Source organism: Oncorhynchus nerka, linkage group LG26, assembly GCF_034236695.1.
Source record: "Oncorhynchus nerka isolate Pitt River linkage group LG26, Oner_Uvic_2.0, whole genome shotgun sequence".
Lineage (NCBI taxonomy): Eukaryota > Metazoa > Chordata > Actinopteri > Salmoniformes > Salmonidae > Oncorhynchus > Oncorhynchus nerka.
The window spans coordinates 54,529,952-54,600,887 of record NC_088421.1 but is presented as its reverse complement, the minus strand read 5'-3'; the positions used below and the strand labels follow the sequence as shown (position 1 = coordinate 54,600,887).

Sequence of the window (70,936 nt, the reverse complement as noted above, 5' to 3'; positions counted from 1 at the left end):
GAGGGAGGTTATAGGTGTCTGTAGGGTTATAGGTGTCTGTAGTAGAGGAGGAGGAGGGTTATAGGTGTCTGTAGTAGAGGAGGAGGAGGGTTATAGGTGTCTGTAGTAGAGGAGAGGGTTATAGGTGTCTGTAGTAGAGGAGGAGGAGGAGGGTTATAGGTGTCTGTAGTAGAGGAGGAGGAGGGTTATAGGTGTCTGTAGTAGAGGAGGAGTTATAGGTGTCTGTAGTAGAGGAGGGGGTTATAGGTGTCTGTAGTAGAGGAGGGTTATAGGTGTCTGTAGTAGGGGAGGAGGGTTATAGGTGTCTGTAGTAGGAAGGAGGAGGGTTATAGGTGTCTGTAGTAGTAGAGGAGGGGGTTATAGGTGTCTGTAGTAGAGGAGGGGAGGGTTATAGGTGTCTGTAGTAGAGGAGGGGGTTATAGGTGTCTGTAGTAGTAGGAGGAGGGTTATAGGTGTCTGTAGTAGAGGAGGAGGGGAGGGTTATAGGTGTCTGTAGTAGAGGAGGGTTATAGGTGTCTGTAGTAGAGGAGGAGTTATAGGTGTCTGTAGTAGAGGAGGAGGGAGGGTTATAGGTGTCTGTAGTAGAGGAGGAGGAGGGTTATAGGTGTCTGTAGTAGAGGAGGAGGGTTATAGGTGTCTGTAGTAGAGGAGGAGGGTTATAGGTGTCTGTAGTAGAGGAGGAGGAGGGTTATAGGGTGTCTGTAGTAGGAGGAGGAGGGTTATAGGTGTCTGTAGTAGAGGAGGAGGGTTATAGGTGTCTGCTAGTAGTAGAGGAGGATAGGCTGTCTGTAGTAGAGGAGGAGGGTTATAGGTGTCTGTAGTAGAGGAGGAGGGTTATAGGTGTCTGTAGAGGAGGAGGGGAGGGTTATAGGTGTCTGTAGTAGAGGAGGAGGTTATAGGGTTGTATAGGTGTCTGTAGTAGAGGAGGAGGAGGGTTATAGGTGTCTGTAGTAGAGGAGGAGGGTTATAGGTGTCTGTAGTAGAGGAGGAGGAGGGTTATAGGTGTCTGTAGTAGAGGAGGAGGGTTATAGGTGTCTGTAGTAGAGGAGGAGGGGGTTATAGGTGTCTGTAGTAGAGGAGGAGGGTTATAGGTGTCTGTAGTAGAGGAGGAGGAGGGTTATAGGTGTCTGTAGTAGAGGAGGAGGGTTATAGGTGTCTGTAGTAGAGGAGGGAGGAGGGTTATAGGTGTCTGTAGTAGGAGGAGGGTTATAGGTGTCTGTAGAGGAGAGGAGGGGTTATAGGTGTCTGTAGTAGAGGAGGAGGAGGGTTATAGGTGTCTGTAGTAGAGGAGGAGGGTTATAGGTGTCTGTAGTAGAGGAGGAGGAGGGTTATAGGGTGTCTGTAGTAGAGGAGGAGGGAGGGGTTATAGGTGTCTGTAGTAGAGAGGAGGAGGGGGTTATAGGTGTCTGTAGTAGAGGAGGAGGAGGGTTATAGGTGTCTGTAGTAGAGGAGGAGGGTTATAGGTGTCTGTAGAGGAGGAGGGAGGGGTTATAGGTGTCTGTAGTAGAGGAGGAGGGGTTATAGGTGTCTGTAGTAGAGGAAGGAGGGGGTTATAGGTGTCTGTAGTAGAGGAGGAGGAGGTTAGGAGGGTTATAGGTGTCTGTAGTAGAGGAGAGGAGGGTTATAGGTGTCTGTAGTAGAGGAGGAGGAGGGTTATAGGTGTCTGTAGTAGAGGAGGGGGGGTTATAGGGTTATAGGTGTCTGTAGTAGGGAGGAGGAGGGTTATAGGTGTCTGTAGTAGAGGAGGAGGAGGGTTATAGGTGTCTGTAGTAGAGGAGGGTTATAGGTGTCTATAGTAGAGGAGGAGGAGGGTTATAGGTGTCTGTAGTAGAGGAGGAGGAGGGTTATAGGTGTCTGTAGTAGAGGAGGAGGAGGGGTTATAGGTGTCTGTAGTAGAGGAGGAGGAGGGTTATAGGTGTCTGTAGTAGAGGAGGAGGAGGGTTATAGGTGTCTGTAGTAGAGGAGGAGGGAGGGTTATAGGTGTCTGTAGTAGAGGAGGGGGTTATAGGTGTCTGTAGTAGAGGAGGAGGAGGGGTTATAGGTGTCTGTAGTAGAGGAGGAGGAGGGTTATAGGTGTCTGTAGTAGAGGAGGGTTATAGGGTGTCTGTAGTAGAGGAGGAGGAGGGTTATAGGTGTCTGTAGTAGAGGAGGAGGAGGGTTATAGGTGTCTGTAGTAGAGAGGAGGGGGGTTATAGGTGTCTGTAGTAGAGGAGGAGGAGGGTTATAGGTGTCTGTAGAGGAGGAGGGGTTATAGGTGTCTGTAGTAGAGGAGGAGGGTTATAGGTGTCTGTAGTAGAGGAGGAGGGTTATAGGTGTCTGTAGTAGAGGAGGGGGTTATAGGTGTCTGTAGTAGGGAGGAGGAGTTATAGGTGTCTGTAGTAGAGGAGGAGAGGTTATAGGTGTGTCTGTAGTAGAGGAGAGGGTTATAGGTGTCTGTAGTAGAGAAGGAGGAGGGTTATAGGTGTCTGTAGTAGAGGAGGAGGAGGAGGGTTATAGGTGTCTGTAGTAGAGGAGGAGGAGGGTTATAGGTGTCTGTAGTAGAGGAGGGTTATAGGTGTCTGTAGTAGAGGAGGAGGGTTATAGGTGTCTGTAGTAGAGGAGGGTTATAGGTGTCTGTAGTAGAGGAGGAGGGTTATAGGTGTCTGTAGTAGAGGAGGAGGAGGGTTATAGGTGTCTGTAGTAGAGGAGGAGGAGGGTTATAGGTGTCTGTAGTAGAGGAGGAGGGTTATAGGTGTCTGTAGTAGAGGAGGAGGTTATAGGTGTCTGTAGTAGAGGAGGAGGAGGGTTATAGGTGTCTGTAGTAGAGGAGGAGGGTTAGGTGTCTGTAGTAGAGGAGGAGGAGGGTTATAGGTGTCTGTAGTAGAGGAGGAGGGGGGTTATAGGTGTCTGTAGTAGAGGAGGAGGAGGGTTATAGGTGTCTGTAGTAGAGGAGGGGGGTTATAGGTGTCTGTAGTAGAGGAGGAGGGGGTTATAGGTGTCTGTAGTAGAGGAGGAGGGGGTTATAGGTGTCTGTGTAGAGGAGGAGGGTTATAGGTGTCTGTAGTAGAGGAGGAGGGGGGTTATAGGTGTCTGTAGTAGAGGAGGAGGGTTATAGGTGTCTGTAGTAGAGGAGGAGGAGTTATATGGTGTCTGTAGTAGAGGAGGAGGGGTTATAGGTGTCTGTAGTAGAGGAGGAGGAGGGTTATAGGTGTCTGTAGTAGAGGAGGGGGGGTTATAGGTGTCTGTAGTAGAGGAGGAGGGTTATAGGTGTCTGTAGTAGAGGAGGAGGGGTTATAGGTGTCTGTAGTAGAGGAGGGTTATAGGTGTCTGTAGTAGAGGAGGGGAGTTAGGGTTGTAGTAGGTGTCTGTAGTAGAGGAGGAGGAGGGTTATAGGTGTCTGTAGTAGAGGAGGGGGTTATAGGTGTCTGTAGTAGGAGGAGGAGGGTTATAGGTGTCTGTAGTAGAGGAGGAGGGTTATAGGTGTCTGTAGTAGAGGAGGAGGGAGGGTTATAGGGTGTCTGTAGTAGAGGAGGAGGAGGGTTATAGGTGTCTGTAGTAGAGAGAAGGAGGGTTATAGGTGTCTGTAGTAGAGGGAAGGAGGGTTATAGGTGTCTGTAGTAGAGGAGGAGGGGTTATAGGTGTCTGCAGTAGGAGGAGGAGGGTTATAGGTGTCTGTAGTAGAGGAGGAGGAGGGTTATAGTGTCTGTAGTAGAGGAGGAGGGGGTTATAGGTGTCTATAGAGGAGGGAGGAGGGTTATAGGTGTCTGTAGTAGAGGAGGAGGGTTATAGGTGTCTGTAGTAGAGGAGGAGGGGGTTATAGGTGTCTGTAGTAGGAGGAGGGGGTTATAGGTGTCTGTAGTAGAGGAGGGAGGAGGGTTATAGGTGTCTGTAGTAGAGGAGGGGGTTATAGGTGTCTGTAGTAGAGGGAGGAGGGTTATAGGTGTCTGTAGTAGAGGAGGAGGGGTTATAGGTGTCTGTAGTAGAGGAGGAGGAGGGTTATAGGTGTCTGTAGTAGAGGAGGAGGGGGTTATAGGTGTCTGTAGTAGAGAGGAGGAGGGTTATAGGTGTCTGTAGTAGAGGAGGAGGGTTATAGGTGTCTGTAGTAGAGGAGGAGGGTTATAGGTGTCTGTAGTAGAGGAGGAGGGGTTATAGGTGTCTGTAGTAGAGGAGGAGGAGGGTTATAGGTGTCTGTAGTAGAGGAGGGGGTTATAGGTGTCTGTAGTAGAGGAGGAGGAGGGTTATAGGGGTGTCTGTAGTAGAGGAGGAGGGGGGTTATAGGTGTCTGTAGTAGAGGAGGTTATAGGTGTCTGTAGTAGAGGAGGGGGGTTATAGGTGTCTGTAGTAGAGGAGGGGGTTATAGGTGTCTGTAGTAGAGGAGGGGGGTTATAGGTGTCTGTAGTAGAGAGAGGAGGGTTATAGGTGTCTGTAGTAGAGGAGGGTTATAGGTGTCTGTAGTAGAGGAGGAGGAGGGGGTTATAGGTGTCTGTAGTAGAGGAGGAGGGTTATAGGTGTCTGTAGTAGAGGAGGAGGAGGGTTATAGGTGTCTGTAGTAGAGGAGGAGGAGGGTTATAGGTGTCTGTAGTAGAGGAGGGTTATAGGTGTCTGTAGTAGAGGAGGAGGAGGGTTATAGGTGTCTGTAGTAGAGGAGGAGGGTTATAGGTGTCTGTAGTAGAGGAGGAGGAGGGTTATAGGTGTCTGTAGTAGAGGAGGAGGGGGTTATAGGTGTCTGTAGTAGAGGGAGGAGGGTTATAGGTGTCTGTAGTAGAGGAGGAGGGGGTTATAGGTGTCTGTAGAGGAGGAGGAGGGTTATAGGTGTCTGTAGTAGAGGAGGAGGGGTTATAGGTTCTGTAGTAGAGGAGGAGGAGGAGTTAGGTGTCTGTAGTAGAGGAGGAGGAGGGTTATAGGTGTCTGAAGAGGAGGAGGGGAGGGTTATAGGTGTCTGTAGTAGAGGAGGAGGGTTAGGTGTCTGTAGTAGAGGAGGAGGAGGAGTTATAGGTGTCTGTAGTAGGGGGAGGGTTATAGGTGTCTGTAGTAGAGAGGAGGGGGTTATAGGTGTCTGTAGTAGAGGAGGAGGAGGGTTATAGGTGTCTGTAGTAGTAGAGGAGGGGAGGGTTATAGGTGTCTGTAGTAGAGGAGGAGGAGGGTTATAGGTGTCTGTAGTAGAGGAGGAGGAGGGTTATAGGTGTCTGTAGTAGAGGAGGAGGGAGGGTTATAGGTGTCTGTAGAGGAGAGGGGGTTATAGGTGTCTGTAGTAGAGGAGGGAGGGTTATAGGTGTCTGTAGTAGAGGAGGAGGAGGGTTATAGGTGTCTGTAGTAGAGGAGGAGGGGGAGGGTTATAGGTGTCTGTAGTAGAGGAGGAGGGTTATAGGTGTCTGTAGTAGAGGAGGAGGAGGGTTATAGGTGTCTGTAGTAGAGGAGGAGGGTTATAGGTGTCTGTAGTAGAGGAGGAGGGGGTTATAGGTGTCTGTAGTAGAGGAGGGGGGTTATAGGTGTCTGTGTAGTAGAGGAGGAGGAGGGTTATAGGTGTCTGTAGTAGAGGAGGGGGTTATAGGTGTCTGTAGTAGAGGAGGAGGAGGGTTATAGGTGTCTGTAGTAGAGAGGAGGAGGGCTAGGTGTCTGTAGTAGAGGAGGAGGAGGGAGTTATAAGTGTCTGTAGAGGAGGAGGGTTATAGGTGTCTGTAGTAGAGGAGGAGGAGGGGTTATAGGTGTCTGTAGTAGAGGAGGAGGGTTATAGGTGTCTGTAGTGAGGAGGGTTATAGGTGTCTGTAGTAGAGGAGGAGGAGGGTTATAGGTGTCTGTAGTAGAGGAGGAGGAGGGTTATAGGTGTCTGTAGTAGAGGAGGTTATAGGTGTCTGTAGTGAGGAGAGGGTTATAGGTGTCTGTAGTAGGTGTCTGTAGTAGAGGAGGAGGAGGGTTATAGGTGTCTGTAGTAGAGGAGGAGGAGGGTTATAGGTGTCTGTAGTAGAGGAGGTTATAGGTGTCTGTAGTAGAGGAGGGTTATAGGTGTCTGTAGTAGAGGAGGAGGGGGCTATAGGTGTCTGTAGTAGAGGAGGAGGAGGGTTATAGGTGTCTGTAGTAGAGGAGGAGGGAGGGTTATAGGTGTCTGTAGTAGAGGAGTTATAGGTGTCTGTAGTAGAGGAGGAGGGTTATAGGTGTCTGTAGTAGAGGAGGAGGGTTATAGGTGTCTGTAGTAGAGGAGGAGGAGGGTTATAGGTGTCTGTAGTAGAGGAGAGGAGGTTAGGGTTATAGGTTATAGGTGTCTGTAGTAGAGGAGGAGGGTTATAGGTGTCTGTAGTAGAGGAGGAGGGTTATAGGTGTCTGTAGAGGGAGGGGGTTATAGGTGTCTGTAAAGTAGAGGAGGAGGGGGTTATAGGTGTCTGTAGAGGAGGAGGAGGGTTATAGGTGTCTGTAGTAGAGGAGGAGGAGGGTTATAGGTGTCTGTAGTAGAGGAGGAGGGTTATAGGTGTCTGTAGTAGGAGGAGGAGTTATAGGTGTCTGTAGTAGAGAGGAGGAGGGTTATAGGTGTCTGTAGTAGAGGAGTTATAGGTGTCTGTAGAGGAGGAGGAGGGTTATAGGTGTCTGTAGTAGAGGAGGAGGAGGTTATAGGTGTCTGTAGAGGGAGGAGGAGGGTTATAGGTGTCTGTAGTAGAGGAGGAGTTATAGGTGTCTGTAGTAGAGAGGAGGGTTATAGGTGTCTGTAGTAGAGGAGGGGGGTTATAGGTGTCTGTAGTAGAGGAGGGAGGAGGTTATAGGTGTCTGTAGTAGAGGAGGAGGGAGGGGTTAGAGGAGGAGGAGTTAGGTGTCTGTAGTAGAGGAGGAGGAGGGGTTATAGGTGTCTGTAGTAGAGGAGGAGGAGGGTTATAGGTGTCTGTAGTAGAGGAGGAGGGTTATAGGTGTCTGTAGTAGAGGAGGAGGAGGGTTATAGGTGTCTGTAGTAGAGGAGGAGGGGGTTATAGGTGTCTGTAGTAGAGGAGAGGGTTATAGGTGTCTGTAGTAGTAGAGGAGGAGGGTTATAGGTGTCTGTAGTAGAGGAGGAGGAGGGGTTATAGGTGTCTGTAGTAGAGGAGGAGGAGGGTTATAGGTGTCTGTAGTAGAGGGAGGGTTAGGTGTCTGTAGGGGTTATAGGGTGTCTGTAGTAGAGGAGGAGGAGGGTTATAGGTGTCTGTAGTAGAGGAGAGGAGGAGTTATAGGTGTCTGTAGTAGGGTTATAGGTGTCTGTAGTAGAGGAGGAGGAGGGTTATAGGTGTCTGTAGTAGAGGAGGAGGAGGGTTATAGGTGTCTGTAGTAGAGGGAGGAGGAGGGTTATAGGTGTCTGTAGTAGAGGGAGGAGGAGGGGTTATAGGTGTCTGTAGTAGAGGAGGAGGAGGGTTATAGGTGTCTGTAGTAGAGGAGGAGGAGGGTTATAGGTGTCTGTAGTAGAGGAGGAGGGGAGTTATAGGTGTCTGTAGTAGAGGAGGAGGAGGGTTATAGGTGTCTGTAGTAGAGGAGGGGGGTTATAGGTGTCTGTAGTAGAGGAGGAGGGGAGGGTTATAGGTGTCTGTAGTAGAGGAGGGGGAGGGTTATAGGTGTCTGTAGTAGAGGAGGAGGGGTTATAGGTGTCTGTAGTAGAGGGGAGGAGGTTATAGGTGTCTGTAGTAGAGGAGGAGGAGGGGTTATAGGTGTCTGTAGTAGAGGAGGAGGGTTATAGGTGTCTGTAGTAGAGGAGGAGGGTTATAGGTGTCTGTAGTAGAGGAGGAGGGGGTTATAGGTGTCTGTAGTAGAGGAGGAGGGTTATAGGTGTCTGTAGTAGAGGAGGAGGAGGGTTATAGGTGTCTGTAGTAGAGGAGGAGGAGGGTTATAGGTGTCTGTAGTAGAGGAGGAGGGTTATAGGTGTCTGTAGTAGAGGAGGAGGAGGGTTATAGGTGTCTGTAGTAGAGGAGGAGGAGGGTTATAGGTGTCTGTAGTAGAGGAGGAGGAGGGTTATAGGTGTCTGTAGTAGAGTCTGAGGAGGAGGGTTATAGGTGTCTGTAGTAGAGGAGGAGGAGGGTTATAGGTGTCTGTAGTAGAGGAGGAGGAGGGTTATAGGTGTCTGTAGTAGAGGAGGAGGAGGGTTATAGGTGTCTGTAGTAGAGGAGGAGGGTTATAGGTGTCTGTAGTAGAGGAGGAGGAGGGTTATAGGTGTCTGTAGTAGAGGAGGAGGGGGTTATAGGTGTCTGTAGTAGAGGAGGAGGAGGGTTATAGGTGTCTGTAGTAGAGGAGGAGGAGAGGTTATAGGTGTCTGTAGTAGAGGAGGAGGAGGGTTATAGGTGTCTGTAGTAGCGGAGGAGGAGGGTTATAGGTGTCTGTAGTAGAGGAGGAGGGGTTATAGGTGTCTGTAGTAGAGGAGGAGGAGGGTTATAGGTGTCTGTAGTAGAGGAGGAGGGTTATAGGTGTCTGTAGTAGAGGAGGGGGGTTATGGTGTCTGTAGTAGAGGAGGAGGAGGGTTATAGGTGTCTGTAGTAGAGGAGGAGGAGGGTTATAGGTGTCTGTAGTAGAGGAGGAGGGGGTTATAGGTGTCTGTAGTAGCGGAGGGAGGGTTATAGGTGTCTGTAGTAGCGGAGGAGGAGGGTTATAGGTGTCTGTAGTAGAGGAGGGGGTTATAGGTGTCTGTAGTAGCGAGGGGGTCCATAGTGCATGGGCATGTTGAGTCTACATTGTTCAGGTTGTTGTTGACCTGGTTGAGGGGGGGTGGTAGTTGAGGGGGGCAGGTGGAGGAGCGGGGCACGTAGGGGCGGGGGGGCAAGGGGCTGGCGATGAGGCAGAATGACACGAGGAGGGACCAATAAGGCGCTCGCACCGCCTGCGGAGGGGGCTGCTCGAGGTCGCTTAGCAACCACCACAGGTTCGGGGCGGGCCCACTCTTCCCTGAAGTCTCTGAGAGAGAGAGAGAGAAATGTCAGTTAGTCAGGGTGATGGTCAGGACGATAGTCAGGGTGATAGCTGTTAGTCAGGGTGATAGTCAGGGTGATAGCAGTTAGTCAGGGTGATAGCAGTTAGTCAGGGTGATAGCAGTTAGTCAGGGGGATAGCAGTTAGTCAGGGGGATAGCAGTTAGTCAGGGTGATAGCTGTTAGTCAGGGTGATAGTCAGGGTGATAGCTGTTAGTCAGGGGGATAGTCAGGGTGATAGCTGTTAGTCAGGGGGATAGTCAGGGTGATAGCTGTTAGTCAGGGGGATAGTCAGGGTGATAGCTGTTAGTCAGGGTGATAGCTGTTAGTCAGGGGGATAGTCAGGGTGATAGCTGTTAGTCAGGGGGATAGTCAGGGTGATAGCTGTTAGTCAGGGGGATAGTCAGGGTGATAGCAGTTAGTCAGGGTGATAGTCAGGGGGATAGCAGTTAGTCAGGGTGATAGTCAGGTGATAGCAGTTAGTCAGGGTGATAGTCAAAGTGATAGCTGTTAGTCAGGGGGATAGTCAGGGTGATAGCTGTTAGTCAGGGTGATAGTCAGGGGGATAGCAGTTAGTCAGGGTGATAGTCAGGGTGATAGCAGTTAGTCAGGGTGATAGTCAGGGTGATAGCAGTTAGTCAGGGTGATAGTCAGGGTGATAGCAGTTAGTCAGGGTGATAGTCAGGGTGATAGCAGTTAGTCAGGGTGATAGTCAGGGTGATAGCAGTTAGTCAGGGTGATAGTCAGGGTGATAGCAGTTAGTCAGGGTGATAGTCAGGGTGATAGTCAGTGATAGTCAGGGTGATAGTCAGGATGATAGTCAGGGTGTTAGTCAGGGTGATAGCCAGGGTGATAGCTGTTAGCCAGGGTGATAGTCAGGGTGATAGCCAGGGTGATAGTCAGGGTGATAGCCAGGGTGTTAGTCAGGGTGATAGTCAGGGTGATAGTCAGGGTGATAGCCAGGGTGATAGCCAGGGTGATAGCCAGGGTGATAGTCAGGGTGATAGCCAGGGTGATAGCTGTTATTAGATTAGCCAGGACAGTGATAGCCAGGTGATAGTCAGGTGATAGCCAGGATGTTAGTCAGGAAGGACAGTATTCCATCAGGGTGATAGCCAGCGTGATAGCCAGGGTGATAGTCAAGGAAGTAGCCAGGAGTGATAGTCAGGGTGATGGCTGTTAGTAGATTACCCATAGTTCCTGAAGGACAGTATTACAGCATCAGGGTGATAGTCAGTGATAGCTGTTAGTCAGTTCTGAAGGATAGTCAGGGTGATAGCTGTTGTTAGTAGATTACCCATAGTTCCTGAAGGACAGTATTACAGCATCAGGGTGATAGCCAGGGTGATGGCTGTTAGTAGATTACCCATAGTTCCTGAAGGACAGTATTACAGCATCAGGGTGATAGTCAGGGTGATGGCTGTTAGTAGATTACCCATAGTTCCTGAAGGACAGTATTACAGCATCAGGTGATAGTCAGGGTGATGGCTGTTAGTAGATTACCCATAGTTCCTGAAGGACAGTATTACAGCATCAGGGTGATAGTCAGGGTGATAGCTGTTAGTCAGTCAGGCTGTTAGTGATGAGTCAGGGTGATGGCTGTTAGTAGATTACCCATAGTTCCTGAAGGACAGTATTACAGCATCAGGATGATAGTCAGGGTGATAGCTGTTAGTAGATTACCCATAGTTCCTGAAGGACAGTATTACAGCATCAGGATGATAGTCAGGGTGATAGCTGTTAGTAGATTACCCATAGTTCCTGAAGGACAGTATTACAGCATCAGGATGATAGTCAGGGTGATGGCTGTTGTGGATTACCCATAGTTCCTGAAGGACAGTATTACAGCATCAGGGTGATAGTCAGGGTGATAGCTGTTAGTAGATTACCCATAGTTCCTGAAGGACAGTATTACAGCATCAGGGTGATGGCTGTTAGTAGATTACCCATAGTTCCTGAAGGACAGTATTACAGCATCAGGGTGATAGTCAGGGTGATAGCTGTTAGTAGATTACCCATAGTTCCTGAAGGACAGTATTACAGCATCAGGGTGATAGTCAGGGTGATAGGGGTGATAGTCAGGGTGATAGCAGTGATAGCCAGGGTGATAGTCAGGGTGATAGCCTGAGCTGTTACCAGTAGCATGATAGTCAGGGTGATAGTCAGGGTGATAGCCAGGGTGATATAGTTCCTGAAGGACAGTATTACAGCATCAGGGTGATAGTCAGGGTGATGGCTGTTAGTAGATTACCCATAGTTCCTGAAGGACAGTATTACAGCATCAGGGTGATAGTCAGGTGATAGCTGTTAGTCAGGTGATAGTCAGCTGTTAGTAGATTACCCATAGTTCCTGAAGGACAGTATTACAGCATCAGGGTAGAGGATGATGGGCTGTTAGTAGATTACCCATAGTTCCTGAAGGACAGTATTACAGCATCAGGGTGATAGTCAGGGTGATGGCTGTTAGTAGATTACCCATAGTTCCTGAAGGACAGTATTACAGCATCAGGGTGATAGTCAGGGTGATGGCTGTTAGTAGATTGATAGTTCCTGAAGGACAGTATTACAGCATCAGGGTGATAGTCAGGTGATGGCTGTTAGTAGATTACCCATAGTTCCTGAAGGACAGTATTACAGCATCAGGATGATAGTCAGGGTGATAGCTGTTAGTAGATTACCCATAGTTCCTGAAGGACAGTATTACAGCATCAGGGTGATAGTCAGGGTGATGGCTGTTAGTCAGGGTGATGGCTGTTAGTAGATTACCCATAGTTCCTGAAGGACAGTATTACAGCTGTTAGTCAGGATAGCTCAGGATGATAGCTGTTAGTCAGGGGGATAGTCAGGGTGATGGCTGTTAGTAGATTACCCATAGTTCCTGAAGGACAGTATTACAGCTGTTAGTCAGGGGATAGCTGTTATAGTCAGTTCCTGAAGGACAGATAGCTCAGGATGATAGTCAGGGTGATAGCTGTTAGTAGATTACCCATAGTTCCTGAAGGACAGTATTACTGTTAGCATCAGGGTGATAGTCAGGGTGATAGCTGTTAGTCAGGGTGATAGTCAGGGTGGATAGCTGTTAGTCAGGGTGATAGTCAGGGTGATGGCTGTTAGTAGATGATAGTTCCTGAAGGACAGTATTACAGCATCAGGGTGATAGTCAGGGTGATAGCTGTTAGTAGATTACCCATAGTTCCTGAAGGACAGTATTACAGCATCAGGGTGATAGTCAGGGTGATAGCTGTTAGGACAGTAGATTACCCATAGTTCCTGAAGGACAGTATTACAGCATCAGGGTGATAGTCAGCATCAGGGTGATGGCTGTTAGTAGATTACCCATAGTTCCTGAAGGACAGTATTACAGCAGTCAGGGGGATTTATAAAGTATATTACCCAAATTACACACTGAGTCAGCGTTCTTGTTGTTGAATCTTTCCATAGTTCCCTGTTTACTGTTAGTCAGGGGGATAGTCAGGGTGATAGCTGTTAGTCAGGGGATAGTCAGGGTGATAGCAGTTAGTCAGCAGGGGTGATGGCTGTCTAGTCATTAGTCTGAATGTCCAGGATGATATCAGGGTGATGGCTGTTAGTCCCATAGTCTTATTACAGCTGGATGATAGTCAGGGTGAGCTGTTAGAGACACACAGTATTACAGCATCAGGGTGATGGCTGGTCCCTGTAGTTCCTCAGCTGGTAGAAAGACACACACACATTAGCTGGTCCTTCTGTCAGCTCTTTCTCGCTGAATGATGTAGTCATCTTGCTGTACAGACACACACATTAGCTGGTCCCCTGCTCAGCTGGTAGAGACACACACACATTAGCTGGTCCTCTGCAGCTCAGCTGGTAGAGACACACACACACATTAGCTGGTCCCTGCTCAGCTGGTAGAGAGACACACACACATTAGCTGGTCCTCTGCTCAGCTGGTAGAGAGACACACACACATTAGCTGGTCCCCAGCTCAGCTGGTAGAGAGACACACACATTAGCTGGTCCTCTGCTCAGCTGGTAGAGACACACACATTAGCTGGTCCCTGTCAGCTCAGCTGGTAGAGAGACACACACACATTAGCTGGTCCTCTGCTCAGCTGGTAGAGACACACACATTAGCTGGTCAGCTGGTAGAGAGACACACACACATTAGCTGGTCCTCTGTCAGCTGGTAGAGACACACACACATTAGCTGGTCCCCTGTCAGCTCAGCTGGTAGAGAGACACACACACATTAGCTGGTCCTCTGCTCAGCTGGTAGAGAGACACACACATTAGCTGGTCCCCTGTCAGCTCAGCTGGTAGAGACACACACACATTAGCTGGTCCCCTGCTCAGCTGGTAGAGAGACACACACATTAGCTGGTCCCCTGTCAGCTCAGCTGGTAGAGACACACACACATTAGCTGGTCCTCTGCTCAGCTGGTAGAGACACACACACATTAGCTGGTCCCCTGTCAGCTCAGCTGGTAGAGACACACACACATTAGCTGGTCCCCTGCTCAGCTGGTAGAGAGACACACACATTAGCTGGTCCCCTGTCAGCTCAGCTGGTAGAGAGACACACACACATTAGCTGGTCCTCTGCTCAGCTGGTAGAGAGACACACACATTAGCTGGTCCCCTGTAAGCTCAGCTGGTAGAGCATGGTGCTAGCAACGGCAGGGTAGTGGGTTCGATTCCCGGGAACCACCCATACGCAAAACGCATGACTAAGTCGCTTTGGATAAAAGCATCTGCTGAAAGCCATATTATATTATTATAATTAGGTGTTGGCCAAGAACGCCTTGCTTGGCTAGCGCGTTAGCTCTTTGTTGGTTTGGAATGGCTAGCGCGTTAGCTCTTTGTTGGTTTGGAATGGCTAGCGCGTTAGCTCTTTGTTGGTTTGGAATGGCTAGCGTGTTAGCTCTTTATTGGTTTGGAATGGCTAGCGCGTTAGCTCTTTGTTGGTTTGCAATGGTTGGGGTTCCCCGAGGAGAGAGGTTTGGAACGGCTGGGGGTCCCCAAGGAGAGGTTTGGAACGGTTGGGGGTCCCCAAGGAGAGGTTTGGAACGGCTGGGGGTCCCCAAGGAGAGGTTTGGAACGGTTGGGGGTCCCCAAGGAGAGGTTTGGAACGGCTGGGGGTCCCCGAGGAGAGGTTTGGAACGGCTGGGGGTCCCCGAGGAGAGGTTTGGAACGGCTGGGGGTCCCTGAGGAGAGGTTTGGAACGGCTGGGGGTCCCTGAGGAGAGGTTTGGAACACTGGGGGTCCCCAAGGAGAGGTTTGGAACACTGGGGGTCCCAGAGGAGAGGTTTGGAACGGCTGGGGGTCCCCGAGGAGAGGTTTGGAATGGCTGGGGGTCCCCGAGGAAAGGTTTGGAATGGCTGGGGGTCCCTGAGGAGAGGTTTGGAACAGCTGGGGGTCCCTGAGGAGAGGTTTGGAACACTGGGGGTATCCTATTTAGTTAGCTTGCTGTTGCTAGCTAATTTGTCCTGGAACATAATCATGGAGGTGTTATTTTACCTGAAAAGCGCAAGGTCCTCTACTCCGACAACTAATCCACACATAAAAATGATCAACCGAATCGTTTCTAGGCTTCTTCTCTGGACGTTATATTGCGACTGGCAAATTTAATAAATTAGGTGCATTATCGCCACCGACCTTGTTCGTCTTTCAGTCACCCACGTGGTTATAACCAATGAGGAGATGTCACGTGGGTACCTGCTTCTATAAACCAATGATGAGATGGCACGTGGGTACCTGCTTCTATAAGCCAATGAGGAGATGGCACGTGGGTACCTGCTTCTATAAACCAATGATGAGATGGCACGTGGGTACCTGCTTCTATAAACCAATGAGGAGATGGCACGTGGGTACCTGCTTCTATAAACCAATGAGGAGATCGCACGTGGGTACCTGCTTCTATAAGCCAATGAGGAGATGGGAGAGGCAGGACTGGCAGCGAGATCTGTGTCAGAAATAGAACTGACTTCTATTTTAGCCCTCGGCAACGCAGACGCTCGTTGGCATGTGTGCGCGCAGTGTGGGTGCAATAATTGAATAATATAGAATATAGATTTCTAAATTTATTTTGCACCGACGGATTAAATATGTTTTCATTCTACACAAAATACCCCATAATGACATCACAATACCCCATAATGACATCACAATACCCCATAATGACATCACAATACCCCATAATGACATCACAATACCCCATAATGACATCCCAATACCCCATAATGACATCACAATACCCCATAATGACATCCCAATACCCCATAATGACATCACAATACCCCATAATGACATCACAATACCCCATAATGACATCCCAATACCCCATAATGACATCCCAATACCCCATAATGACATCCCAATATCCCATAATGACAAACCAAAAACAGGTTAAGAATTTTTTCCAAATGTATAACAAATAAACATTTGAAATATCACATTTACATAAGTATTCAGACCCTTTACTCAGTACTTTGTTGAAGCACCTTTGGCAGCGATTACAGCCTCTAGTCTTCTTGGGTATGACGCTATAAACCTGGTACACCTGTATTCGGGGAGTTTCTCCCATTCTTCTCTGCAGATCCTCTCAAGCTCTGTCAGGTTGGATGAGGAGCGTCGCTGTACAGCTATTTTCAGGTCTCTCCAGAGATGTTCGATCGGGCTCTGGCTGGGCCACTCAAGGACAGACTCAAGGAGGATCAATGGGAACAGGATGCAGCTGAGCTCAATTTCGAGTCTCATAGCAAAAGGTCTGAATACTTGTGTAAATAAGATCTGTTTTTTATCTTTATCTTTTTTATAAATGTGCAAAAATGTATAAAAACTCTTTTTGCTTCGTCATTATGGGGTATTGTGATGTCATTGTGGGGTAATTGTGATGTCATTATGAGGTATTGTGATGTCATTGTGGGGTAATTGTGATGTCATTATGGGGTATTGTGATGTCATTGTGGATTGTGATGTCATTATGGGGTATTGTGATGTCATTGTGGTTTTAATCTATTGTAGAATAAGGCTTTAACGTAACAAAATGTGGAAAAAGTCAATTGGTCTGAATACTTTATGAATTATACTGTATATAATAGGTAGGGTTCACAGTGGGGTCTGTGTGTGTGTGTGTGTGTGCTCACCGTGGGGTCTGTGTGTGTGTGTGTGTGTGTGTGTGTGTGTGCTCACCGTGGGGTCTGTGTGTGTGTGTGTGTGTGTGTGTGTGTGTGTGTGTGTGTGTGTGCTCACCGTGGGGTCTGTGGGTGTGTGTGTGTGTGTGTGTGTGTGTGTGCTCACCGTGGGGTCTGTGTGTGTGTGTGTGTGTGTGCTCACCGTGGGGTCTGTGGGTGTGTGTGTGTGTGTGTGTGTGGGTGTGTGTGTGTGTGTGTGCTCACCGTGGGGTCTGTGTGTGTGTGTGCTCACCGTGGTGTCTATGTGTGTGTGTGCTCACGTGGGGTCTGTGTGTGTGTGTGTGTGTGTGTGTGTACTCACCGTGGGGTCTGTGGGTGTGTGTGTGTTACTGTGGGTGTGTGAGTGTGTGTGTGTGTGTTACTGTGGAGTGTGTGTGTGTGTGTGCTCACCGTGGGGTCCGTCCAGAGGAACACTTGCGGCAGTGTCTACAGGGCGCCAGGGGACCGGGCGTGCTGACAGAAGTGGTTGTATCCACTGATTGGCTCTCGGCACAGGTAACACATGTAGCTTCCACAACGACACCACATCCTGTTGCATCCCTCAGACTTCACCAGACCTGTTCCACACTTCACACACTTCCTGACCCGAGCTGCTGTCATCCGCTCCTCACTGTAGGGGATAGAGAGGAGTTAGGACCCTAGTTGGGACCCTAGTTAGGACCCTAGTTAGGGCCCAACACCAGACCTGTTCCACACTGTAGGGGATAGAGAGGAGTTGGGACCCTAGTTAGGACCCTAGTTAGGACCCTAGTTAGGGCCCAACACCAGACCTGTTCCACACTGTAGGGGATAGAGAGGAGTTAGGACCCTAGTTGGGACCCTAGTTAGGGCCCAACACCAGACCTGTTCCACACTGTAGGGGATAGAGAGGAGTTAGGACCCTGGTTAGGACCCTAGTTAGGACCCTAGTTAGGACCCTAGTTAGCGCCCAACACCAGACCTGTTCCACACTTCACACACTTCCTGACCCGAGCTGCTGTCATCCGCTCCTCACTGTAGGGGATAGAGAGGAGTTAGGACCCTAGTTGGGACCCTAGTTAGTGCCCTAGTTAGGACCACAGTTAGTGCCCCAGTTAGTGCCCCAGTTAGGACCCTAGTTAGTTAGTTAGTGCCCTGAATAGTCAGATCTGATGGTTCTGGCAGGCCACTTCCTGTCTGTCAGCTGCAGGAAGTCTGAGGAGCTGTGGACAGCAACAACAGGAAGTACTGGACGTGTATGGTAAGTGTGTTTGTAGTGAGTGTATTAACACTGTGTGTTTTAGAGTGTGTGTGTGTGTGTGTGCGTGTATGTGTGTGTGTGTGTGTGTATGTGTGTGTGTGTGTGTGTGTTAGCGTGTATGTGTGTGTGTGTGTGTGTGTGGAGAGACAGGAAGCACCCGCCTGCTAAACTTCCTGCCCAGTCATCCGGGAAACAGAGCTGTTTACCCAGTACCCTCTCTGTTGTGAGAGGAACAGGACACAGAGCAGGGTTTAGCTCCATGCCCGCACGAACACCTGGGGGGTAATTCACTATGAACGAAACAGAACCAACCGAGTTCGTCCATTTAGAAACACTCATGACCAATCACAGCCCAGAGAGTCAACAAGGTCATTGTCCAGACGACACAGCTGGTATGTCACTAGGTCGGCCCCTGTGACCAATCACAGCCCAGAGAGTCAACAAGGTCATTGTACAGACGACACAGCTGGTATGTCACTAGGTCGGCCCCTGTGACCAATCACAGCCCAGAGAGTCAACAAGGTCATTGTACAGACGACACAGCTGGTACGTCACTAGGTCGGCCCCTGTGACCAATCACAGCCAAGAGAGTCAACAAGGTCATTGTACAGACGACCTAGCTGCTATGTCACTAGGTCGGCCCCTGTGACCAATCACAGCCCAGAGAGTCAACAAGGTCATTGTCCAGACGACACAGCTGCTATGTCACTAGGTCGGCCCTGTGACCAATCACAGCCAAGAGAGTCAACAAGGTCATTGTCCAGGCGACACAGCTGGTATGTCACTAGGTCGGCCCCTGTGACCAATCACAGCCCAGAGTCAACGAGGTCATTGTACAGACGACACAGCTGATATGTCACTAGGTCGGCCCTGTGACCAATCACAGCCCAGAGAGTCAACGAGGTCATTGTACAGGTACACAGCTGGTACGTCACTAGGTGGCCCCTGTGACCAATCACAGCCCAGAGAGTCAACAAGGTCATTGTCCAGACGACACAGCTGGTATGTCACTAGGTCGGCCCCTGTGACCAATCACAGCCCAGAGAGTCAACAAGGTCATTGTACAGACGACACAGCTGGTATGTCACTAGGTCGGCCCTGTGACCAATCACAGCCCAGAGAGGTCAACAAGGTCATTGTACAGACGACACAGCTGGTATGTCACTAGGTCGGCCCCTGTGACCAATCACAGCCCAGAGAGTCAACGAGGTCATTGTACAGACGACACAGCTGCTATGTCACTAGGTCGGCCCTGTGACCAATCACAGCCCAGAGAGGTCAACAAGGTCATTGTACAGACGACACAGCTGGTATGTCACTAGGTCGGCCCCTGTGACCAATCACAGCCCAGAGAGTCAACAAGGTCATTGTACAGACGACACAGCTGGTATGTCACTAGGTCGGCCCCTGTGACCAATCACAGCCCAGAGAGTCAACAAGGTCATTGTACAGACGACACCTAGGTCGGCCCTGTGACCAATCACAGCCAAGAGAGGTCAACAAGGTCATTGTACAGACGACCTAGCTGCTATGTCACTAGGTCGGCCCTGTGACCAATCACAGCCAAGAGAGTCAACAAGGTCATTGTCCAGACGACACAGCTGGTATGTCACTAGGTCGGCCCCTGTGACCAATCACAGCCCAGAGAGTCAACGAGGTCATTGTACAGACGACACAGCTGATATGTCACTAGGTCGGCCCTGTGACCAATCACAGCCCAGAGAGTCAACAAGGTCATTGTCCAGACGACACAGCTGGTATGTCACTAGGTCGGCCCCTGTGACCAATCACAGCCCAGAGAGTCAACGAGGTCATTGTACAGACGACACAGCTGATATGTCACTAGGTCGGCCCTGTGACCAATCACAGCCCAGAGAGTCAACGAGGTCATTGTACAGACGACACAGCTGGTACGTCACTAGGTCGGCCCCTGTGACCAATCACAGCCCAGAGAGTCAACAAGGTCATTGTACAGACGACACAGCTGGTATGTCACTAGGTCGGCCCCTGTGACCAATCACAGCCAAGAGAGTCAACAAGGTCATTGTACAGACGACCTAGCTGCTATGTCACTAGGTCGGCCCTGTGACCAATCACAGCCAAGAGAGTCAACAAGGTCATTGTCCAGACGACACAGCTGGTATGTCACTAGGTCGGCCCCTGTGACCAATCACAGCCCAGAGAGTCAACAAGGTCATTGTCCAGACGACACAGCTGGTATGTCACTAGGTCGGCCCTGTGACCAATCACAGCCAAGAGAGTCAACAAGGTCATTGTCCAGACGACACAGCTGGTATGTCACTAGGTCGGCCCCTGTGACCAATCACAGCCCAGAGAGTCAACGAGGTCATTGTACAGACGACACAGCTGGTACGTCACTAGGTCGGCCCCTGTGACCAATCACAGCCCAGAGAGTCAACAAGGTCATTGTCCAGACGACACAGCTGGTATGTCACTAGGTCGGCCCCTGTGACCAATCACAGCCCAGAGAGTCAACAAGGTCATTGTCCAGACGACACAGCTGCTATGTCACTAGGTCGGCCCCTGTGACCAATCACAGCCCAGAGAGTCAACGAGGTCATTGTACAGACGACACAGCTGCTATGTCACTAGGTCGGCCCTGTGACCAATCACAGCCCAGAGAGGTCAACAAGGTCATTGTACAGACGACACAGCTGGTATGTCACTAGGTCGGCCCCTGTGACCAATCACAGCCCAGAGAGTCAACAAGGTCATTGTACAGACGACACAGCTGGTATGTCACTAGGTCGGCCCTGTGACCAATCACAGCCCAGAGAGGTCAACAAGGTCATTGTACAGACGACACAGCTGGTATGTCACTAGGTCGGCCCCTGTGACCAATCACAGCCCAGAGAGTCAACAAGGTCATTGTACAGACGACACCTAGGTCGGCCCTGTGACCAATCACAGCCAAGAGAGGTCAACAAGGTCATTGTACAGACGACCTAGCTGCTATGTCACTAGGTCGGCCCTGTGACCAATCACAGCCAAGAGAGTCAACAAGGTCATTGTCCAGACGACACAGCTGGTATGTCACTAGGTCGGCCCCTGTGACCAATCACAGCCCAGAGAGTCAACGAGGTCATTGTACAGACGACACAGCTGGTACGTCACTAGGTCGGCCCCTGTGACCAATCACAGCCCAGAGAGTCAACAAGGTCATTGTCCAGACGACACAGCTGGTATGTCACTAGGTCGGCCCCTGTGACCAATCACAGCCCAGAGAGTCAACAAGGTCATTGTCCAGACGACACAGCTGGTACGTCACTAGGTCGGCCCTGTGACCAATCACAGCCAAGAGAGGTCAACAAGGTCATTGTACAGACGACACAGCTGGTACGTCACTAGGTCGGCCCCTGTGACCAATCACAGCCCAGAGAGTCAACAAGGTCATTGTACAGACGACACAGCTGGTATGTCACTAGGTCGGCCCTGTGACCAATCACAGCCAAGAGAGGTCAACAAGGTCATTGTCCAGACGACACAGCTGGTACGTCACTAGGTCGGCCCTGTGACCAATCACAGCCCAGAGAGGTCAACAAGGTCATTGTCCAGACGACACAGCTGGTATGTCACTAGGTCGGCCCTGTGACCAATCACAGCCAAGAGAGGTCAACAAGGTCATTGTACAGACGACACAGCTGCTATGTCACTAGGTCGGCCCCTGTGACCAATCACAGCCCAGAGAGTCAACAAGGTCATTGTCCAGACGACACAGCTGGTATGTCACTAGGTCGGCCCTGTGACCAATCACAGCCAAGAGAGGTCAACAAGGTCATTGTACAGACGACACAGCTGCTATGTCACTAGGTCGGCCCCTGTGACCAATCACAGCCCAGAGAGTCAACAAGGTCATTGTCCAGACGACACAGCTGGTACGTCACTAGGTCGGCCCTGTGACCAATCACAGCCAAGAGAGGTCAACAAGGTCATTGTCCAGACGACACAGCTGGTACGTCACTAGGTCGCCCCTGTGACCAATCACAGCCCAGAGAGTCAACAAGGTCATTGTCCAGACGACACAGCTGGTATGTCACTAGGTCGGCCCTGTGACCAATCACAGCCCAGAGAGGTCAACAAGGTCATTGTACAGACGACACAGCTGGTATGTCACTAGGTCGGCCCCTGTGACCAATCACAGCCCAGAGAGTCAACGAGGTCATTGTACAGACGACACAGCTGCAATGTCACTAGGTCGGCCCTGTGACCAATCACAGCCCAGAGAGTCAACAAGGTCATTGTCCAGACGACACAGCTGGTATGTCACTAGGTCGGCCCCTGTGACCAATCACAGCCCAGAGAGTCAACAAGGTCATTGTACAGACGACACCTAGGTCGGCCCTGTGACCAATCACAGCCAAGAGAGTCAACAAGGTCATTGTCCAGACGACACAGCTGGTATGTCACTAGGTCGGCCCCTGTGACCAATCACAGCCCAGAGAGTCAACGAGGTCATTGTACAGACGACACAGCTGATATGTCACTAGGTCGGCCCTGTGACCAATCACAGCCCAGAGAGTCAACAAGGTCATTGTACAGACGACACAGCTGGTATGTCACTAGGTCGGCCCTGTGACCAATCACAGCCAAGAGAGGTCAACAAGGTCATTGTCCAGACGACACAGCTGGTATGTCACTAGGTCGGCCCCTGTGACCAATCACAGCCCAGAGAGTCAACAAGGTCATTGTACAGACGACACAGCTGGTATGTCACTAGGTCGGCCCCTGTGACCAATCACAGCCCAGAGAGTCAACAAGGTCATTGTCCAGACGACACAGCTGGTATGTCACTAGGTCGGCCCCTGTGACCAATCACAGCCCAGAGAGTCAACAAGGTCATTGTACAGACGACACAGCTGCTATGTCACTAGGTCGGCCCTGTGACCAATCACAGCCCAGAGAGTCAACAAGGTCATTGTACAGACACAGCTGCTATGTCACTAGGTCGGCCCTGTGACCAATCACAGCCCAGAGAGTCAACAAGGTCACTGTACAGACGACACAGCTGGTACGTCACTAGGTCGGCCCCTGTGACCAATCACAGCCCAGAGAGTCAACAAGGTCATTGTCCAGACGACACAGCTGGTATGTCACTAGGTCGGCCCTGTGACCAATCACAGCCAAGAGAGGTCAACAAGGTCATTGTCCAGACGACACAGCTGGTACCTCACTAGGTCGGCCCTGTGACCAATCACAGCCCAGAGAGGTCAACAAGGTCATTGTCCAGACGACACAGCTGGTACGTCACTAGGTCGCCCCTGTGACCAATCACAGCCCAGAGAGTCAACAAGGTCATTGTCCAGACGACACAGCTGGTATGTCACTAGGTCGGCCCTGTGACCAATCACAGCCAAGAGAGTCAACAAGGTCATTGTCCAGACGACACAGCTGGTATGTCACTAGGTCGGCCCTGTGACCAATCACAGCCAAGAGAGGTCAACAAGGTCATTGTACAGACGACACAGCTGCTATGTCACTAGGTCGGCCCCTGTGACCAATCACAGCCCAGAGAGTCAACAAGGTCATTGTCCAGACGACACAGCTGGTATGTCACTAGGTCGGCCCTGTGACCAATCACAGCCAAGAGAGGTCAACAAGGTCATTGTACAGACGACACAGCTGCTATGTCACTAGGTCGGCCCTGTGACCAATCACAGCCAAGAGAGGTCAACAAGGTCATTGTACAGACGACACAGCTGCTATGTCACTAGGTCGGCCCCTGTGACCAATCACAGCCCAGAGAGTCAACAAGGTCATTGTCCAGACGACACAGCTGGTACGTCACTAGGTCGGCCCCTGTGACCAATCACAGCCCAGAGAGTCAACAAGGTCATTGTCCAGACGACACCTAGGTCGGCCCTGTGACCAATCACAGCCAAGAGAGGTCAACAAGGTCATTGTACAGACGACACAGCTGCTATGTCACTAGGTCGGCCCTGTGACCAATCACAGCCAAGAGAGGTCAACAAGGTCATTGTACAGACGACACAGCTGCTATGTCACTAGGTCGGCCCCTGTGACCAATCACAGCCCAGAGAGTCAACAAGGTCATTGTCCAGACGACACAGCTGGTATGTCACTAGGTCGGCCCTGTGACCAATCACAGCCAAGAGAGGTCAACAAGGTCATTGTACAGACGACACAGCTGCTATGTCACTAGGTCGGCCCCTGTGACCAATCACAGCCCAGAGAGTCAACAAGGTCATTGTCCAGACGACACAGCTGGTACGTCACTAGGTCGCCCCTGTGACCAATCACAGCCCAGAGAGTCAACAAGGTCATTGTACAGACGACACAGCTGCTATGTCACTAGGTCGGCCCTGTGACCAATCACAGCCCAGAGAGTCAACGAGGTCATTGTACAGACGACACAGCTGGTATGTCACTAGGTCGGCCCCTGTGACCAATCACAGCCCAGAGAGTCAACAAGGTCATTGTACAGACGACACCTAGGTCGGCCCTGTGACCAATCACAGCCAAGAGAGGTCAACAAGGTCATTGTACAGACGACCTAGCTGCTATGTCACTAGGTCGGCCCTGTGACCAATCACAGCCAAGAGAGTCAACAAGGTCATTGTCCAGACGACACAGCTGGTATGTCACTAGGTCGGCCCCTGTGACCAATCACAGCCCAGAGAGTCAACGAGGTCATTGTACAGACGACACAGCTGATATGTCACTAGGTCGGCCCTGTGACCAATCACAGCCCAGAGAGTCAACAAGGTCATTGTCCAGACGACACAGCTGGTATGTCACTAGGTCGGCCCCTGTGACCAATCACAGCCCAGAGAGTCAACGAGGTCATTGTACAGACGACACAGCTGATATGTCACTAGGTCGGCCCTGTGACCAATCACAGCCCAGAGAGTCAACGAGGTCATTGTACAGACGACACAGCTGGTACGTCACTAGGTCGGCCCCTGTGACCAATCACAGCCCAGAGAGTCAACAAGGTCATTGTACAGACGACACAGCTGGTATGTCACTAGGTCGGCCCCTGTGACCAATCACAGCCAAGAGAGTCAACAAGGTCATTGTACAGACGACCTAGCTGCTATGTCACTAGGTCGGCCCTGTGACCAATCACAGCCAAGAGAGTCAACAAGGTCATTGTCCAGACGACACAGCTGGTATGTCACTAGGTCGGCCCCTGTGACCAATCACAGCCCAGAGAGTCAACAAGGTCATTGTCCAGACGACACAGCTGGTATGTCACTAGGTCGGCCCTGTGACCAATCACAGCCAAGAGAGTCAACAAGGTCATTGTCCAGACGACACAGCTGGTATGTCACTAGGTCGGCCCCTGTGACCAATCACAGCCCAGAGAGTCAACGAGGTCATTGTACAGACGACACAGCTGGTACGTCACTAGGTCGGCCCCTGTGACCAATCACAGCCCAGAGAGTCAACAAGGTCATTGTACAGACGACACCTAGGTCGGCCCTGTGACCAATCACAGCCAAGAGAGGTCAACAAGGTCATTGTACAGACGACCTAGCTGCTATGTCACTAGGTCGGCCCTGTGACCAATCACAGCCAAGAGAGTCAACAAGGTCATTGTCCAGACGACACAGCTGGTATGTCACTAGGTCGGCCCCTGTGACCAATCACAGCCCAGAGAGTCAACGAGGTCATTGTACAGACGACACAGCTGATATGTCACTAGGTCGGCCCTGTGACCAATCACAGCCCAGAGAGTCAACAAGGTCATTGTCCAGACGACACAGCTGGTATGTCACTAGGTCGGCCCCTGTGACCAATCACAGCCCAGAGAGTCAACGAGGTCATTGTACAGACGACACAGCTGATATGTCACTAGGTCGGCCCTGTGACCAATCACAGCCCAGAGAGTCAACGAGGTCATTGTACAGACGACACAGCTGGTACGTCACTAGGTCGGCCCCTGTGACCAATCACAGCCCAGAGAGTCAACAAGGTCATTGTACAGACGACACAGCTGGTATGTCACTAGGTCGGCCCCTGTGACCAATCACAGCCAAGAGAGTCAACAAGGTCATTGTACAGACGACCTAGCTGCTATGTCACTAGGTCGGCCCTGTGACCAATCACAGCCAAGAGAGTCAACAAGGTCATTGTCCAGACGACACAGCTGGTATGTCACTAGGTCGGCCCCTGTGACCAATCACAGCCCAGAGAGTCAACAAGGTCATTGTCCAGACGACACAGCTGGTATGTCACTAGGTCGGCCCTGTGACCAATCACAGCCAAGAGAGTCAACAAGGTCATTGTCCAGACGACACAGCTGGTATGTCACTAGGTCGGCCCCTGTGACCAATCACAGCCCAGAGAGTCAACGAGGTCATTGTACAGACGACACAGCTGCTATGTCACTAGGTCGGCCCCTGTGACCAATCACAGCCCAGAGAGTCAACAAGGTCATTGTCCAGACGACACAGCTGGTATGTCACTAGGTCGGCCCTGTGACCAATCACAGCCAAGAGAGGTCAACAAGGTCATTGTACAGACGACACAGCTGCTATGTCACTAGGTCGGCCCCTGTGACCAATCACAGCCCAGAGAGTCAACAAGGTCATTGTCCAGACGACACAGCTGGTACGTCACTAGGTCGCCCCTGTGACCAATCACAGCCCAGAGAGTCAACAAGGTCATTGTACAGACGACACAGCTGCTATGTCACTAGGTCGGCCCTGTGACCAATCACAGCCCAGAGAGTCAACGAGGTCATTGTACAGACGACACAGCTGGTATGTCACTAGGTCGGCCCCTGTGACCAATCACAGCCCAGAGAGTCAACAAGGTCATTGTACAGACGACACCTAGGTCGGCCCTGTGACCAATCACAGCCAAGAGAGGTCAACAAGGTCATTGTACAGACGACCTAGCTGCTATGTCACTAGGTCGGCCCTGTGACCAATCACAGCCAAGAGAGTCAACAAGGTCATTGTCCAGACGACACAGCTGGTATGTCACTAGGTCGGCCCCTGTGACCAATCACAGCCCAGAGAGTCAACGAGGTCATTGTACAGACGACACAGCTGATATGTCACTAGGTCGGCCCTGTGACCAATCACAGCCCAGAGAGTCAACAAGGTCATTGTCCAGACGACACAGCTGGTATGTCACTAGGTCGGCCCCTGTGACCAATCACAGCCCAGAGAGTCAACGAGGTCATTGTACAGACGACACAGCTGATATGTCACTAGGTCGGCCCTGTGACCAATCACAGCCCAGAGAGTCAACGAGGTCATTGTCCAGACGACACAGCTGGTACGTCACTAGGTCGGCCCCTGTGACCAATCACAGCCCAGAGAGTCAACAAGGTCATTGTCCAGACGACACCTAGGTCGGCCCTGTGACCAATCACAGCCAAGAGAGGTCAACAAGGTCATTGTACAGACGACACAGCTGCTATGTCACTAGGTCGGCCCTGTGACCAATCACAGCCAAGAGAGGTCAACAAGGTCATTGTACAGACGACACAGCTGCTATGTCACTAGGTCGGCCCTGTGACCAATCACAGCCAAGAGAGGTCAACAAGGTCATTGTACAGACGACACAGCTGCTATGTCACTAGGTCGGCCCCTGTGACCAATCACAGCCCAGAGAGTCAACAAGGTCATTGTCCAGACGACACAGCTGGTATGTCACTAGGTCGGCCCTGTGACCAATCACAGCCAAGAGAGGTCAACAAGGTCATTGTACAGACGACACAGCTGCTATGTCACTAGGTCGGCCCTGTGACCAATCACAGCCAAGAGAGGTCAACAAGGTCATTGTACAGACGACACAGCTGCTATGTCACTAGGTCGGCCCTGTGACCAATCACAGCCCAGAGAGTCAACAAGGTCATTGTCCAGACGACACAGCTGGTACGTCACTAGGTCGGCCCCTGTGACCAATCACAGCCCAGAGAGTCAACAAGGTCATTGTCCAGACGACACCTAGGTCGGCCCTGTGACCAATCACAGCCAAGAGAGGTCAACAAGGTCATTGTACAGACGACACAGCTGCTATGTCACTAGGTCGGCCCTGTGACCAATCACAGCCAAGAGAGGTCAACAAGGTCATTGTACAGACGACACAGCTGCTATGTCACTAGGTCGGCCCCTGTGACCAATCACAGCCCAGAGAGTCAACAAGGTCATTGTCCAGACGACACAGCTGGTATGTCACTAGGTCGGCCCTGTGACCAATCACAGCCAAGAGAGGTCAACAAGGTCATTGTACAGACGACACAGCTGCTATGTCACTAGGTCGGCCCCTGTGACCAATCACAGCCCAGAGAGTCAACAAGGTCATTGTCCAGACGACACAGCTGGTACGTCACTAGGTCGCCCCTGTGACCAATCACAGCCCAGAGAGTCAACAAGGTCATTGTACAGACGACACAGCTGCTATGTCACTAGGTCGGCCCTGTGACCAATCACAGCCCAGAGAGTCAACAAGGTCATTGTACAGACACAGCTGCTATGTCACTAGGTCGGCCCTGTGACCAATCACAGCCCAGAGAGTCAACAAGGTCACTGTACAGACGACACAGCTGGTACGTCCCTAGGTCGGCCCCTGTGACCAATCACAGCCCAGAGAGTCAACAAGGTCATTGTCCAGACGACACAGCTGGTATGTCACTAGGTCGGCCCTGTGACCAATCACAGCCAAGAGAGGTCAACAAGGTCATTGTCCAGACGACACAGCTGGTACCTCACTAGGTCGGCCCTGTGACCAATCACAGCCCAGAGAGGTCAACAAGGTCATTGTACAGACGACACAGCTGCTATGTCACTAGGTCGGCCCTGTGACCAATCACAGCCAAGAGAGGTCAACAAGGTCATTGTACAGACGACACAGCTGCTATGTCACTAGGTCGGCCCCTGTGACCAATCACAGCCCAGAGAGTCAACAAGGTCATTGTCCAGACGACACAGCTGCTATGTCACTAGGTCGGCCCCTGTGACCAATCACAGCCCAGAGAGTAGATTAGATTGTTACCAAACACAAGTAGCCTATTGAGATGGACAGTCGTGGTTGGCCAATAAGATCAGCTTTACAGTCATATCAGATGACTTGGGGGGTGGGACTACAGTAGATTTCAGTCGTGGTTGGCCAATAAGATCAGCTTTACAGTCATATCAGATGACTTGAGGGGCGGGACTACAGTAGATTTCAGTCGTGGTTGGCCAATAAGATCAGCTTTACAGTCATATCAGGTGACTTGGGGGGGTGGGACTACAGTAGGTTTCAGTCGTGGTTGGCCAATAAGATCAGCTTTACAGTCATATCAGGTGACTTGGGGGGCGGGACTACAGTAGGTCTCAGTCGTGGTTGGCCAATAAGATCAGCTTTACAGTCATATTAGATGACTTGGGGGGCGGGACTACAGTAGGTTTCAGTCGTGGTTGGCCAATAAGATCAGCTTTACAGTCATATTAGATGACTTGGGGGGCGGGACTACAGTAGGTCTCAGTCGTGGTTGGCCAATAAGATCAGCTTTACAGTCATATCAGGTGACCTGGGGGGCGGGACTACAGTAGGTCTCAGTCGTGGTTGGCCAATAAGATCAGCTTTACAGTCATATCAGGTGACTTGGGGGGCGGGACTACAGTAGGTCTCAGTCGTGGTTGGCCAATAAGATCAGCTTTACAGTCATATTAGATGACTTGGGGGGCGGGACTACAGTAGGTCTCAGTCGTGTTGGCCAATAAGATCAGCTTTACAGTCATATCAGGTGACTTGGGGGGCGGGACTACAGTAGGTTTCAGTCGTGGTTGGCCAATAAGATCAGCTTTACAGTCATATCAGGTGACTTGGGGGGCGGGACTACAGTAGGTCTCAGTCGTGGTTGGCCAATAAGATCAGCTTTACAGTCATATCAGGTGACCTGGGGGGCGGGACTACAGTAGGTTTCAGTCGTGTTGGACCATATTACCATATGAGGGAGAGATAGCAAGGACCCCTCTCTCTGGTCAGGCACTTACAAGGCCACCTGCATGGACCATATTAACATATGAGGGAGAGATAGCAAGGACCCCTCTCTCTCTGGTCAGGCACTTACAAGGCCACCTGCATTTAACATATGAGGGAGAGATAGCAAGGACCCCTCTCTCTCTGGTCAGGCACTTACAAGGCCACCTGCATTTAACATATGAGGGAGAGATAGCAAGGACCCCTCTCTCTCTGGTCAGTAACTTACAAGGCCACCCTCATGCGTATCTCATCTCGTTCCATGACCTGGTCACATGACTTCCCAGCATGCTCCTTCCACTGGACACGGCACTTCCTGCAGCTCTCCTGGAGAGAGGGGAGAGGAGAGATTTGGTAAAAACAGTAACGTAGCATCCAAGGTTTAGGTTACCCCTAAATGAGGGGAGGGGAGAGGTGAGGAGGAGAGGGAAGGGAAGGGGAGGGGAGAGGAAAGGAGGAGGGGAGAGGAAAGGAGGAGGAGAGGGGAGGGGGAGAGGAAAGGAGGAGGGTGAGGAGGAGAGATGGTCACATGTTCTCCTCCCCTCGTCTCAATCAAAACACAGGTAACAACATCCAACATCCAGGACACAATAGTGAGACTTGAGACTGTAGAAATAATGGAAAGGAGGGGGAGAGGAAAGGAGGAGGGAGAGGAGGAGGAGGAGAGGGAGGGGAGAGGTGAGGAGGATAGGGGACGGGAGAGGTGAGGAGGATAGGGGGACGGAGAGGTGAGTGAGGAGAGGGGAGGAGGAGAGGAGGGAGAGAGGAGGAGGAGAGGGAGGGGAGAGGAGAGAGTGAGGAGGATAGGGGAGGGAGAGGTGAGGGGAGGAAAGGAGGAGGATAGGGGACGGAGAGGTGAGGAGGAGAGGGGAGGGGAGAGGAGGAGGAGAGAGAGGAGGAGGAGAGGGGAGGGAGAGAGGAGGAGGAGAGGGAGGGAGAGGTGAGGAGGAGAGGAAGGGGAGAGGTGAGGAGGGAGGGGACGGGAGAGGAGGATAGGGGACGGAGAGGTGAGGAGGAGAGGGGAAGGGAGGAGAGGGAAGGGGAGGTGAGGAGGAGAGGGAAGGGGAGAGGTGAGGAGGATAGGGAAGGGGAGAGGTGAGGAGGAGAGGGAAGGGGAGAGGTGAGGAGGAGAGGTGAGGAGGAGAGAGGGAGGGGAGAGGTGAGGAGGAGAGGGGAGGGAGAGGTGAGGGAGGATAGGGGACGGGAGAGGTGAGGAGGAGAGGTGAGGAGGAGGGGGAGGGGAGAGGTGAGGAGGAGAGGGGAGGGAGAGGGGAGGGGAGAGAGGAGGAGGAGAGGGAGGGAGAGGTGAGGAGGATAGGGGAGGAGAGAGGTGAGGGGAGAGAAAGGAGGAGGATAGGGGACGGGAGAGGTGAGAGGATAGGGAAGGGACGGGAGAGGAGGATAGGGAAGGGGGGAGAGGTGAGGGGAGGATAGGGAAGGGGAGAGTGAGGAGGAGAGGGAAGGGAGAGGTGAGGAGGAGAGGTGAGGAGGAGAGGGGAGGAGGAGAGGGAGGGAGAGGTGAGGAGGATAGGGGACGGGAGAGGTGAGGAGGAGAGGTGAGGGAGGAGGGGAGGGAGAGGTGAGGAGGAGAGGGGAGGGAGAGGTGAGGAGGATAGGGGACGGGAGAGGTGAGGAGGAGAGGTGAGGAGGAGAGGGGAGAGGGGTGAGGAGGAGAGGAGAGGAGGAGAGGGGAGGGGAGGAGGAGGAGGAGAGGGGAGGAGAGGTGAGGAGGATAGGGGGACGGGAGAGGTGAGGAGAGGAAAGGAGGAGGGGATAGGGGGCGGGAGAGGTGAGGAGGAGAGGGGACGGGAGGAGTGAGGAGGAGAGGGGAGGAGAGGTGAGGAGGAGAGGTGAGGAGAGAGGGGAGGGAGAGGTGAGAGGAGAGGGGAGGAGAGGTGAGGAGGAGAGGGGACGGGAGAGGTGAGGAGGAGAGGGGAGGGGAGAGGTGAGGAGGATAGGGGACGGGAGAGGTGAGGAGGAGAGGGGACGGGAGAGGTGAGGAGGAGAGGTGAGGAGGAGGAGGGAGGGGAGAGGTGAGGAGGAGAGGTGAGGAGGAGAGAGGTGAGGAGGAGAGGGGAGGGGAGAGGTGAGGGAGGAGAGGGAGGGAGGTGAGGAGGATAGGGGACGGGAGAGGTGAGGAGGAGAGGGGACGGGGAGGTGAGGAGGAGAGGGGACGGGAGAGGTGAGGAGGAGAGGGAAGGGGAGAGGTGAGGAGGAGAGGGAAGGGAGGAGAGGAAGGGGGGAGGAGAGGGAAGGGGAGGAGAGGGAAGGGGAGAGGTGAGGGAGGAGAGGGGAGGGGAGAGGTGAGGAGGAGAGGGGACGGGAGAGGTGAGGAGGAGAGGAGGGGGAGAGGTGAGGAGGATAGGGGACGGGAGAGATGAGGAGGAGAGGAAGGGGAGGAGAGGGGAAGGGGGAGAGGGAAGGGGAGAGGTGAGGAGGAGAGGGACGGGAGAGGTGAGGAGGAGAGGGAAGGGGAGAGGTGAGGAGGATAGGGGAGGAGGCGGAGGAGGAGAGGAAGGGGAGGAGAGGGGACGGGGAGAGGTGAGGAGGAGGAGGGAAGGGGAGGAGAGGGGACGGGGAGAGGTGAGGAGGAGAGGGGCGGGAGAGGTGAGGAGGAGAGGGACGGGAGAGGTGAGGAGGAGAGGGGACGGGAGAGGTGAGGGGGGAGAGGTGAGGAGGAGAGGGGACGGGAGAGGTAAGGAGGAGAGGAGAGGAGAGGTGAAGGGAGAAGAGGGGAGAGGCAATGGGAGGGGAGGCGAGAGGAAAGGAGATGAGGGAGGAGAGGTGAGAAAAGGAGAGGAGAGGGGAGGAGAGAAATCTCTTCCTAACTAGTGCACGGCTGGGTTGCAAAGTAGAACCAGTAGAATGTTTTAAAAGGGGAGTTGTCCTAAACCAAGTGTTCCCGAGCCACTGCAACAGACTGCCTCAAACACTGGCTAGCTGTGGCTCTGGGAGTGAGTGTGTGTGTGTGAGCGAGAGAGAGAGACAGACAGAGAGAGAGAGAGACAGACAGAGAGAGAGACAGACAGAGAGAGAGAGAGACAGACAGAGAGAAAGAGAGACAGACAGACAGAGAGAGAGAGACAGAGAGAAGAAAGAGAAGAGAGAGAGAGAGACAGAGAGAAGAAAGAGAAGAGAGAGAGAGACAGAGAGAGAGAAAGAAAGAGAGAGAGAAAGAAAGAGAGAAAGAGAGACAGAGAGACAGAGACAGAGAGACAGAGAGAGAGAGAGAGAGACAGAGAGAGAGAGAGAGAGAGACAGAGAGAGAGAGAGAGAGAGACAGAGACAGAGACAGAGACAGAGAGAGAGAGAGAGAGAGAGAGAGAGAAGGAGAGAGAGGGAGAGAGAGAAGGAGAGAGAAGGAGAGGGAGAGAGAGAGAGAGAGAGAGAGAGAGAGAGAGAGAGAGAGAGAGAAGAAAGAGAAGAGAGAGAGAGGCAGCAGCAGCAGAAGTGTGATCCGTCCCTGACTGCGTGGTTGCCTAGTAACAGCATCTCCACCGGCTCAACATGCTGAAGGACATCTGGGGGACACACTCAGTTTCATTAAGAAGAAGTGCATCGATGTCGTCGTCCCCACAGTGACCGTACGTACATATCCCAACCAGAAACCATGGATTACAGGCAACGTCCGCACTGAGCTAAACGGCTCAGTTTCGTGGTCCCCAATTTCGTGGTGTCCAATTATTTTAGTAGCTACTATCTTGTCTCATCGCTACAACTCCCGTACGGGCTCGGGAGAGACGAAGGTCGAAAGCCATGCGTCCCCCGAAACACAACCCAACCAAGCCGCACTGCTTCTTAACACAGCGCCCATCCAACCCGGAAGCCAGCCGCACCAATGTGTCGGAGGAACCACCGTGCCCCTTGCGACCTAGTTAGCGTGCACTGCGCCCGGCTTGCCACAGGAGTCGCTAGTGTGCGATGAGACAAGGATATCCCTACCGGCCAAACCCTCCCTAACCTGGACGAGGCTAATTGTGCGTCGCCTCACGGACCTCCCGGTCGCGGCCGGCTGCGACAGAGCCTGGGCTCGAACCCAGAGTCTCACTGCACCAACCGGGAGGCCCAAAGCTGCGACAGAGCCTGGGCTCGAACCCAGAGTCTCACTGCACCAACCGATTGGCCCAAAGCTGCGACAGAGTCTGGGCTCGAAACCAGAGTCTCACTGCGATGACCACAGCACCAAAAGGAACACCTACGTGAGAATGCTGTCCATTGACGAGAGCTCAGCGTTCAACACCAGGCTTTGTCCCCTCCTGTACCCCCTGTTCACCCCACGACTACGGTTTCACCCCCCCAACTCCTGTACTCCCCTGCTCACCCACGACTACGTGACCAAAGCACCATCATTAAGTTTCCCGACCACACAACGAATGGTAGGCCTGAACACCGTCAACGATGAAGACAGCCAATAGGGAGGAGGTCAAAGACCTGGCAAGTGTGGTGCCAGGGACAACAACCTCTCTCCCTCAACGTCAGCAACACTAATGAGCTAAATCGTGGACTACAGGAAACGGAGGTCTGAACACGCCCCCCTCGTTTACATCGACGAGGCTGTAGTGAAGCAGGTCGAGAGGTTCATGTTCCTCGCTGTTCAAAAGTGTTATGTAATGAAATGTCATATTTTTTATTGTATAGAACTTCCTTAATGTTACAGGACCCCCAGAAGAAAAGCAGGGTAGCTGTTCCTCTGTCCAGTGTCTGTGTTCTTTTGCCAACTCTTAAATATGTTTTTATATTGGCCAGTCTGAGATATGGCTTTTTCTTTGCAACTCTGCCTCGAAAGTCCAGCATCCCGGAGTCGCCTCTTCACTGTTGCATTGTGGGTAGAAGGCTTGTAAAGTAAGCATTTCACTGTACAGTCCGGTTGTAAATGAGCACGTGACAAATACAAAATATTATTCGACACGTAGTAAATCCCACGATCCTTTAAACGACTGGTTGCCATCACAACCCCAAACTAAGTAGTGATGTCATGACGTTCATATTTACATATTCCTAATTAATATTGATGACTGTGGCAAACGACAGATTCAGCAACAACTAGCGTTAGCGTCCCAGGTGACAACTCTCAACTCACCGTTGGCTGCTCTTCCCGCTTTGTCATCAAACCCCTGCAATTTACCCACAATGCCACAGGCTTTTCAGTCCAAGTCCTCGCTTTGTCATCAAACTCCTGCAATTTACCCACAATGCCACAGGCTTCCAGTCCAAGTCCCCGCTTTGTCATCAAACCCCTGCAATTTACCCACAATGCCACAGGCTTCCAGTCCAAGTCCCCGCTTTGTCATCAAACACCTGTAATTTACCCACAATGCCACAGGCTTCCAGTCCAAGTCCCCGCTTTGTCATCAAACTCCTGCAATTTACCCACAATGCCACAGGCTTCCAGTCCAAGTCCCCGCTTTGTCATCAAACCCCTGCAATTTACCCACAATGCCACAGGCTTCCAGTCCAAGTCCTCGCTTTGTCATCAAACCCCTGCAATTTACCCACAATGCCACAGGCTTTCAGTTCAAGTCCCCGCTTTGTCATCAAACCCCTGCAATTTACCCACAATGCCACAGGCTTCCAGTCCAAGTCCTCGCTTTGTCATCAAACCCCTGCAATTTACCCACAATGCCACAGGCTTCCAGTCGAAGTTCACATCCACTACAACACCATGGTGCTTCACTACAAAGCAGCATGGGGATCTGACCCTCCCTCCTTCAGGCTCCAACTCTACACCCCAACCTGAGCACTCCGTTCTGCCACCTCTGGTCTCTTGGCCCTCCCTCCTTCAGGCTCCAACTCTACACCCCAACCTGAGCACCCCGTTCTGCCACCTCTGGTCTCTTGACCCTCCCTCCTTCAGGCTCTACCTCTACACCCCAACCTGAGCACTCCGTTCTGCCACCTCTGGTCTCTTGGCCCTCCCTCCTTCAGGCTCCAACTCTACACCCCAACCTGAGCACTCCGTTCTGCCACCTCTGGTCTCTTGGCCCTCCCAGCCCTACAGGAGGCAGCTCCCGCTCAGCCCTGCCCAGTCCAAGCTCTTCTCTGTCCTGGTACCCCAATGGTGGAACCAGCTTCCCCCCTGATGCTAGGACAGCAGAGTCCCTGTCCATCTTCCCCCTGATGCTAGGACAACAGAGTCCCTGTCCATCTTCCCCCTGATGCTAGGACAGCAGAGTCCCTGTCCATCTTCCCCCTGATGCTAGGACAGCAGAATCCATCTTCCCCCTGATGCTAGGACAGCAGAGTCCCTGTCCATCTTCCCCCTGAAGCTAGGACAGCAGAGTCCCTGTGATGCTCGGACAGCAGAGTCCATCTTCCCCCTGATGCTAGGACAGCAGAGTCCCTGTCCATCTTCCCCCTGATGCTAGGACAGCAGAGTCCCTGTCCATCTTCCCCCTGATGTTAGGACAGCAGAGTCCCTGTCTATCTTCCCCCTGATGCTAGGACAGCAGAGTCCCTGCCCATCTTCCCCCTGATGCTAGGACAGCAGAGTCCCTGTCCATCTTCCCCCTGATGCTAGGACAGCAGAGTCCCTGTCCATCTTCCCCCTGATGCTAGGACAGCAGAGTCCCTGTCCATCTTCCCCCTGATGCTAGGACAGCAGAGACCCTGTCCATCTTCCCCCTGATGCTAGGACAGCAGAGTCCCTGTCCATCTTCCCCCTGAAGCTAGGACAGCAGAGTCCCTGTGATGCTCGGACAGCAGAGTCCATCTTCCCCCTGATGCTAGGACAGCAGAGTCCCTGTCCATCTTCCCCTGATGCTAGGACAGCAGAGTCCCTGTCCATCTTCCCCCTGATGTTAGGACAGCAGAGTCCCTGTCTATCTTCCCCCTGATGCTAGGACAGCAGAGTCCCTGCCCATCTTCCCCCTGATGCTAGGACAGCAGAGTCCCTGTCCATCTTCCCCCTGATGCTAGGACAGCAGAGTCCCTGTCCATCTTCCCCCTGATGCTAGGACAGCAGAGTCCCTGTCCATCTTCCCCTGATGCTAGGACAGCAGAGACCCTGTCCATCTTCCCCTGATGCTAGGACAGCAGAGTCCTGTCCATCTTCCCCTGATGCTAGGACAGCAGAGTCCCTGTCCATCTTCCCCCTGATGCTAGGACAGCAGAGACCCTGTCCATCTTCCCCTGATGCTAGGACAGCAGAGACCCTGTCCATCTTCCCCTGATGCTAGGACAGCAGAGTCCCTGTCCATCTTCCCCTGATGCTAGGACAGCAGAGTCCCTGTCCATCTTCCCCCTGATGCTAGGACAGCAGAGTCCCTGTCCATCTTCCCCCTGATGCTAGGACAGCAGAGTCCCTGTCCATCTTCCCCCTGATGCTAGGACAGCAGAGACCCTGTCCATCTTCCCCCTGATGCTAGGACAGCAGAGACCCTGTCCATCTTCCCCCTGATGCTAGGACAACAGAGTCCCTGCCCATCTTCCCCCTGATGCTAGGACAGCAGAGTCCCTGTCCATCTTCCCCCTGATGCTAGGACAGCAGAGACCCTGTCCATCTTCCCCCTGATGCTCGGACAGCAGAGACCCTGTCCATCTTCCCCCTGATGCTAGGACAGCAGAGTCCCTGTCCATCTTCCCCCTGAAGCTAGGACAGCAGAGTCCCTGTGATGCTCGGACAGCAGAGTCCATCTTCCCCCTGATGCTAGGACAACAGAGTCCCTGCCCATCTTCCCCCTGATGCTCGGACAGCAGAGTCCATCTTCCCCCTGATGCTAGGACAGCAGAGTCCCTGTCTATCTTACCAAAACGTCTGAAACCCTACCTCTTCAAAGAGTATATTAAATAATCCCACAGCACCCTTGCTTCTTTATGTAGTGTTGTGTTATGTCTGGGGCGGCAGGGTAGCCTAGTGGTTAGAGCATTGGACTAGTAACCGGAAGGTTGCAAGTTCAAATCCCCGAGCTGACAAGGTACAAAATCTGTCGTTCTGCTCCTGAACAAGGCAGTTAACCCATTGTTCCTTGGTAGGCCGTCATTGTAAAGAAGAATTTGTTCTTAACTGACTTGCCTGGTTAAATAACGGTAAAATAAATAAATGTCCTTAACATATTTATTTTTTTAAATCCGAGCCCCCGTCCCCGCAGGAAGGCTTTTGCCAGGCCATTGTAAATAAGAATTTGTTCTTAACTGACTTGCCTAGTTAAATAAAGGTAAAATAAAAATGTAAAAATACAAATAGCCTTAGTAGAGCAGTGGGTTAGCATTAGCCAGTTAGCTATAGAGCCTGTCTCCATGATAGCAGAGCAGTGGGTTAGCATTAGCCAGTTAGCTATAGAGCCTGTCTCCATGATAGCAGAGCAGTGGGTTAGCATTAGCCAGTTAGCTATAGAGCCTGTCTCTATGATGGCCTTAGCAGAGCAGTGGGTTAGCATTAGCCAGTTAGCTATAGAGCCTGTCTCCATGATAGCAGAGCAGTGGGTTAGCATTAGCCAGTTAGCTATATAGCCTGTCTCCATGATAGCAGAGCAGTGGGTTAGCATTAGCCAGTTAGCTATAGAGCCTGTCTCCATGATAGCCTTAGTAGAGCAGTGGGTTAGCATTAGCCAGTTAGCTATAGAGCCTGTCTCCATGATAGCAGAGCAGTGGGTTAGCATTAGCCAGTTAGCTATATAGCCTGTCTCCATGATAGCAGAGCAGTGGGTTAGCATTAGCCAGTTAGCTATAGAGCCTGTCTCTATGATGGCCTTAGTAGAGCAGTGGGTTAGCATTAGCCAGTTAGCTATAGAGCCTGTCTCCATGATAGCAGAGCAGTGGGTTAGCATTAGCCAGTTAGCTATAGAGCCTGTCTCCATGATAGCAGAGCAGTGGGTTAGCATTAGCCAGTTAGCTATAGAGCCTGTCTCCATGATAGCAGAGCAGTGGGTTAGCATTAGCCAGTTAGCTATAGAGCCTGTCTCCATGATAGCCTTAGTAAAGCAGTGGGTTAGCATTAGCCAGTTAGCTATAGAGCCTGTCTCCATGATAGCCTTAGTAGAGCAGTGGGTTAGCATTAGCCAGTTAGCTATATAGCCTGTCTCCATGATAGCAGAGCAGTGGGTTAGCATTAGCCAGTTAGCTATAGAGCCTGTCTCTATGATGGCCTTAGTAGAGCAGTGGGTTAGCATTAGCCAGTTAGCTATAGAGCCTGTCTCCATGATAGCAGAGCAGTGGGTTAGCATTAGCCAGTTAGCTATAGAGCCTGTCTCCATGATAGCAGAGCAGTGGGTTAGCATTAGCCAGTTAGCTATAGAGCCTGTCTCCATGATAGCCTTAGTAAAGCAGTGGGTTAGCATTAGCCAGTTAGCTATAGAGCCTGTCTCCATGATGGCCTTAGTAAAGCAGTGGGTTAGCATTAGCCAGTTAGCTATAGAGCCTGTCTCCATGATAGCAGAGCAGTGGGTTAGCATTAGCCAGTTAGCTATAGAGCCTGTCTCCATGATAGCAGAGCAGTGGGTTAGCATTAGCCAGTTAGCTATAGAGCCTGTCTCCATGATAGCAGAGCAGTGAGTTAGCATTAGCTAACCCAGACAATAGGGAGGGAGAGAGGAGAGGGAAGGAGTGGATGAATAAAGACAGTGAAATATCACACCCTTGTGGCAACAGCCAGAGGATGGACATGAGTGTGTGTGTATTCAGTGTGTGTATTCAGTGTGTGTATATTCAGTGTGTGTATATTCAGTGTGTATATGAGAGTGTGTGTATTCAGTGTGTGTATATTCAGTGTGTGTATTCAGTGTGTGTATTCAGTGTGTGTGTATTCAGTGTGTGTATTCAGTGTGTGTGTATTCAGTGTGTGTATTCAGTGTGTGTATTCAGTGTGTGTATTCAGTGTGTGTATTCAGTGTGTGTATATTCAGTGTGTGTGTATTCAGTGTGTGTGTATTCAGTGTGTGTGTATTCAGTGTGTGTGTATTCAGTGTGTATATTCAGTGTGTGTATTCAGTGTGTATATATTCAGTGTGTGTATATGAGAGAGTGTGTGTATTCAGTGTGTGTATATTCAGTGTGTGTATTCAGTGTGTGTATTCAGTGTGTGTGTATTCAGTGTGTGTATTCAGTGTGTGTGTATTCAGTGTGTGTATTCAGTGTGTGTATTCAGTGTGTGTATATTCAGTGTGTGTGTATTCAGTGTGTGTGTATTCAGTGTGTGTGTATTCAGTGTGTGTGTATTCAGTGTGTATATTCAGTGTGTGTATTCAGTGTGTATATATTCAGTGTGTGTATATGAGAGAGTGTGTGTATTCAGTGTGTGTGTATTCAGTGTGTATATTCAGTGTGTGTATATGAGAGAGTGTGTGTATTCAGTGTGTGTGTATTCAGTGTGTGTATTCAGTGTGTGTATATGAGAGTGTGTGTGTATTCAGTGTGTATATTCAGTGTGTGTGTATTCAGCGTGTGTGTATTCAGTGTGTGTATCCAGTGTGTGTGTATTCAGTGTGTGTGTATTCAGTGTGTGTGTATTCAGTGTGTGTGTATTCAGTGTGTGTGTATTCAGTGTGTGTATTCAGTGTGTGTATTCAGTGTGTATATATTCAGTGTGTGTGTATTCAGTGTATGTGTATTCAGTGTGTGTGTATTCAGTGTGTGTATTCAGTGTGTGTATTCAGTGTGTATATTCAGTGTGTGTATATGAGAGAGTGTGTGTATTCAGTGTGTGTGTATTCAGTGTGTGTATATGAGAGAGTGTGTGTATTCAGTGTGTGTGTATTCAGTGTGTATATTCAGCGTGTGTGTGTATTCAGTGTGTGTGTATTCAGTGTGTGTATATTCAGTGTGTGTATATTCAGTGTGTGTATATTCAGTGTGTGTGTATTCAGTGTGTGTGTATTCAGTGTGTGTGTATTCAGTGTGTGTGTATTCAGTGTGTGTATATTCAGTGTGTGTATATTCAGTGTGTGTATATTCAGTGTGTGTGTATTCAGTGTGTGTGTATTCAGTGTGTGTGTATTCAGTGTGTATATTCAGTGTGTGTATTCAGTGTGTGTATTCAGTGTGTGTATTCAGTGTGTGTATTCAGTGTGTGTATTCAGTGTGTGTATATGAGAGAGTGTGTGTATTCAGTGTGTGTGTATTCAGTGTATATATTCAGTGTGTGTATATGAGAGAGTGTGTATATTCAGTGTGTGTGTATTCAGTGTGTGTATATGAGAGTGTGTGTATTCAGTGTGTGTGTATTCAGTGTGTGTGTATTCAGTGTGTATATTCAGTGTGTGTGTATTCAGTGTGTATATTCAGTGTGTGTATATTCAGTGTGTATATATTCAGAGTGTGTATATGAGAGAGTGTGTGTATTCAGTGTGTGTGTAGTCAGAGTGTGTATATGAGAGAGTGTGTGTATTCAGTGTGTGTGTAGTCAGTGTGTGTATATGAGAGAGTGTGTGTAGTCAGTGTGTGTAGTCAGTGTGTATATATTCAGTGTGTGTATATGAGAGAGTGTGTGTAGTCAGTGTGTGTAGTCAGTGTGTATATATTCAGTGTGTGTGTATTCAGTGTGTGTGTATTCAGTGTGTATATATTCAGTGTGTGTATTCAGTGTGTGTGTATGAGAGAGTGTGTGTATTCAGTGTGTGTGTATTCAGTGTATATATTCAGTGTGTGTATATGAGAGTGTGTATATTCAGTGTGTGTATATGAGAGAGTGTGTGTATTCAGTGTGTGTGTAGTCAGTGTGTATATATTCAGAGTGTGTATATGAGAGAGTGTGTGTATTCAGTGTGTGTGTAGTCAGTGTGTGTATATGAGAGTGTGTGTATTCAGTGTGTATATTCAGTGTGTGTGTATTCAGTGTGTATATATTCAGTGTGTGTATATGAGAGTGTGTGTGTATTCAGTGTGTGTGTATTCAGTGTGTATATATTCAGAGTGTGTATATGAGAGAGTGTGTGTATTCAGTGTGTGTGTAGTCAGTGTGTGTATATGAGAGTGTGTGTATTCAGTGTGTATATTCAGTGTGTGTGTATTCAGTGTGTATATATTCAGTGTGTGTATATGAGAGAGTGTGTGTAGTCAGTGTGTGTATTCAGTGTGTATATATTCAGTGTGTGTATATGAGAGAGTGTGTGTATTCAGTGTGTGTGTAGTCAGTGTGTGTATATGAGAGAGTGTGTGTATTCAGTGTGTGTATATGAGAGTGTGTGTAGTCAGTGTGTGTATTCAGTGTGTGTGTATTCAGTGTGTATATATTCAGTGTGTGTATATGAGAGAGTGTGTGTAGTCAGTGTGTGTATATATATTCAGTGTGTGTATATTCAGTGTGTATATATTCAGTGTGTGTATATGAGAGTGTGTGTGTAGTCAGTGTGTGTGTATTCAGTGTGTATATATTCAGTGTGTGTATATGAGAGAGTGTGTGTATTCAGTGTGTGTGTATTCAGTGTGTATATATTCAGTGTGTGTATATGAGAGAGTGTGTGTATTCAGTGTGTGTGTAGTCAGTGTGTGTATATGAGAGAGTGTGTGTATTCAGTGTGTGTGTATTCAGTGTGTATATATTCAGTGTGTGTATATGAGAGAGTGTGTGTATTCAGTGTGTGTGTATTCAGTGTGTATATATTCAGTGTGTGTATATGAGAGAGTGTGTGTATTCAGTGTGTGTGTAGTCAGTGTGTGTATATGAGAGAGTGTGTGTATTCAGTGTGTGTGTATTCAGTGTGTGTATATTCAGTGTGTGTATATGAGAGAGTGTGTGTATTCAGTGTGTGTATTCAGTGTGTGTATTCAGTGTGTATATATTCAGTGTGTGTATATGAGAGAGTGTGTGTGTAGTCAGTGTGTGTATATGAGAGAGTGTGTGTATTCAGTGTGTGTGTATTCAGTGTGTATATATTCAGTGTGTGTATATGAGAGAGTGTGTGTATTCAGTGTGTGTGTATTCAGTGTGTATATATTCAGTGTGTGTATATGAGAGAGTGTGTGTATTCAGTGTGTATATATTCAGTGTGTGTATATGAGAGAGTGTGTGTATTCAGTGTGTGTATATGAGAGTGTGTGTAGTCAGTGTGTGTAGTCAGTGTGTGTGTATTCAGTGTGTATATATTCAGTGTGTGTATATGAGAGAGTGTGTGTATTCAGTGTGTGTGTAGTCAGTGTGTGTAGTCAGTGTGTGTATATGAGAGAGTGTGTGTAGTCAGTGTGTGTAGTCAGTGTGTATATATTCAGTGTGTGTATATGAGAGAGTGTGTGTAGTCAGTGTGTATATGAATGAGGTACGGTCAGAGCACATGGTCTGGGGAGGGGGGTACGGTCAGAGCACATGGTCTGGGGAGAGGGTACGGTCAGAGCACATGGTCTGGGGAGGGGGGGGTACGGTCAGAGCACATGGTCTGGGGAGGGGGTACGGTCAGAGCACATGGTCTGGGGAGGGGGGTACGGTCAGAGCACATGGTCTGGGGAGGGGGGGTACGGTCAGAGCACATGGTCTGGGGAGGGGGGGGTACGGTCAGAGCACATGGTCTGGGGAGGGGGGTACGGTCAGAGCACATGGTCTGGGGAGGGGGTACGGTCAGAGCACATGGTCTGGGGAGGGGGGTGCGGTCAGAGCACATGGTCTGGGGAGGGGGGGTACGGTCAGAGCACATGGTCTGGGGAGGGGGGTACGGTCAGAGCACATGGTCTGGGGAGGGGGTACGGTCAGAGCACATGGTCTGGGGAGGGGGTACGGTCAGGGCACATGGTCTGGGGAGGGGGGTACGGTCAGAGCACATGGTCTGGGGAGGGGGTACGGTCAGAGCACATGGTCTGGGGAGGGGTACGCGCTCTGGGGAGGGGGGGTACGGTCAGAGCACATGGTCTGGGGAGGGGGGTACGGTCAGAGCACATGGTCTGGGGAGGGGGTACGGTCAGAGCACATGGTCTGGGGAGGGGGGTACGGTCAGAGCACATGGTCTGTGGAGGGGGTACGGTCAGAGCACATGGTCTGGGGAGGGGGTACGGTCAGAGCACATGGTCTGGGGAGGGGGGTACGGTCAGAGCACATGGTCTGGGGAGGGGGTACGGTCAGAGCACATGGTCTGGGGAGGGGGTACGGTCAGGGCACATGGTCTGGGGAGGGGGGTACGGTCAGAGCACATGGTCTGGGGAGGGGGTACGGTCAGAGCACATGGTCTGGGGAGGGGGGTACGGTCAGAGCACATGGTCTGGGGAGGGGGTACGGTCAGAGCACATGGTCTGGGGAGGGGGGTGCGGTCAGAGCACATGGTCTGGGGAGGGGGAGTACGGTCAGAGCACATGGTCTGGGGAGGGGGTGCGGTCAGAGTACATGGTCTGGGGAGGGGGTACGGTCAGAGCACATGGTCTGGGGAGGGGGGTACGGTCAGAGCACATGGTCTGGGGAGGGGGTACGGACAGGGCACATGGTCTGGGGAGGGGGGTACGGTCAGGGCACATGGTCTGGGGAGGGGGGTACGGTCAGAGCACATGGTCTGGGGAGGGGGTACGGTCAGAGCACATGGTCTGGGGAGGGGTACGGTCAGAGCACATGGTCTGGGGAGGGGGTACGGTCAGAGCACATGGTCTGGGGAGGGGGGTACGGTCAGAGCACATGGTCTGGGGAGGGGGGTACGGTCAGAGCACATGGTCTGTGGAGGGGGTACGGTCAGAGCACATGGTCTGGGGAGGGGGTACGGTCAGAGCACATGGTCTGGGGAGGGGGTACGGTCAGAGCACATGGTCTGGGGAGGGGGTACGGTCAGAGCACATGGTCTGGGGAGGGGAGTGCGGTCAGAGCACATGGTCTGGGAGGGGGTGCGGTCAGAGCACATGGTCTGGGGAGGGGAATGCGGTCAGAGCACATGGTCTGGGGAGGGGGTGCGGTCAGGGCACATGGTCTGGGGAGGGGGGTACGGTCAGAGCACATGGTCTGGGGAGGGGGGTACGGTCAGAGCACATGGTCTGGGGAGGGGGGTACGGTCAGAGCACATGGTCTGGGGAGGGGGGTACGGTCAGAGCACATGGTCTGGGGAGGGGGGTACGGTCAGAGCACATGGTCTGGGGAGGGGGTACGGTCAGAGCACATGGTCTGGGGAGGGTACGGTCAGAGCACATGGTCTGGGGAGGGGGTACGGTCAGAGCACATGGTCTGGGGAGGGGGTACGGTCAGAGCACATGGTCTGGGGAGGGGGTACGGTCAGAGCACATGGTCTGGGGAGGGGGGGTACGGTCAGAGCACATGGTCTGGGGAGGGGGGGTACGGTCAGAGCACATGGTCTGGGGAGGGGGGGTACGGTCAGAGCACATGGTCTGGGGAAAGAGGAGCTCCCCCAACACAGATATACTGTGTGACTCCTCACACACACAGTTTCAGCTACTAACACACACACACACACACACACAATTATTTTACCTTTATTTTACTAGGCAAGTCAGTTAAGAACAAATTCTTATTTTCAATGACGGCCTAGGAACAGTGGGTTAACTGGCCTAGGAACAGTGGGTTAACTGGCCTAGGAACAGTGGGTTAACTGGTCTAGGAACAGTGGGTTAACTGGCCTAGGAACAGTGGGTTAACTGGTCTAGGAACAGTGGGTTAACTGGTCTAGGAACAGTGGGTTAACTGGTCTAGGAACAGTGGGTTAACTGGTCTAGGAACAGTGGGTTAACTGGCCTAGGAACAGTGGGTTAACTGGTCTAGGAACAGTGGGTTAACTGGTCTAGGAACAGTGGGTTAACTGGTCTAGGAACAGTGGGTTAACTGGCCTAGGAACAGTGGGTTAACTGGTCTAGGAACAGTGGGTTAACTGGTCTAGGAACAGTGGGTTAACTGGCCTAGGAACAGTGGGTTAACTGGCCTAGGAACAGTGGGTTAACTGGTCTAGGAACAGTGGGTTAACTGGTCTAGGAACAGTGGGTTAACTGGTCTAGGAACAGTGGGTTAACTGGCCTAGGAACAGTGGGTTAACTGGTCTAGGAACAGTGGGTTAACTGGCCTAGGAACAGTGGGTTAACTGGTCTAGGAACAGTGGGTTAACTGGTCTAGGACCAGTGGGTTAACTGGTCTAGGACCAGTGGGTTAACTGCCTATTCAGGGGCAGAACGACAGATTTGTACCTTGTCAGCTCTGGGATTAGTTTTTGCAACAAGGTTACTGGCCCAACGCTCTAACCACTAGGCTACCCTGCCGCCCTACAAATCTCATAACCACATGTGGAAAACAGTGTGTGTGTGTGTGTGTGTGTGTGTGTGTGTGTGAGAGAGAGTGAGTGTGTGTACTTAGCCCCAGGAATGCAGTGTCACACACTGAGGAGGAGGAGTAGGAGACGGAGAGAGGAAGACTAGACTAGGACAGAGAGGAGAGAGGAGAGAACTACAGGACAGAGAGGAGAGAGGAGAGAACTACAGGACAGAGAGGAGAGAACTACAGGACAGAGAGGAGAGAACTACGGGACAGAGAGAACTACAGGACAGAGAGAACTACAGGACAGAGAGGAGAGAACTACGGGACAGAGAGAACTACAGGACAGAGAGGAGAGAACTACAGGACAGAGAGGAGAGAACTACAGGACAGAGAGGAGAGAACTACAGAACAGAGAGGAGAGAACTACAGGACAGAGAGGAGAGAACTACAGGACAGAGAGGAGAGAACTACGGGACAGAGAGGAGAGAACTACAGGACAGAGAGGAGAGAACTACAGGACAGAGAGGAGAGAACTACAGGACAGAGAGGAGAGAACTACGGGACAGAGAGGAGAGAACTACAGGACAGAGAGGAGAGAACTACGGGACAGAGAGGAGAGAACTACGGGACAGAGAGGAGAGAACTACGGGACAGAGAGGAGAGAACTACGGGACAGAGAGGAGAGAACTACGGGACAGAGAGGGAGAGAACTACGGGACAGAGAGGAGAGAACTACGGGACAGAGAGGAGAGAACTACAGGACAGAGAGGAGAGAACTACAGGACAGAGAGGAGAGAACTACAGGACAGAGAGGAGAGAACTACAGGACAGAGAGGAGAGAACTACGGGACAGAGAGGAGAGAACTACGGGACAGAGAGGAGAGAACTACGGGACAGAGAGGAGAGAACTACAGGACAGAGAGGAGAGAACTACAGGACAGAGAGGACAGAACTACAGGACAGAGAGGACAGAACTACAGGACAGAGAGGACAGAACTACGGGACAGAGAGGAGAGAACTACAGGACAGAGAGGAGAGAACTACGGGACAGAGAGGAGAGAACTACGGGACAGAGAGGAGAGAACTACAGGACAGAGAGGAGAGAACTACAGGACAGAGAGGAGAGAACTACAGGACAGAGAGGAGAGAACTACAGGACAGAGAGGAGAGAACTACGGGACAGAGAGGAGAGAACTACGGGACAGAGAGGAGAGAACTACGGGACAGAGAGGAGAGAACTACGGGACAGAGAGGAGAGAACTACAGGACAGAGAGGAGAGAACTACGGGACAGAGGAGAGAACTACGGGACAGAGAGGAGAGAACTACGGGACAGAGAGGAGAGAACTACGGGACAGAGAGGAGAGAACTACGGGACAGAGAGAACTACGGGACAGAGAGAACTACGGGACAGAGAGGAGAGAACTACAGGACAGAGAGGAGAGAACTACAGGACAGAGAGGAGAGAACTACAGGACAGAGAGGAGAGAACTACAGGACAGAGAGGAGAGAACTACAGGACAGAGAGGAGAGAACTACAGGACAGAGAGGAGAAACTACAGGACAGAGAGGAGAGAACTACAGGACAGAGAGGAGAGAACTACAGGACAGAGAGGAGAGAACTACGGGACAAAGAGAAGAGAACTACGGGACAGAGAGAAGAGAACTACGGGACAGAGAGGAGAGAACTACGGGACAGAGAGGAGAGAACTACAGGACAGAGAGGAGAGAACTACGGGACAGAGAGGAGAGAACTACGGGACAGAGAGGAGAGAACTACGGGACAGAGAGGAGAGAACTACGGGACAGAGAGGAGAGAACTACGGGACAGAGAGGAGAGAACTACAGGACAGAGAGGAGAGAACTACGGGACAGAGGAGAGAACTACGGGACAGAGAGGAGAGAACTACGGGACAGAGAGGAGAGAACTACGGGACAGAGAGGAGAGAACTACGGGACAGAGAGGAGAGAACTACGGGACAGAGAGAACTACGGGACAGAGAGAACTACGGGACAGAGAGAACTACGGGACAGAGAGGAGAGAACTACAGGACAGAGAGGAGAGAACTACAGGACAGAGAGGAGAGAACTACAGGACAGAGAGGAGAGAACTACAGGACAGAGAGGAGAGAACTACAGGACAGAGAGGAGAAACTACAGGACAGAGAGGAGAGAACTACAGGACAGAGAGGAGAGAACTACAGGACAGAGAGGAGAGAACTACAGGACAGAGAGGAGAGAACTACGGGACAGAGAGAAGAGAACTACGGGACAGAGAGAAGAGAACTACGGGACAGAGAGGAGAGAACTACGGGACAGAGAGAAGAGAACTACAGGACAGAGAGGAGAGAACTACAGGACAGAGAGGAGAGAACTACAGGACAGAGAGGAGAGAGGAGAGAACTACAGGACAGAGAGGAGAGAACTACAGAACAGAGAGGAGAGAACTACAGGACAGAGAGGAGAGAACTACGGGACAGAGAGGAGAGAACTACGGGACAGAGAGAACTACAGGACAGAGAGGAGAGAACTACAGGACAGAGAGGAGAGAACTACGGGACAGAGAGGAGAGAACTACAGGACAGAGAGGAGAGAACTACAGGACAGAGAGGAGAGAACTACAGGACAGAGAGGAGTGAACTACGGGACAGAGAGGAGAGAACTACAGGACAGAGAGGAGAGAACTACGGGACAGAGAGGAGAGAACTACGGGACAGAGAGGAGAGAACTACAGGACAGAGAGGAGAGAACTACAGAGAGGAGAGAACTACGGGACAGAGAGGAGAGAACTACGGGACAGAGAGGAGAGAACTACAGGACAGAGAGGAGAGAACTACAGGACAGAGAGGAGAAAACTACGGGACAGAGAGGAGAGAACTACGGGACAGAGAGGAGAGAACTACGGGACAGAGAGGAGAGAACTACAGAACAGAGAGGAGAGAACTACAGGACAGAGAGGAGAGAACTACAGGACAGAGAGGAGAGAACCACGGGACAGAGAGGAGAGAACTACAGGACAGAGAGGAGAGAACTACGGGACAGAGAGGAGAGAACTACAGGACAGAGAGGAGAGAACTACAGGACAGAGAGGAGAGAACTACGGGACAGAGAGGAGAGAACTACAGGACAGAGAGGAGAGAACTACAGGACAGAGAGGAGAGAACTACGGGACAGAGAGGAGAGAACTACGGGACAGAGAGGAGAGAACTACAGGACAGAGAGGAGAGAACTACAGGACAGAGAGGAGAGAACTACGGGACAGAGAGGAGAGAACTACAGGACAGAGAGGAGAGAACGACAGAGAGGAGAGAACTACGGGACAGAGAGGAGAGAACTACAGGACAGAGAGGAGAGAACTACGGGACAGAGAGGAGAGAACTACGGGACAGAGAGGAGAGAACTACAGGACAGAGAGGAGAGAACTACGGGACAGAGAGGAGAGAACTACGGGACAGAGAGGAGAGAACTACGGGACAGAGAGGAGAGAACTACAGGACAGAGAGGAGAGAACTACAGGACAGAGAGGAGAGAACTACAGGACAGAGAGGAGAGAACTACAGAGAGGAGAGAACTACAGAGAGGAGAGAACTACAGAGAGGAGAGAACTACGGGACAGAGAGGAGAGAACTACGGGACAGAGAGGAGAGAACTACGGGACAGAGAGGAGAGAACTAAAGGACAGAGAGGAGAGAACTACAGGACAGAGAGGAGAGAACTACGGGACAGAGAGGAGAGAACTACAGGACAGAGAGGAGAGAACTACAGGACAGAGAGGAGAGAACTACAGGACAGAGAGGAGAGAACTACAGGACAGAGAGGAGAGAACTACAGGACAGAGAGGAGAGAACTACAGGACAGAGAGGAGAGGACTACGGGACAGAGAGGAGAGAACTACGGGACAGAGAGGAGAGAACTACAGGACAGAGAGGAGAGAACTACAGGACAGAGAGGAGAGAACTACAGGACAGAGAGGAGAGAACTACAGGACAGAGAGGAGAGAACTACAGGACAGAGAGGAGAGAACTACAGGACAGAGAGAGATGAAGGGGGGAAGACTACATCAGTCATGGAGCTCTGTCTCCATCTACAGGACAGAGGAGAGAACTACATCTCAAGACATCAGTCAGGAAGTTAAAAGCTTGGTCGCAAATGGGTCTTCCAAATGGACACTGACCCCAAGCATACTTCCAAAGTTGTGGCAAAATGGCTTAAGGACAACAAAGTCAAGGTATTGGAGTGGCCATCACAAAGCCCTGACCTCAATCCTATAGAAAATGTGTGGGCAGAACTGAAAAAGCGTGTGCGAGCAAGGAGGCCTACAAACCTGACTCCGTTACACCAGCTCTGTCAGGAGGAATGGGCCAAAATTCACCCAACTTATTGTGGGAAGCTTGTGGAAGGCTACCCAAAACGTTTGACCCAAGTTAAACAATTTAAAGGCAATGCTACCAAATACTAATTGAGTGTATGTAAACTTCTGACCCAGTGGGAATGTGATGAAAGAAATAAAAGCTGAAATAAATCATTCTCTCTACTATTATTCTGACATTTCACATTCTTAAAATAAAGTGGTGATCCTAACTGACCTAGGACAGGGAATATTTACTAGGATTAAATGTCAGGAATTGTGAAAAACTGAGTTTAAATGTATTTGGTGAAGGTGCATGTAAAACTTCCGACTTCAACTGTATAAGGACTCCCACATCACCCCCCTGGGCTGACACAGACCCCTCTGGGCTGACACAGACCCCTCTGGGCTGACACAGACCCCTCTGGGCTGATACAGACCCCCCTGGGCTGACACAGACCCCTCTGGGCTGATACAGACCCCCCTGGGCTGACACAGACCCCTCTGGGCCGGACCAGACCCCTCTGGGCCGGACCAGACCCCTCTGGGCCGGACCAGACCCCTCTGGGCTGACACAGACCCCTATGAGGCTGACAGAGACCCCCCTGGACTCCCACAGACCCCTCTGGGCTGCCACAGACCCCCCTGGGCTGACACAGACCCCTATGAGGCTGACACAGACCCCTATGAGGCTGACACAGACCCCTCTGGGCTGACACAGACCCCTATGAGGCTGACACAGACCCCTATGAGGCTGACACAGACCCCTCTGGGCTGACACAGACCCCTATGAGGCTGACACAGACCCCCCTGGGCTGACACAGACCCCTATGAGGCTGACACAGACCCCCCTGGGCTGACACAGACCCCTATGAGGCTGACACAGACCCCTATGAGGCTGACACAGACCCCTATGAGGCTGACACAGACCCCCCTGGGCTGACACAGACCCCTATGAGGCTGACACAGACCCCTATGAGGCTGACACAGACCCCTATGAGGCTGACACAGACCCCTATGAGGCTGACACAGACCCCCCTGGGCTGACACAGACCCCCCTGGGCTGACACAGACCCCCCTGGGCTGACACAGACCCCCCTGGGCTGACACAGACCCCCCTGGGCTGACACAGACCCCTCTGGGCTGACACAGACCCCTATGAGGCTGACACAGACCCCCCTGGGCTGACACAGACCCCTCTGAGGCTGACACAGACCCCCCTGGGCTGACACAGACCCCCCTGGGCTGACACAGACCCCTATGAGGCTGACACAGACCCCCCTGGGCTGACACAGACCCCTAAGAGGCTGACACAGACCCCCCTGGGCCGACACAGACCCCTCTGAGGCCGACACAGACCACTATGAGGCCGGCACAGACCCCTATGAGGCCGGCACAGACCCCTATGAGGCCGGCACAGACCCCTATGAGGCCGGCACAGACCCCTATGAGGCCGACACAGACCCCTATGAGGCCGACACAGACCCCTATGAGGCCGACACAGACCCCTCTGGGCTGACACAGACCCCTATGAGGCTGACACAGACCCCTATGAGGCTGACACAGACCCCTATGAGGCTGACACAGACCCCCCTGGGCTGACACAGACCCCTATGAGGCTGACACAGACCCCTATGAGGCTGACACAGACCCCCCTGGGCTGACACAGACCCCCCTGGGCTGACACAGACCCCCCTGGGCTGACACAGACCCCCCTGGGCTGACACAGACCCCCCTGGGCTGACACAGACCCCTCTGGGCTGACACAGACCCCTATGAGGCTGACACAGACCCCCCTGGGCTGACACAGACCCCTCTGAGGCTGACACAGACCCCCCTGGGCTGACACAGACCCCCCTGGGCTGACACAGACCCCTATGAGGCTGACACAGACCCCCCTGGGCTGACACAGACCCCTAAGAGGCTGACACAGACCCCCCTGGGCCGACACAGACCCCTCTGAGGCCGACACAGACCACTATGAGGCCGACACAGACCCCTATGAGGCCGGCACAGACCCCTATGAGGCCGGCACAGACCCCTATGAGGCCGGCACAGACCCCTATGAGGCTGACACAGACCATGGACTCGTGATATTCTGTCGTGGACTGGGGATATTCTGTCGTGGACTGGGGATATTCTGTAGTGGACTGGGAATATTCTGTAGTGGACTGGGGATATTCTGTAGCGGACTGGGGATATTCTGTAGCGGACTGGGGATATTCTGTAGCGGACTGGGGATATTCTGTAGCGGACTGGGGATATTCTGTAGCGGACTGGGGATATTCTGTAGCGGACTGGGGATATTCTGTAGCGGACTGGGGATATTCTGTAGCGGACTGGGGATATTCTGTAGCGGACTGGGGATATTCTGTAGCGGACTGGGGATATTCTGTAGCGGACTGGGGATATTCTGTAGCGGACTGGGGATATTCTGTAGCGGACTGGGGATATTCTGTAGCGGACTGGGGATATTCTGTAGCGGACTGGGGATATCCTGTAGTGGACTGGGGATATTCTGTAGCGGACTGGGGATGTGGACTGGGGATATTCTGTAGCGGACTGGGGATATTCTGTAGCGGACTGGGGATATTCTGTAGCGGACTGGGGATATTCTGTAGCGGACTGGGGATATTCTGTAGCGGACTGGGGATATTCTGTAGCGGACTGGGGATATTCTGTAGCGGACTGGGGATATTCTGTAGCGGACTGGGGATATTCTGTAGCGGACTGGGGATATTCTGTAGCGGACTGGGGATATTCTGTAGCGGACTGGGGATATTCTGTAGTGGACTGGGGATATTCTGTAGTGGACTGGGGATATTCTGTAGTGGACTGGGGATATTCTGTAGTGATGAAATACACACGGACTGGGGATATTCTGTAGTGACTCTTCCTGGGGTTTATTATGGATCCCCATTAGTTCCTGCCAAGGCAGCAGCTACTCTTCCTGGGGTTTATTATGGATCCCCATTAGTTCCTGTCAAGGCAGCAGCTACTCTTCCTGGGGTTTATTATGGATCCCCATTAGTTCCTGCCAAGGCAGCAGCTACTCTTCCTGGTGTTTGTTATGGATCCCAGTAGAAACTAGGGCCTGTAGGACCTGCCTTGTTGATAGTGTTGTTAAGAAGGTAGAAACTAGGGCCTGTAGGACCTGCCTTGTTGATAGTGTTGTTAAGAAGGTAGAAACTAGGGCCTGTAGGACCTGCCTTGTTGATAGTGTTGTTAAGAAGGTAGAAACTAGGGCCTGTAGGACCTGCCTTGTTGATAGTGTTGTTAAGAAGGTAGAAACTAGGGTCTGTAGGACCTGCCTTGTTGATAGTGTCGATAAGAAGGTAGAAACTAGGACCTGTCTTGTTGATAGTGTTGTGAAGAAGGTAGAAACTAGGACCTGTAGGACCTGCCTTGTTGATAGTGTTGTTAAGGTAGAAACTGGGGCCTGTAGGACCTGCCTTGTTGATAGTATTGTTAAGAAGGTAGAAACTAGAGCCTGTAGGACCTGCCTTGTTGATAGTGTTGTTAAGAAGGTAGAAACTAGGGCCTGTAGGACCTGCCTTGTTGATAGTGTTGTTAAGAAGGTAGAAACTAGGGCCTGTAGGACCTGCCTTGTTGTTAGTGCTGTTAAGAAGGTAGAAACTAGGGCCTGTAGGACCTGCCTTGTTGATAGTGTTGTTAAGAAGGTAGAAACTAGGGCCTGTAGGACCTGCCTTGTTGATAGTGTTGTTAAGAAGGTAGAAACTAGGGCCTGTAGGACCTGCCTTGTTGATAGTGCTGTTAAGAAGCTAGATAGAAACTAGGGCCTGTAGGACCTGCCTTGTTGATAGTGTTGTTAAGGTAGAAACTAGGGCCTGTAGGACCTGCCTTGTTGATAGTGTTGTTAAGAAGGTAGAAACTAGGGCCTGTAGGACCTGCCTTGTTGATAGTGCTGTTAAGAAGGTAGAAACTAGGGCCTGTAGGACCTGCCTTGTTGATAGTGTTGTTAAGAAGGTAGAAACTAGGGCCTGTAGGACCTGCCTTGTTGATAGTGTTGTTAAGAAGGTAGAAACTAGGGCCTGTAGGACCTGCCTTGTTGATAGTGTTGTTAAGAAGGTAGAAACTAGGACCTGTAGGACCTGCCTTGTTGATAGTGTTGTAAGAAGGTAGAAACTAGGGCCTGTAGGACCTGCCTTGTTGATAGTGTTGTAAGAAGGTAGAAACTAGGGCCTGTAGGACCTGCCTTGTTGATAGTGTTGTTAAGAAGGTAGAAACTAGGGCCTGTAGGACCTGCCTTGTTGATAGTGTCGTTAAGAAGGTAGAAACTAGGGCCTGTAGGACCTGCCTTGTTGATAGTGTTTGTTAAGGTAGAAACTAGGACCTGTAGGACCTGCCTTGTTGATAGTGTTGTTAAGAGGTATAAACTAGGGCCTGTAGGACCTGCCTTGTTGATAGTGTTGTTAAGGTAGAAACTAGGGCCTGTAGGATCTGCCTTGTTGATAGTGTTGTTAAGAAGGTAGAAACTAGGGCCTGTAGGACCTGCCTTGTTGATAGTGTTGTTAAGAAGGTAGAAACTAGGGCCTGTAGGACCTGCCTTGTTGATAGTGTTTGTTAAGGTAGAAACTAGGGCCTGTAGGACCTGCCTTGTTGATAGTGTTTGTTAAGGTAGAAACTAGGGCCTGTAGGACCTGCCTTGTTGATAGTGTTTGTTAAGGTAGAAACTAGGACCTGTAGGACCTGCCTTGTTGATAGTGTTGTTAAGAGGTATAAACTAGGGCCTGTAGGACCTGCCTTGTTGATAGTGTTGTTAAGAAGGTAGAAACTAGGGCCTGTAGGATCTGCCTTGTTGATAGTGTTGTTAAGAAGGTAGAAACTAGGGCCTGTAGGACCTGCCTTGTTGATAGTGCTGTTAAGAAGGTAGAAACTAGGGCCTGTAGGACCTGCCTTGTTGATAGTGTTGTTAAGAAGGTAGAAACTAGGGCCTGTAGGACCTGCCTTGTTGATAGTGTTGTTAAGAAGGTAGAAACTAGGGCCTGTAGGACCTGCCTTGTTGATAGTGCTGTTAAGAAGGTAGAAACTAGGGCCTGTAGGACCTGCCTTGTTGATAGTGTTGTTAAGGTAGAAAATAGGGCCTGTAGGACCTGCCTTGTTGATAGTGTTGTTAAGAAGGTAGAAACTAGGACCTGCCTTGTTGATAGTGTTGTTAAGAAGGTAGAAACTAGGGCCTGTAGGACCTGCCTTGTTGATAGTGTTGTTAAGAAGGTAGAAACTAGAGCCTGTAGGACCTGCCTTGTTGATAGTGTTGATAAGAAGGTAGAAACTAGAGCCTGTAGGACCTGCCTTGTTGATAGTGTTGATAAGAAGGTAGAAACTAGAGCCTGTAGGACCTGCCTTGTTGATAGTGTTGATAAGAAGGTAGAAACTAGAGCCTGTAGGACCTGCCTTGTTGATAGTGTTGATAAGAAGGTAGAAACTAGAGCCTGTAGGACCTGCCTTGTTGATAGTGTTTGTTAAGGTAGAAACTAGGGCCTGTAGGACCTGCCTTGTTGATAGTGTTGTTAAGAAGGTAGAAACTAGGACCTGCCTTGTTGATAGTGTTTGTTAAGGTAGAAACTAGGGCCTGTAGGGCCTGCCTTGTTGACAGTGTTGTTAAGAAGGTAGAAACTAGGGCCTGTAGGACCTGCCTTGTTGATAGTGTTTGTTAAGGTAGAAACTAGGGCCTGTAGGACCTGCCTTGTTGATAGTGTTTGTTAAGGTAGAAACTAGGGCCTGTAGGACCAGCCTTGTTGATAGTGTTGATAAGAAGGTAGAAACTAGGGCCTGTAGGACCTGCCTTGTTGATAGTGTTGTTAAGAGGTAGAAACTAGGGCCTGTAGGACCTGCCTTGTTGATAGTGTTGATAAGAAGGTAGAAACTAGGACCTGCCTTGTTGATAGTGCTGTTAAGAAGGTAGAAACTAGGACCTATAGGACCTGCCTTGTTGATAGTGTTGTTAAGGTAGAAACTAGGGCCTGTAGGACCTGCCTTGTTGATAGTGTTTGTTAAGGTAGAAAATAGGGCCTGTAGGACCTGCCTTGTTGATAGTGTTGATAAGAAGGTAGAAACTAGGGCCTGTAGGACCTGCCTTGTTGATAGTGTTGTTAAGAAGGTAGAAACTAGGGCCTGTAGGACCTGCCTTGTTGATAGTGTTGTTAAGGTAGAAACTAGGGCCTGTAGGACCTGCCTTGTTGATAGTGTTGTTAAGAAGGTAGAAACTAGGGCCTGTAGGACCTGCCTTGTTGATAGTGTTTGTTAAGGTAGAAACTAGGGCCTGTAGGACCTGCCTTGTTGATAGTGTTTGTTAAGGTAGAAACTAGGGCCTGTAGGACCTGCCTTGTTGATAGTGTTTGTTAAGGTAGAAACTAGGACCTGTAGGACCTGCCTTGTTGATAGTGTTGTTAAGAAGGTAGAAACTAGGACCTGTAGGACCTGCCTTGTTGATAGTGTTGTTAAGAAGGTAGAAACTAGGACCTGCCTTGTTGATAGTGTTGTTAAGAAGGTAGAAACTAGGACCTGTAGGACCTGCCTTGTTGATAGTGTTGTTAAGGTAGAAACTAGGACCTGTAGGACCTGCCTTGTTGATAGTGTTGTTAAGAAGGTAGAAACTAGGGCCTGTAGGACCTGCCTTGTTGATAGTGTTGTTAAGAAGGTAGAAACTAGGGCCTGTAGGACCTGCCTTGTTGATAGTGTTGTTAAGAAGGTAGAAACTAGGGCCTGTAGGACCTGCCTTGTTGATAGTGTTGTTAAGAAGGTAGAAACTAGGACCTGTAGGACCTGCCTTGTTGATAGTGTTGTAAGAAGGTAGAAACTAGGGCCTGTAGGACCTGCCTTGTTGATAGTGTTGTAAGAAGGTAGAAACTAGGGCCTGTAGGACCTGCCTTGTTGATAGTGTTGTTAAGAAGGTAGAAACTAGGGCCTGTAGGACCTGCCTTGTTGATAGTGTTTGTTAAGGTAGAAACTAGGGCCTGTAGGACCTGCCTTGTTGATAGTGTTTGTTAAGGTAGAAACTAGGGCCTGTAGGACCTGCCTTGTTGATAGTGTTTGTTAAGGTAGAAACTAGGACCTGTAGGACCTGCCTTGTTGATAGTGTTGTTAAGAGGTATAAACTAGGGCCTGTAGGACCTGCCTTGTTGATAGTGTTGTTAAGAAGGTAGAAACTAGGGCCTGTAGGATCTGCCTTGTTGATAGTGTTGTTAAGAAGGTAGAAACTAGGGCCTGTAGGACCTGCCTTGTTGATAGTGCTGTTAAGAAGGTAGAAACTAGGGCCTGTAGGACCTGCCTTGTTGATAGTGTTGTTAAGAAGGTAGAAACTAGGGCCTGTAGGACCTGCCTTGTTGATAGTGTTGTTAAGAAGGTAGAAACTAGGGCCTGTAGGACCTGCCTTGTTGATAGTGTTGTAAGAAGGTAGAAACTAGGGCCTGTAGGACCTGCCTTGTTGATAGTGTTGTAAGAAGGTAGAAACTAGGGCCTGTAGGACCTGCCTTGTTGATAGTGTTGTAAGAAGGTAGAAACTAGGGCCTGTAGGACCTGCCTTGTTGATAGTGTTGTTAAGAAGGTAGAAACTAGGGCCTGTAGGACCTGCCTTGTTGATAGTGTCGTTAAGAAGGTAGAAACTAGGGCCTGTAGGACCTGCCTTGTTGATAGTGTTTGTTAAGGTAGAAACTAGGACCTGTAGGACCTGCCTTGTTGATAGTGTTGTTAAGAGGTATAAACTAGGGCCTGTAGGACCTGCCTTGTTGATAGTGTTGTTAAGGTAGAAACTAGGGCCTGTAGGATCTGCCTTGTTGATAGTGTTGTTAAGAAGGTAGAAACTAGGGCCTGTAGGACCTGCCTTGTTGATAGTGTTGTTAAGAAGGTAGAAACTAGGGCCTGTAGGACCTGCCTTGTTGATAGTGTTTGTTAAGGTAGAAACTAGGGCCTGTAGGACCTGCCTTGTTGATAGTGTTGTTAAGAAGGTAGAAACTAGGGCCTGTAGGACCTGCCTTGTTGATAGTGTTTGTTAAGGTAGAAACTAGGGCCTGTAGGACCTGCCTTGTTGATAGTGTTTGTTAAGGTAGAAACTAGGACCTGTAGGACCTGCCTTGTTGATAGTGTTGTTAAGAGGTATAAACTAGGGCCTGTAGGACCTGCCTTGTTGATAGTGTTGTTAAGAAGGTAGAAACTAGGGCCTGTAGGACCTGCCTTGTTGATAGTGCTGTTAAGAAGGTAGAAACTAGGGCCTGTAGGACCTGCCTTGTTGATAGTGTTGTTAAGAAGGTAGAAACTAGGGCCTGTAGGACCTGCCTTGTTGATAGTGTTGTTAAGAAGGTAGAAACTAGGGCCTGTAGGACCTGCCTTGTTGATAGTGCTGTTAAGAAGGTAGAAACTAGGGCCTGTAGGACCTGCCTTGTTGATAGTGTTGTTAAGGTAGAAAATAGGGCCTGTAGGACCTGCCTTGTTGATAGTGTTGTTAAGAAGGTAGAAACTAGGACCCGCCTTGTTGATAGTGTTGTTAAGAAGGTAGAAACTAGGGCCTGTAGGACCTGCCTTGTTGATAGTGTTGTTAAGAAGGTAGAAACTAGAGCCTGTAGGACCTGCCTTGTTGATAGTGTTGATAAGAAGGTAGAAACTAGAGCCTGTAGGACCTGCCTTGTTGATAGTGTTGATAAGAAGGTAGAAACTAGAGCCTGTAGGACCTGCCTTGTTGATAGTGTTGATAAGAAGGTAGAAACTAGAGCCTGTAGGACCTGCCTTGTTGATAGTGTTGTTAAGAAGGTAGAAACTAGGGCCTGTAGGACCTGCCTTGTTGATAGTGTTTGTTAAGGTAGAAACTAGGGCCTGTAGGACCTGCCTTGTTGATAGTGTTTGTTAAGGTAGAAACTAGGGCCTGTAGGACCTGCCTTGTTGATAGTGTTTGTTAAGGTAGAAACTAGGACCTGTAGGACCTGCCTTGTTGATAGTGTTGTTAAGAAGGTAGAAACTAGGACCTGTAGGACCTGCCTTGTTGATAGTGTTGTTAAGAAGGTAGAAACTAGGACCTGCCTTGTTGATAGTGTTGTTAAGAAGGTAGAAACTAGGACCTGTAGGACCTGCCTTGTTGATAGTGTTGTTAAGGTAGAAACTAGGACCTGTAGGACCTGCCTTGTTGATAGTGTTGTTAAGAAGGTAGAAACTAGGGCCTGTAGGACCTGCCTTGTTGATAGTGTTGTTAAGAAGGTAGAAACTAGGGCCTGTAGGACCTGCCTTGTTGATAGTGTTGTTAAGAAGGTAGAAACTAGGGCCTGTAGGACCTGCCTTGTTGATAGTGTTGTTAAGAAGGTAGAAACTAGGACCTGTAGGACCTGCCTTGTTGATAGTGTTGTAAGAAGGTAGAAACTAGGGCCTGTAGGACCTGCCTTGTTGATAGTGTTGTAAGAAGGTAGAAACTAGGGCCTGTAGGACCTGCCTTGTTGATAGTGTTGTTAAGAAGGTAGAAACTAGGGCCTGTAGGACCTGCCTTGTTGATAGTGTTTGTTAAGGTAGAAACTAGGGCCTGTAGGACCTGCCTTGTTGATAGTGTTTGTTAAGGTAGAAACTAGGACCTGTAGGACCTGCCTTGTTGATAGTGTTGTTAAGAGGTATAAACTAGGGCCTGTAGGACCTGCCTTGTTGATAGTGTTGTTAAGAAGGTAGAAACTAGGGCCTGTAGGATCTGCCTTGTTGATAGTGTTGTTAAGAAGGTAGAAACTAGGGCCTGTAGGACCTGCCTTGTTGATAGTGCTGTTAAGAAGGTAGAAACTAGGGCCTGTAGGACCTGCCTTGTTGATAGTGTTGTTAAGAAGGTAGAAACTAGGGCCTGTAGGACCTGCCTTGTTGATAGTGTTGTTAAGAAGGTAGAAACTAGGGCCTGTAGGACCTGCCTTGTTGATAGTGCTGTTAAGAAGGTAGAAACTAGGGCCTGTAGGACCTGCCTTGTTGATAGTGTTGTTAAGGTAGAAAATAGGGCCTGTAGGACCTGCCTTGTTGATAGTGTTGTTAAGAAGGTAGAAACTAGGACCTGCCTTGTTGATAGTGTTGTTAAGAAGGTAGAAACTAGGGCCTGTAGGACCTGCCTTGTTGATAGTGTTGTTAAGAAGGTAGAAACTAGGGCCTGTAGGACCTGCCTTGTTGATAGTGCTGTTAAGAAGGTAGAAACTAGAGCCTGTAGGACCTGCCTTGTTGATAGTGTTGATAAGAAGGAAGAAACTAGGGCCTGTAGGACCTGCCTTGTTGATAGTGTTTGTTAAGGTAGAAACTAGGGCCTGTAGGACCTGCCTTGTTGATAGTGTTTGTTAAGGTAGAAACTAGGGCCTGTAGGACCTGCCTTGTTGATAGTGTTGTTAAGAAGGTAGAAACTAGGGCCTGTAGGACCTGCCTTGTTGATAGTGTTGTTAAGAAGGTAGAAACTAGGGCCTGTAGGACCTGCCTTGTTGATAGTGTTGTTAAGAAGGTAGAAACTAGGGCCTGTAGGACCTGCCTTGTTGATAGTGTTTGTTAAGGTAGAAACTAGGGCCTGTAGGACCTGCCTTGTTGATAGTGCTGTTAAGAAGGTAGAAACTAGGGCCTGTAGGACCTGCCTTGTTGATAGTGTTGTTAAGAAGGTAGAAACTAGGGCCTGTAGGACCTGCCTTGTTGATAGTGTTTGTTAAGGTAGAAACTAGGGCCTGTAGGACCTGCCTTGTTGATAGTGTTTGTTAAGGTAGAAACTAGGGCCTGTAGGACCTGCCTTGTTGATAGTGTTGTTAAGAAGGTAGAAACTAGGGCCTGTAGGACCTGCCTTGTTGATAGTGTTGTTAAGAAGGTAGAAACTAGGGCCTGTAGGACCTGCCTTGTTGATAGTGTTGTTAAGAAGGTAGAAACTAGGGCCTGTAGGACCTGCCTTGTTGATAGTGTTGTTAAGAAGGTAGAAACTAGGGCCTGTAGGACCTGCCTTGTTGATAGTGTTGTTAAGAAGGTAGAAACTAGGGCCTGTAGGACCTGCCTTGTTGATAGTGTTGTTAAGAAGGTAGAAACTAGGGCCTGTAGGACCTGCCTTGTTGATAGTGCTGTTAAGAAGGTAGAAACTAGGGCCTGTAGGACCTGCCTTGTTGATAGTGTTGTTAAGGTAGAAAATAGGGCCTGTAGGACCTGCCTTGTTGATAGTGTTGTTAAGAAGGTAGAAACTAGGACCTGCCTTGTTGATAGTGTTGTTAAGAAGGTAGAAACTAGGGCCTGTAGGACCTGCCTTGTTGATAGTGTTGTTAAGAAGGTAGAAACTAGGGCCTGTAGGACCTGCCTTGTTGATAGTGTTGTTAAGAAGGTAGAAACTAGGGCCTGTAGGACCTGCCTTGTTGATAGTGCTGTTAAGAAGGTAGAAACTAGAGCCTGTAGGACCTGCCTTGTTGATAGTGTTGATAAGAAGGAAGAAACTAGGGCCTGTAGGACCTGCCTTGTTGATAGTGTTTGTTAAGGTAGAAACTAGGGCCTGTAGGACCTGCCTTGTTGATAGTGTTGTTAAGAAGGTAGAAACTAGGACCTGTAGGACCTGCCTTGTTGATAGTGTTGTTAAGAAGGTAGAAACTAGGGCCTGTAGGACCTGCCTTGTTGATAGTGTTGTTAAGAAGGTAGAAACTAGGGCCTGTAGGACCTGCCTTGTTGATAGTGTTGTTAAGAAGGTAGAAACTAGGGCCTGTAGGACCTGCCTTGTTGATAGTGTTTGTTAAGGTAGAAACTAGGGCCTGTAGGACCTGCCTTGTTGATAGTGTGGTCTAGAAGGTCGTTCGTTCCATCTCACGTGATTTATACCTCGACTGAGGGGATCGTATCCGACACGCGTGTCAACTCACCTTTCGACAGCGAGGGTTGGGACAGCTGAACAGCGACACACCCTTATCCAACAACGCTGGGAAGTTACAGGAAGGACAACTGGAGATAAAAGACAGGAAACCATCAGACAGACAGGAAACCATCAGACAGACAGACAGGAAACCATCAGACAGACAGGAAACCATCAGACAGACAGACAGAGACAGACAGGAAACGACCGATGCAGGTTAGAACATTCTAGAAACCATCAGACAGACAGACAGAGACAGACAGGAAACGACCGATGCAGGTCAGAACATTCTAGAAACCATCAGACAGACAGGAAACGACCGATGCAGGTCAGAACATTCTAGAAACCATCAGACAGACAGGAAACGACCGATGCAGGTCAGAACATTCTAGAAACCATTAGACAGACAGACAGGAAACAACCGATGCAGGTCAGAACATTCTAGAAACCATTAGACAGACAGACAGGAAACGACCGATGCAGGTCAGAACATTCTAGAAACCATTAGACAGACAGACAGGAAACGACCGATGCAGGTCAGCACATTCTAGAAACCATTAGACAGACAGACAGGAAACGACCGATGCAGGTCAGAACATTCTAGAAACCATCAGACAGACAGACAGGAAATGACCGATGCAGGTCAGAACATTCTAGAAACCATCAGACAGACAGACAGGAAACGACCGATGCAGGTCAGAACATTCTAGAAACCATTAGACAGACAGACAGGAAACGACCGATGCAGGTCAGCACATTCTAGAAACCATTAGACAGACAGACAGGAAACGACCGATGCAGGTCAGAACATTCTAGAAACCATCAGACAGACAGACAGGAAATGACCGATGCAGGTCAGAACATTCTAGAAACCATTAGACAGACAGACAGGAAACGACCGATGCAGGTCAGAACATTCTAGAAACCATCAGACAGACAGACAGGAAACGACCGATGCAGGTCAGAACATTCTAGAAACCATTAGACAGACAGACAGGAAACGACCGATGCAGGTCAGAACATTCTAGAAACCATTAGACAGACAGACAGGAAACGACCGATGCAGGTCAGAACATTCTAGAAACCATCAGACAGACAGACAGGAAACGACCGATGCAGGTCAGAACATTCTAGAAACCATCAGACAGAGACACACAGAGACAGACCGATGCAGGTCAAAGACAGAGACAGACAGACAGACAGACAGACAGAGACAGACAGACAGACAGACAGACAGACAGACAGAGATCAACAGAGATCCTATTAAATTGACTAGATGTCATAAACCTTCAAAGTTCTAGAATTTAGTTGAAAATGGCGGCCATCTTGTTCAGGGAGAAATCCAAAAACATACAAAATAATTTGGAATGAATGGCAGTAGAGGGAGAAATACAGATTTTTACTATACAGCCAAATAAAAGGCATTTGATATCAGAAATTGTGAAACATAATTATAGTCAAATCTAAAATACTATTTAGACTGAAGATGAAACGTTGTGTTTTGAGTGTTTTCTCCTCGTTCTGCTCTTTTCTCACGCTTCATGTTATGGCCACCATGTTTAAATAAACGTCTTCGTTTTGCCTTCAAGCCTTGGTGTCTTAGTTTTAGTGTTTTCTTTCTTTATTTGGTCAGGCCAGGGTGTGACATGGGTTATTGTGGTGTGTTTTTGTCTTAGGGGTTTTGTGGGGTGTCTACGTAGTCTATGGCTGCCTGAGGCGGTTCTCAATCAGAGTCAGGTGATTATCGTTGTCTCTGATTGGGAACCATATTTAGGCAGCCATATTCCTTGGGTATTTTTTGTGGGTTATTGTCTATGGGTAGTTGTCTAGGGGTTTTGTATGTCTATGGTTGTATGTCTATGGTTTATCGTTGTCTCTGATTGGGAACCATATGTAGGCAGCCATATTCCTTGGGTATTTTTGTGGGTTATTGTCTATGGGTAGTTGTCTAGGGGTTTTGTATGTCTATGGTTGTATGTCTATGGTTTATCGTTGTCTCTGATTGGGAACCATATTTAGGCAGCCATATTCCTTGGGTATTTTTTGTGGGTTATTGTCTATGGGTAGTTGTCTAGGGGTTTTGTATGTCTATGGTTGTATGTCTATGGTTTATCGTTGTCTCTGATTGGGAACCATATGTAGGCAGCCATATTCCTTGGGTATTTTTGTGGGTTATTGTCTATGGGTAGTTGTCTAGGGGTTTTGTATGTCTATGGTTGTATGTCTATGGTTTATCGTTGTCTCTGATTGGGAACCATATGTAGGCAGCCATATTCCTTGGGTATTTTTGTGGGTTATTGTCTATGGGTAGTTGTCTAGGGGTTTTGTATGTCTATGGTTGTATGTCTATGGTTTATCGTTGTCTCTGATTGGGAACCATATTTAGGCAGCCATATTCTGTGAGTGTTTGGTGGGTGATTGTTCCTGTCTTTGTGTTTGTAGTTTCTGTATGTATAGTTTTTCCTTCATTAAAAAAAAATCATGAATCCTCATCACGCTGCATTTTGGTCCGATCCTTGTTCTACCTCTTCGTCAGAGGAGGAGATAGAAGTTACAGATTTGCCTTCAAGCCTCCGTTTCGGATGGATTTGATTTGATTTGGACAGCGGCTCCAACAAAAACCTAAAATACTGTCCTAATTATCAATTCAGTTTATATGGGGTTTTATATGACATTTTTCTGTATAAATAGTATCTAAAAAAATATATATGTAAACAGACGACAAATGTCTACATTTGAGTTTTCTTGGACAGCTGTGAGTGCTGTTATATGACACAATATAAGAACTTTGTTGGACAGCTGTTATAGAAACCATCAGACAGACAGGAAACGACCGATGCAGGTCAGAACATTCTAGAAACCATCAGACGGACAGGAAAACATTCTAGAAACCATCAGATGCAGGTCAGAACATTCTAGAAACCATCAGACAGACAGGAAACTGGTTTACCGATGCAGGTCAGAACATTCTAGAAACCATCAGACAGACAGACAGGAAAAAGGCGATAGTCCGATGCAGGTCAGAACATTCTAGAAACCATCAGACAGACTGGTTTATAGTCCCGGAAATTCTATTGTCGTCTGACATCTTGTTTAAAGACAATATAAGAACATTCTATTGTCTAAACATCCATCTTGTTTAAAGGCTGGTTTCCAATTTGTTTAAAGGCTGGTTTATAGTCCCGTCTATCGACATGTCTCTAGAACATTCTATTGTCTAAACATCCATCTTGTTTAAAGGCTGGTTTATAGTCCCGTCTATCGACATGTCTCTAGAACATTCTATTGTCTGAAAGGCATCTTGAACATTTAAAGGCTGGTTTATAGTCCCGTCTATCGACATGTCTCTAGAACATTCTATTGTCTAAACATCCATCTTGTTTAAAGGCTGGTTTATAGTCCCGTCTATCGACATGTCTCTAGAACATTCTATTCTTGTCTGTCCCGTGACATCTTGTTTAAAGGCTGGTTTATAGTCCCGTCTATCGACATGTCTCTAGAACATTCTATTGTCTACATCTTGTCTAAAGGCTGGTTTATAGTCCCGTCTAGAACATTCTATTGTCTAAACATCCATCTTGTCTGGTTTAACATCCATCTTGTCTAAAGGCTGGTTTATAGTCCCGTCTATCGACATGTCTCTAGAACATTCTATTGTCTGAACATCTTGTTTAAAGGCTGGTTTATAGTCCCGTCTATCGACATGTCTCTAGAACATTCTATTGTCTAAACATCCATCTTGTTTAAAGGCTGGTTTATAGTCCCGTCTATCGACATGTCTTCTATTGTCTGACATCTTGTTTAAAGGCTGGTTTATAGTCCCGTCTAGAACATTCTATTGTCTAAACATCCATCTTGTCTAAAGGCTGGTTTATAGTCCCGTCTATCGACATGTCTCTAGAACATTCTATTGTCTAAACATCCATCTTGTTTAAAGGCTGGTTTATAGTCCCGTCTATCGACATGTCTCTAGAACATTCTATTGTCTAAACATCCATCTTGTTTAAAGGCTGGTTTATAGTCCCGTCTATCGACATGTCTCTAGAACATTCTAACATCCATCTTGTTTAAAGGCTGGTTTATAGTCCCGTCTATCGACATCTCTAGAACATTCTATTGTCTTAAAAGGCTGGTTTATAGTCCCGTCTATCGACATGTCTCTAGAACATTCTATTGTCTAAACATCCATTTGTCTAAAGGCTGGTTTATAGTCCCGTCTATAGTCCTAGAACATTCTATTGTCTAAACATCGTTTAAAGGCTGGTTTATAGTCCCGTCTAGACATGTCTCTAGAACATTCTATTGTCTAAACATCCATCTTGTTTAAAGGCTGGTTTATAGTCCCGTCTATCGACATGTCTCTAGAACATTCTATTGTCTAAACATCCATCTTGTTTAAAGGCTGGTTTATAGTCCCGTCTATCGACATGTCTCTAGAACATTCTATTGTCTGAACATCCATCTTGTTTAAAAGGCTGGTTTATAGTCCCGTCTATCGACATGTCTCTAGAACATTCTATTGTCTAAACATCTCTTGTTTAAAGGCTGGTTTATAGTCCCGTCTATCGACATGTCTCTAGAACATTCTATTGTCTAAACATCCATCTTGTTTAAAGGCTGGTTTATAGTCCCGTCTATCGACATGTCTCTAGAACATTCTATTGTCTAAACATCCATCTTGTTTAAAGGCTGGTTTATAGTCCCGCTGGTTTATTCTATTGTCCATCTTGTCTAAAGGCTGGTTTATAGTCCCGTCTATCGAATGTCTCTAGAACATTCTATTGTTTAAAGGCTGGTTTTATCTTCTATTGTCTAAACATCCATCTTGTCTAAAGGCTGGTTTATAGTCCCGTCTATCGACATGTCTCTAGAACATTCTATTGTCTAAACATCCATCTTGTTTAAAGGCTGGTTTATAGTCCCGTCTATCGACATGTCTCTCGAACATGTCATCCATCTTGTTTAAAGGCTGGTTTATTCCCGTCTATTGTCTCTAGAACATTCTATTGTCTGAACATCTTGTCTAAAGGCTGGTTTATAGTCCCGTCTATCGACATGTCTCTAGAACATTCTATTGTCTAAACATCCATCTTTGTCTGAAAAAGGCTGGTTTATAGTCCCGTCTATCGACATGTCTCTAGAACATTCTATTGTCTAAACATCCATCTTGTTTAAAGGCTGGTTTATAGTCCCGTCTATCGTCTATCGACATGTCTCTAGAACATTCTATTGTCCCGTAAACATCCAACATCTTGTCTAAAGGCTGGTTTATAGTCCCGTCTATCGACATGTCTCTAGAACATTCTATTGTCTAAACATCCATCTTGTCTAAAGGCTGGTTTATAGTCCGTCTATCGACATGTCTCTAGAACATTCTATTGTCTAAACATCCATCTTGTTTAAAGGCTGGTTTATAGTCCCGTCTATCGACATGTCTCTAGAACATTCTATTGTCTGACATCTTGTCTAAAGGCTGGTTTATAGTCCCGTCTATCGACATGTCTCTAGAACATTCTATTGTCTGACATCTTGTTTAAAGGCTGGTTTATAGTCCCGTCTATCGACATGTCTCTAGAACATTCTATTGTCTAAACATCCATCTTGTTTAAAGGCTGGTTTATAGTCCCGTCTATCGACATGTCTCTAGAACATTCTATTGTCTGACATCTTGTCTAAAGGCTGGTTTATAGTCCGTCTATCGACATGTCTCTAGAACATTCTATTGTCTAAACATCCATCTTGTCTAAAGGCTGGTTTAAAGGCTGGAACATTCTATAGTCCTGGTTTATAGTCCGTCTATCGACATGTCTCTAGAACATTCTATTGTCTAAACATCCATCTTGTTTAAAGGCTGGTTTATAGTCCCGTCTATCGACATGTCTCTAGAACATTCTATTGTCTAAACATCCATCTTGTCTAAAGGCTGGTTTATAGTCCCGTCTATCGACATGTCTCTAGAACATTCTATTGTCTAAACATCCATCTTGTTTAAAGGCTGGTTTATAGTCCCGTCTATCGACATGTCTCTAGAACATTCTATTGTCTAAACATCCATCTTGTTTAAAGGCTGGTTTATAGTCCCGTCTATCGACATGTCTCTAGAACATTCTATTGTCTGACATCTTGTCTAAAGGCTGGTTTATAGTCCCGTCTATCGACATGTCTCTAGAACATTCTATTGTCTGACATCTTGTTTAAAGGCTGGTTTATAGTCCCGTCTATCGACATGTCTCTAGAACATTCTATTGTCTAAACATCCATCTTGTTTAAAGGCTGGTTTATAGTCCCGTCTATCGACATGTCTCTAGAACATTCTATTGTCTGACATCTTGTCTAAAGGCTGGTTTATAGTCCCGTCTATCGACATGTCTCTAGAACATTCTATTGTCTAAACATCCATCTTGTCTAAAGGCTGGTTTATAGTCCCTATCGACATGTCTCTAGAACATTCGTCTAAACATGTCTCTAGAACATTCTATTGTCTAAACATCCATCTTGTTTAAAGGCTGGTTTATAGTCCCGTCTATCGACATGTCTCTAGAACATTCTATTGTCTGAACATCTCTTGTCTAAAGGCTGGTTTATAGTCCCGTCTATCGACATGTCTCTAGAACATTCTATTGTCTAAACATCCATCTTGTTTAAAGGCTGGTTTATAGTCCCGTCTATCGACATGTCTCTAGAACATTCTATTGTCTGACATCTTGTTTAAAGGCTGGTTTATAGTCCCGTCTATCCATGTCTCTAGAACATTCTATTGTCTGACATCTTGTTTAAAGGCTGGTTTATAGTCCCGTCTATCGACATGTCTCTAGAACATTCTATTGTCTAAACATCCATCTTGTTTAAAGGCTGGTTTATAGTCCCGTCTATCGACATGTCTCTAGAACATTCTATTGTCTGACATCTTGTTTAAAGGCTGGTTTATAGTCCCGTCTATCGACATGTCTCTAGAACATTCTATTGTCTAAACATCCATCTTGTCTAAAGGCTGGTTTATAGTCCCGTCTATCGACATGTCTCTAGAACATTCTATTGTCTAAACATCCATCTTGTTCTAAAGGCTGGTTTATAGTCCCGTCTATCGACATGTCTCTAGAACATTCTATTGTCTAAACATCCATCTTGTTTAAAGGCTGGTTTATAGTCCCGTCTATCGACATGTCTCTAGAACATTCTATTGTCTCTAGAACATTCTATTGTCTATTGTCTAAACATCCATCTTGTCTAAAGGCTGGTTTATAGTCCGTCTATCGACATGTCTCTAGAACATTCTATTGTCTAAACATCCATCTTGTTTAAAGGCTGGTTTATAGTCCCGTCTATCGACATGTCTCTAGAACATTCTATTGTCTGACATCTTGTCTAAAGGCTGGTTTATAGTCCGTCTATCGACATGTCTCTAGAACATTCTATTGTCTAAACATCCATCTTGTTTAAAGGCTGGTTTATAGTCCCGTCTGTCTCTAGAACATTCTATTGTCTGACATGTTTATAGTCTCTAGAACATTCTATTGTCTAAACATCCATCTTGTTTAAAGGCTGGTTTATAGTCCCGTCTATCGACATGTCTCTAGAACATTCTATTGTCTAAACATCCATCTTGTTTAAAGGCTGGTTTATAGTCCATCGACATGTCTCTAGAACATTCTATTGTCTAAACATCCATCTTGTCTAAAGGCTGGTTTATAGTCCCGTCTATCGACATGTCTCTAGAACATTCTATTGTCTGACATCTTGTTTAAAGGCTGGTTTATAGTCCCGTCTATCGACATGTCTCTAGAACATTCTATTGTCTAAACATCTTGTTTAAAGGCTGGTTTATAATCCGTCTATCGACATGTCTCTAGAACATTCTATTGTCTAAACATCCATCTTGTTTAAAGGCTGGTTTATAGTCCCATCTATCGACATGTCTCTAGAACATTCTATTGTCTAAACATCCATCTTGTTTAAAGGCTGGTTTATAGTCCCGTCTATCGACATGTCTCTAGAATATTCTATTGTCTAAACATCCATCTTGTTTAAAGGCTGGTTTATAGTCCCGTCTATCGACATGTCTCTAGAACATTCTATTGTCTAAACATCCATCTTGTCTAAAGGCTGGTTTATAGTCCCGTCTATCGACATGTCTCTAGAACATTCTATTGTCTGACATCTTGTTTAAAGGCTGGTTCATAGTCCCGTCTATCGACATGTCTCTAGAACATTCTATTGTCTGACATCTTGTCTAAAGGCTGGTTTATAGTCCCGTCTATCGACATGTCTCTAGAACATTCTATTGTCTAAACATCCATCTTGTTTAAAGGCTGGTTTATAGTCCCGTCTATCGACATGTCTCTAGAACATTCTATTGTCTAAACATCCATCTTGTTTAAAGGCTGGTTTATAGTCCCGTCTATCGACATGTCTCTAGAACATTCTATTGTCTGACATCTTGTCTAAAGGCTGGTTTATAGTCCCGTCTATCGACATGTCTCTAGAACATTCTATTGTCTAAACATCCATCTTGTTTAAAGGCTGGTTTATAGTCCCGTCTATCGACATGTCTCTAGAACATTCTATTGTCTAAACATCCATCTTGTTTAAAGGCTGGTTTATAGTCCCGTCTATCGACATGTCTCTAGAACATTCTATTGTCTAAACATCCATCTTGTCTAAAGGCTGGTTTATAGTCCCGTCTATCGACATGTCTCTAGAACATTCTATTGTCTAAACATCCATCTTGTCTAAAGGCTGGTTTATAGTCCCGTCTATCGACATGTCTCTAGAACATTCTATTGTCTAAACATCCATCTTGTCTAAAGGCTGGTTTATAGTCCCGTCTATCGACATGTCTCTAGAACATTCTATTGTCTAAACATCCATCTTGTTTAAAGGCTGGTTTATAGTCCCGTCTATCGACATGTCTCTAGGACATTCTATTGTCTGACATCTTGTCTAAAGGCTGGTTTATAGTCCCGTCTATCGACATGTCTCTAGAACATTCTATTGTCTGACATCTTGTCTAAAGGCTGGTTTATAGTCCCGTCTATCGACATGTCTCTACAACATTCTATTGTCTAAACATCCATCTTGTTTAAAGGCTGGTTTATAGTCCCGTCTATCGACATGTCTCTAGAACATTCTATTGTCTAAACATCCATCTTGTTTAAAGGCTGGTTTATAGTCCCGTCTATCGACATGTCTCTAGAACATTCTATTGTCTGACATCTTGTCTAAAGGCTGGTTTATAGTCCCGTCTATCGACATGTCTCTAGAACATTCTATTGTCTAAACATCCATCTTGTTTAAAGGCTGGTTTATAGTCCCGTCTATCGACATGTCTCTAGAACATTCTATTGTCTAAACATCCATCTTGTCTAAAGGCTGGTTTATAGTCCCGTCTATCGACATGTCTCTAGAACATTCTATTGTCTAAACATCCATCTTG

At 49.1% G+C, this 70,936-nt stretch overlaps 1 protein-coding gene across 1 annotated transcript; it reads right to left on the bottom strand.

Moving 5' to 3' along the window:
* Positions 1-16,844: 16,844 nt before the first annotated feature.
* On the bottom strand, positions 16,845-66,793 carry LOC135564926 (E3 ubiquitin-protein ligase RNF216-like). Its single transcript, XM_065011008.1, has 4 exons — positions 66,753-66,793; positions 61,514-61,592; positions 29,469-29,566; positions 16,845-17,049 (listed from the first exon to the last, which is right to left on the bottom strand). The coding sequence occupies exons 1-4, from the start codon at positions 66,791-66,793 to the stop codon at positions 16,974-16,976; spliced, it is 294 nt and encodes a 97-aa protein (XP_064867080.1). The 3' UTR covers positions 16,845-16,973.
* Between the last annotated feature and the right edge of the window lie 4,143 nt (positions 66,794-70,936).

Coding starts and splice junctions, on each gene's coding strand:
- LOC135564926 (XM_065011008.1), bottom strand. CDS start 66,793: ATGTCGATAGACGGGACTATAAACCAGCCTTTAGACAAGAT. Junction 29,567..61,513: donor CCAACCCTCGCTGTCGAAAG/GTGAGTTGACAC, acceptor CCCTCTCTCCAG/GAGAGCTGCAGGAAGTGCCG. Junction 17,050..29,468: donor ATACGCATGAGGGTGGCCTT/GTAAGTTACTGA, acceptor TATCCCCTACAG/TGAGGAGCGGATGACAGCAG.